This window comes from Musca vetustissima, unplaced genomic scaffold, assembly GCF_032173495.1.
Source record: "Musca vetustissima isolate MV318-11 ecotype Yass unplaced genomic scaffold, APGP_CSIRO_Mvet_v1 utg6369, whole genome shotgun sequence".
Classification (NCBI taxonomy): Eukaryota; Metazoa; Arthropoda; class Insecta; order Diptera; family Muscidae; genus Musca; species Musca vetustissima.
In genome coordinates, this window is record NW_026889093.1 from 789,939 (window position 1) to 862,027 (window position 72,089).

Genomic DNA, 72,089 nt, shown 5'->3' on the forward strand with positions numbered 1-72,089 from the left:
ATCTTTTTAACATAAATCAGTTTTTGGCCTTAATAATCTTTCAATTAATATTTATATAGAAAAAAATTTAATTGTGGCGGGTATTATATTAAAAATATTGTAAATAATATACATAAAAACAGCTGCTGATTTACACAAAAAAGGAATGTTTTTGTTATGTTAAAATAAAATTATATTTGTTAATGCTTAAAAAATAGTTATTTGTTCTATAAGGACTTGAATAATCAGAATATATAAATTAACTAAAGGTGAAAAATCAATACAAGTGCCACAGATTGCTTTCGGTAAAATCAATGTTCTCATCATTATGGAGCCGAGTTATTCGAGTATTTTCATATAAATGAAAACAGAAATTGTGGGCAAAAAGAGATGCAAATGTAGCCCCTTTGGCCTCTCGGCTTAATTTCAATTATCATATCCCTTATTGAATACAATAAATCAATAGAAGGCAATATATAACACTTGTATTGAACTAAAAAAATAACAGTTCTTCAGTGCCTATGATTATGAGTAGAAAATGTGGGTAATTCGAAAACACAAACAAACAAAAAACTAAACAGTCAATATAGTTTCTTTTATATCTAGTTTTATAAATATAATTCTATATGATTTTTTCAAATATATATATTTATTATCTTTTATTTAGTTTGTAGTTGTTGTTTTTGTTTTCATTAACTAGTCAATGTGAGGGGTTCAGTTCTTACATAAGAATTAGTTTTCATACATTTCATTCAGTTCTACCGAATTCTAAACTATATACTATATATATATATATATATATATATTTATGTGAATGTATATAAGCATAATATTTTTGTGTGTGTTTTAAACTAAATTTTCTACATTAATTATATAGCTTTCTTTTTTTTATAAAAATAATGACACTTTTCTTAAAAAAATGGAACGTTGTTTTGATTTTAAATTATAAAAATAGCTTATATTAGTGAATTAAGGGAACAGAATAAAGCTGATATGAGAAATACAGACTCTTTGTAGAAAAAATAAAAACAAAAACAATTTAAAAAAGAATATAATCGACAAGGCCGATAATATGATACCCTACACCACTATTCTAGCTTTGTATCTAAATAAAAGAGAAATATGTCGATTGAAGGCATTCGAGGGGATAATGAAATTTGATCTGGTAAAAGTTTAAATTATAATATATTTTTTACTGTGTATGATTTATTGCAAAGAGTTGAAATAAATTTTAAAAAGATAAGAAATAAATCATTCCATACCGTGTTTGATTTATAAAAAGTGATCTAACCTATACCCCATGAGAAGGTAAATTTTTTGAATAGTGTAGTTGTGGTGTAGAGTATAAAAGGACTAGCAAAGATTAAATATTTATATATGTATTCTACTCTTTGAATATAGAATTTGTTTTTGTAGGTTATGTATATATATACTTCTTATTAGGCATCATCATGATTTCCAAAAAATTTCCCTAAATGTGTAGTATGTATGAATGTGTTTTTTTTTTTGTTTTAGCTGCAAACAGTTAATAATGCAATAAATATACATTTCTATATTTCATGCTATAACTAGGATATATACTATATGCTGATGGCTCTGAATGGCCCTATTTTTTATTATTAATATAATTTTGTTGTTTGTTCTCCAATAATAACACTAATTTATATTCTCCTCAATTCATACACTCTTTCCCTCAATCTATTTTCCTAACGTGTAAAGGCACTAAGAAAATGTGCGCCACCCATATCGAATTGCTGCTCATAACTTTCATCAGCAGATGAGGAGGCATTTTGTGCATTAACGGCAGCCGCTGCGGCTGCCAGTGTGGCAACTGCTGCCAAACTATTATTTGCAGCCAATGCCGAGGATGCTGTTGCTGTTGTCGCCGCTGTGGCCTTTAAATGTTCCATATCGATCAGGGGTGGCTTATCACCAGGCTTCCAGCGCCTATGTATACCCATGGATTTTAATTTTTGACACACCGAGGAGGGTGAAATGGCATAACCTTTTTCGGCCAGACGGGCCGATACCTTCCAATATTGTATGTTGCTATCCTCTTTGATAAGTTCCAGGATTTCTCGTGTAATTTCTTTGTCGCGAATTTCACGTTCAGCTGCCTTAAGACGACGTCTCGGGTTTGAAGATTTGTGTTCGTGTTGTTGCTGCTGCTGTTGTTGTTGAAGTTGTAATTGTTGCTGCTGCTGTTGTTCTTCGAGCTGTTGTTGCTGTAAACGTTTTTGTTTTTGCTGTTCCAATTGTTGTTGCTGCTGTTGTAATTGTTGTTGCCTTTGTAATAGCTGCTGTATTTGTTGCTGTTGTTGTAAATGTTGTTGCTGTAACTTTTGTTGATGTTCCAATTGTTGTTGTACCAACAGGGCTTGCTGTTGCCGTTCAGCATCTGTTTCACGTTGATTGGTTTCATTAGGTTCACTCATCGCTGCTGGCATCATACTACTACTACTGGCAACATCTTCTTCCGCCCTGCCGGAGGACATCGATGTCATACGCATATCACGACGATTTCGATATGATAGTGGCACACCTTTAATAATGGCATCTCTCAGTTTCCAAGCTGTCATTTGTGAGACATTCAATGCTTTTGCAATTTCCATGGTTGAGGCATTCTGGGCCACCAACATTTTGGCCATGGCATATTTTTCATCATCAATGAAAACATTCGGTTTGCGTGGTTTCTTTTTGGGATTGTTCGTTGTGGCATCGTTTGATGGGCTGCAAAAGAAAGTGAAAGAAAACTATTATTAGAATTCCAGACGGAAGAAAGAAAATACAAAAGTGATGACGAAATAGAACTCGATCTTGAATGCCCTTATCTGTAAATATCAGAACATCAAGATAAATTAATATTAAACATTTCACAGTATGTGAAACAATATGAAACAATTCCTACAATGACTAACCACAATATAAATATACCCCACATAGGCGATGATGGCACCTGGACAACATATTGTGCAGTTCTGGAGACAGGAAATTAATTTAAAGTCTAATGTTAATGTTAACTCTACTAGTTCCGAACAAAATATATATGTTAGTCTAGACTTCTCTAATATTTTCCACAACTAAGAGTGTCAAGGCCAGATAATCATTGTACAAAAATCGAATCCCAAAACAACTCTAATAAAGGATTGCAATCGGATTAACAATCGATAAATGAAAACGATCCGACAAAAGGACGTTCAAATATAACGTATAGCCGCTAGCGATTCAAAACAAGAGAAAATGTTCTAGAAGACTGGATATAAACCAGGAAAATGCATTACCCGGTTGTCATTATGAGAACTGCATCAAATTAATGTCCGAATTTTATTTCTGTATTGGATTTTGAAATTGAGGACATTTAATGTATGAGAAATTGCCTAATATGGTATGGACTTGATTATCAAGTCTCACATTCCTTCTTGATCTCATGGATGGTTCATGTGATATTACTGACTTTGAAATGTTCCGTTGTTTTAAATCCGGGTCCAGAATATATATAATCTATATCTATAAATTTAACTGGTGGCAGGTTGGCCCACTAGATCAACGTATACCACCTCTGTCAATTCTGTGACAATTGAAGCATATGTGTATTATGTTAAAACTTACGATTCATTATTATTCTGCATTGATGCTATTGGCCGTATGGATAAATTAACCGGTAATTGGTTTCTAAAAAAGAAAAAATCATAATCATTTAAAGAAGCTTAATCATTAAATTTCCGAACTTACATGGCTGCAGCTACTGCTGGTGTCAACTGTGATATTAGCGACATTTTACTGCTACTTGATCCTGCAACTAAGGGATCGGGTATGTTATTTAGGGAATTAGTTTTTAAATATTTCTGTTGTTGTTGCTGTTGACTATTAACACCACATTTGTTCATATCAGTCTCTTGTTGTTGCTGTTGTTGAAGATAATGATGAGTATCTTCAGTCATTTCACTATCCTGTCTACTCTCAGTACCATCATCATCCTCATCATCATCGGATTTTCTCTGCTGCGCAGAATGATGACGATGCGGAACAGTGTATTCTTTATTGGGATTTAATTCCATAAGTCTTTGTTGTTGTACTACAGATATTGTGTTATGAAATTTTTGTTCTATGGCCTTCTGTTGTTGCTGAGTTAAATTTTGTTCCGTTGCTGCTGCAGTTGTGGCTCTTTGGATGACCGATGTAGCCACTGCTGCCGCTTGCCTCAATGCCTGTGTATGTTGGTCGAGTTGTTGATTTTCATGTAACATTTGTAAATGATGTTGCTGTTGTAAATCTTGGTCTTCACCATTGGGCAGTTCATTATGATCACCACTACCACCATCGCCTTCCATTTCATCTTCAGTATCGGGATTTTCACATTTAATGTGCTCAGTGAATGGATGATGATTCAAAAAGTTATCAGACTTATGTGCGAAATTCTCTACGGCATCCGTTGTTGCAGCATTGGCAGCTGATTCATTTACATTTACATCATAACCATTGTTATCACCACCCTCATCACCTTCTTCACCTTCGGGTGGATCTATGACACGTTCGTGTAGACTGACACCGTTGACCAGACTTTTACGCAAACGCCAGGCAAAGGTGCGCGAGATATTCAATTCATTGGCTATAACCGTTGTTGTGGCTTCGCGTAATATCAACTGTTTGGCCAGGGCGATTTTGCGTGCGTCCAACTTGATGCGAGTACGTCCTTTACGTTTGTTATTGGCCATCATCAACCTGAAAGAAGGGAAGCAAATGAAATTAGTGAATGGAAGTGAAAGATATACAACTTTAAATATATAAGTTGAATTCGAATTAGCTTTTAAGATTTTGGTAGTGCTAACGCTTTTGTACAAAATATAATTGTATTTTAGACTTAGTATTAACATGGGAATTCGAATAGATGTTATGATCAGATTATGGATTTAATTTGCAATAATAATAATTCAAAATAATGATCTGTATAGTACTAAATACTGTTTTGAAATTAAATATTGAAAAACGTAAAATTCTGCAGAGAGTATATGCAACTCTCTGTTCCGGTTCCAGTCAATATGGATTTGAGATTCTCACTCACTAGTGATTATATGTGACAGATAGAATTATCGATATATAAAGAAAAATCTAAGATGTGAGCAGACACAAACATTTATTGAAATTAAAGTATTTTTCAACTGTAGAATCTAGAAATCAAGATGGCGACCGAACTGTTTAAAATGCTCCAGATTGGGAAATGTCGCTAATTCATAAATCTTTTGTTAGTAGCTAAGCTAGATGTTAGGCCATCGACGAATGAATGAAACTCAATTACAGAATATACGTAATATATATCTGGCCATGACCTTGCCCAATCTCAAGTCACACAATTTAATCTCTGGTCTTCCAAATGAGATGACGAAAACAACTAAGTGAAGATCATTATGAAATAGAAGCCATAGACATCTAGTTTTAGATCTAACGTATTCATCAGAGGTGTACATCCTGTTCGGGCGGTCACCCAACCTTTAACTTTGCCAAACACAATGGTTGTCATATCAAAGAAGTTTTCCTTATATACATGGGATTACTACTCCCAGTTATTCCTAATTGAACTCAATCTTATATACAGCCGCTAAAGCTAAGGTGGGCTTTCCAAATAACTAAAATGGGTCGGGACTCTTATATGAGAGGTATGGCAAAACATGAAGGATTATTATTCTATGTGATAACGATGTACTGCATTGCGGATAGGAAAATTACAAGTTGCTAAATTGTTTTAACCTCAAACATTGATCATGATTTCCTGTCACATTGTAATTGGTCGGACGTGTACATTTGCATGTCTGGGAAATCCTCCTCGGATTTTAATAAGGTAAAAAATGTCTCTGCTTCTCATCTCAAAATCTGTTTATATGAATTTTTTGTTCCATTGGTTTAAAAGCCCATACAAACTTTTTGGGAAGTCATTTCAATTTGTACATTAAAACAAATTCAAATGACGCCTAAAAGTATGCTACACTATTTCCTCACTTAACAATGAGTCACTATGAAACCAGAAAATAAACTTACTTCCGGTTATGCAAATATAAGGCATTCTCAGGTTTACGCATTCCAATGCGACGTGGAAAGTTATTGTACTGAACAATATTCTGCTTGAATAGCTGCTGTAGGGGCCTGAAAAAAATTAAACAATCGCATTAGGAAAAGTCAGAAAAAATATAAAGGTATTACTACTTACATTTTTGCTGTCTTTGATGGACAGCCTGTGCGTTTGTGCCAGCCCAAATGATGGCCAGTGGGAAAGAGGACATTACAATCGGAACATTGCATTGGGCGACTGTAAAAAGAGAAAAATATGACTGGGTTACAAAAAAATTATTAGAGTGTTTATGAGGGGAGCTGATGGAGAAAATACCACTATTTTATTATTTATTTTTCTATTTATTTCGAATTAATAAATAATCGAAATTTTTCACTTACGTTTGATTACGTCGCTTTTTAACACAACGTCCGCGACGTATATGCTTTTCCAGGAATCTCTTATAGAAATAGGTCTTCTTACAATTCGTACACTCATACACCGGTCCCGCTGTGCCATGGACACTTTGCATGTGAGCCTTGAGGACTTGACGCATTTCGAATATTTGATAACAATGAGGACACTGATAACCACGCATAGCAACCGTAGAATTACCCTCTCCGGATGCTTCCTGCCCCACACCACTACCACCATTACTACCCCCCGCCTCCTCACTGGGTGTTATCAATTCAATTTCAGGTATTAACGGTAAATGTTCTTCATCATCTTGATCATCGGAATCTGTGGCGCTGCCATTACCACCGACCTCTGCATCACTACCGCCACCACCACCTGCTGCAGACTGGTGATGACTTTGCATTCCATTAAATTTACTCAAATGTTGTTGCATATATTCGTGCATCAGGCGTATGGAATTAAAATCGAATGTCGGCTGTTTTTGGCCATTATTGTTGAGAGCGGCTTTCATCATGGCATTTTCATGATGATCATCGTCGTCATCTTCTTCATCCTCTTCCTCATCGTGAGTTTGATTGTCTGGGACTTGATAACCGATATCATTTCTATGTTGGCCATTGATTTGTCTGTGATGTGGTTGTTGTTCTTGTTTATAGCTACGTTCACTATTGTCTTCGTCATCTTCATTAACGGTCCGATGATTTCGACCATTGGTTAGAATTTCTTCTTCAGCTTCCGATTCATGATTGTCTTGCAGGTGATGTTTACTGTCATCATTTTTACTCAGAAGTAATTGCTGCCGAAAGAAATTATCCGCATCCTCACATTTCTTTTTGAAGAGGCAGGCGGATATGGTGTTTTTGGCACATGTAACACAAACTTGTTGTGGCAGGGTATCACCGCGTTCGATCTGAAATGAGAAACAAAAACAAATATTTTTTTGTTTTGATAAACATTTATTAAAAATAATTAAAAAATCAAATAAATTTTAAAAAATCTACAGCGACTTTAATTTCAGAATTCCTTTATTCTCTAAAATTTCTCCTATCTCAGTACAAGGTTCCATCAAATCTGTAGATTTTTTGCTTTTTAAATCTTTGAAACTTTACAAATTCAAAGGCCCCAACTAAATTGGTCGTCGATAGTTATCAGGTGCTCTCAAGATGCACAACAACTTTTTAGTCAAAGAAAACGATACGTAAACCCTTTAAAATCGATTGGTCTTTGCTCATGCGAAAATTCAATAATTATCCTCATTAGCAAACTTGTTACTATCTCTTATTACTCAGAAGTTGGAAGACGATCCCTTGACATGTTCAAACAAAACAACAAATTAAAACATCGTTAAAGAATAGGGTGGTACACACACATTCGCTCTAGTGTAGTTCCAAAGGACGCGAATCGTTAAGTGGAGTCTTTTTTGAAGTAGGGAAATAAATTGCAAATTTTATGCTAGATGGTTTTTCTATAAAAGAATCCGGAGACCAATTTACATCAACTTCAGTCTAAAAATATCATCAGCATGTAAAATGTGGTCTATACCAAAAATACCATGGTGGTTAGCAGCACCAGATTCAAGAATCTCGATATACACAAGGCCACCTGGATTTTTCCGAGAAACCAAATTGATCATGTTGTGATAGACGGAAGGCATTCATTCAGTGTTTTAGACATTCAATCGATCCGAGGAGCGAATATCGGTTGGACCATTACATTGTGGCTGCCAAGATTCGCACTCGTCTTAATGTAGCAGCAAAGGTCTAACACAGCACGCAAACGTCGAAACGCTGCAAGCACAACAGCAGAAGCCTACTCCAATCAACTTAGCCACATGCTAGTCGAAAGCACTCCTTGTTCCGATAATAATATAGAAGTAAAAACACTGTGTATAGGGCAACCCTGCAAACATTATTAACCCGCAATGCGAGAGATAATTATCGGGAGAAACGATAAAAAAACAGGGAAGACTAGAGCAAGAGAACATCGAGAGTCAGAATAAAGTCCATAAATTTTTCCAACGAGAAAACACCAACCCAAAGCTTTTGGAGCAGTCACATCTTCCTGCAGGGATGAAGAAGGAAACCTGGTGACAGATACAGACAGCGTGTTGAGGATCTGGAACGAGCATTGTGCAAAGCTTCTGCTACCAAATAGTAACGGTGAAGAAGACACCCCAGAACCAATAAGAGATGACGGTATAGATTATATATACCACCTAGCCAAGATGAGGTCAGAATAGCAATTAATCGGCAGAAGAATAATAAAGCAGCACGTGCCGAAGGATTACCAGCCAAACTATTCAAGACCGGTGGCCGACACAATTTGGGTAGATGAATGCATGTCCAATGATTGAAACCTCAGCATCCTGTGACACGTGCACAAAAAAAGGAAACAAGACGATATGTGTAAACAATAGAGTATTTAGTCTCCTTCCCATCGCATATAAAGTGCTATCCAGCGGTCTGTGTGAGCGCCTAAAACCAATGGTCAATGATATTATTGGATTTTTTCAGTGCGGCTTCAGGTCTGGCAAATCCACTATAGACCAGATTTTCACACTGCGCCAAATCCTGGAATAGACCCACACAGGGTGTGGCACAATTGGCACAAGGTCAGCAGTTAAAGTCTGAAAGGAGCTCTCGGATTTAAACAACATCCTGCAGTTAAAGGTGAACAGAAATGACACTCCGCACACCAAACAACACGTGTTACTCGCCTACGCCGACGACATCTACATTTGCGAGCGGTAACACCCACCTTTGAACGAATTGAGAAAGTAGGTCCGACAGTAAATGCCGAGAAGATCAAGCTGATGGTATCAACGAGCAAGATCTCCAGTAGACTGGGACCAACTGTGGAACTTGAAAACTACAGCTTCCAGGTAGTGAATGGCTTTATATGCTTCGGTACCTCCATAAACAAAACTAGTGTTGGCCAACAGATGCTACTATGGTCTGAGTAACCAATTCAAAAACAATGCCATTACTAGCTGATACCAACCGTGCTGGTGTATGGATCTGAAGCATGGGTACTTGCGCAAGCAAAGATCTCCGAAAGATCTATATGCCGATCTGCGTCGACGGTGAATATCACCGTCGAATGAACCATGAGCTGTACCATCTATTCTCGGACATCGACAACGAGCTGCAGCGACTACGGTGGCTAGGTCATGTTTTGAGAATGGATGAGGATGCCCCAGCTCAAAAGGCTTATAATAGCGAGTCAACTCATAGTTTACGCAGAAGGGGAAAGATCAAGTGGAAGACAACATTTCGAAACATGACCTTTTAAATTGGAAGAGCTGCGCACAAGACCGACGAGGCTGGAAATTTTTTTTAAGCTCGGCTTATGGAACAATTATTTTTTTAAAGGAAACGTCAGTTGACCCCAGTCAGCACTGCATAGGCCTGAAGTATGTATAGATGTCCTCGTATGTCGCAAAATTAATTTATATGAAACATTTTTTTAGGAGAAGTTCTTTTAAATTATGGTAATCTGAAATTCCCACTATTAACAATTTATCGTGAACTGATATTTCCAATAATGTAATGTTTGTGATATTTTTTAAACTAACAAATAGCATGACTGAATTTTTCTTCGATTCTGTTGTATATATTTCCAAACTGGCAACCATATTTTCATGCTATTAAAATATGATTAACGGTAATAGACCGTTATGTTTTCTTTTCGTTGTTTTCTGAACGTAATTGAATATTCACGAAATTACGAGAAACTAGAAAAAAAATATGGTAAACATTCATAGAATAGTTAACTAATATTTTGTGTCAATATTTGTATAACAAAAAGCTTTTTAACTATTCTACTACAGCAGCAACAACAACAAGAAAACATACACAAATATACACGCACACATGTATGTATACATATAGTATGACCATTATGTGGATATTTGTTTCAATGAAAAACTCAAACATTTTTAGTTCGTCGTTAAAATGAAAGTCCGCTAACATAAAAAATAGAAAATTTTGGGACAGAAAGGCTACATAATGTCACTTCCAGGACCTGCAAGAATGTAGACATTTTTACAATTGTCCATTATGACATCGAAAAAAATTTTAAAAATTAGTAGATTCTTGCATTCCCGAATAATGTTTCAGAGTATAAGCTTAAAATATTATCTGTTTAAATCATTTATCGCAATCAGGAAAGTACAGACCCTTTAAATTTTTCAGAAGTCGGATTCAGATTTTCGTATGTTAAATTGTTGAGAGAGAAAGGGAAACCAAACTTTTCCCCACTTCCTTGATCTCCTATAAACTATAGGAGGTGATGCAAATGTGGTATACCCATTTGTTTTTAGATAGCCAAATTTTTATTTTTTATCCGATTAAATTGAAATTTTGCACTTAACATGCTACATGTGTTGTCTTTCCATGTATAAATTTGAAAATAATATTTTTCTATCAATTTAAGAGATATTTGAGAAAATATTTGAAACTCCATTAAAATTGATTTTAAAAAAGTGCAGGTAATGTGGTATACCACATGATGTTAATGTGGTATAGTATAATTTTCACTTCCAATTGATATCTTATATAATTTATTGTTTTTAATGAATGCGAATTAGCTCGAGATTTATGTCTGTTAAGATTTTTAACGGATACTTTGAGTGGAACTTAAATTTTTATTATATAATAATGTCTACACATGGAAATATTTAATTTTTGTATGGGGAAATTGTTAAAACTCATAGCCTTTGTTTTTCATCCTTGTGATTCATGGTAGACTCTCGTAGAGTACAAATGTTTCACAATGTTTTTTCATGCAGAATCAAGGTATACCACATTACCTACACTTGTGTTTACTGAAGAAATGTCTAGTTTTTTTTTCAAATTGGTGATTATGTGGTGCAATCGCGCATATTATTTGATTTTTAGTTCATACTGATTATTTTAATGCTTTAGTAATAACGATTAAAGTACATCCGTAAAACAAAAAATTATTTTTAAACTTCAACCGAAAAAAAGTCAATTTCATGAAAAATTTTATTTTTGGTACTGATTCTCAACGTGATTTAAATAAATTAAACAGGTCATTGCTATCTTATTTTTTTGAGAACAGCAAACTATAGAACATGTTTTAGTTATTCTAAAATTTTCAGTTTACAAAAAAAGTGACTATACCACATTACCAACCAATACCACATTTGCATCACTTCCACTATGTTGCATTTGTAAAAAAATTTCCATTCCAAAAAATATATATTTAGAATATTTTCCAATCGCATTGGGTAGCTAATTATGTCACAATTAGCTAAAAAAAATATTATGTGTAATCATTTCTTTTAATCATTGAACTGCGATTTAAAAACTTGGTCTTTAGCATAGAACTTATCAATCAAAACCATCCGATTGTGTTTTCTTAGTTTTGCTTTTCAATATTTTGGTTGTTGTTGTTTTTTCGGAATGGTACGTGACATTACTGCTAATTGACATCATTGACGCTTATAATGACTTGCTATCATAATTTGGTTTTGAAATATAATACGTGATATTATTTAGTAAAACTTATGAGAGACTATGGTGGCACTTTGGTGTGATATGAAAGAGAGAAGTAACATAAAAAACAAATATATGTTTTTTTGGGCAGTATTAAAAAAATCATTCAATACTTCTAAATACAGATCTATGGTGACTAATACAACACAGTATGTAAATTATTGTTAAAGAGACAAAAAATAAGAAAACAAAAGATTATTACTTCACGAGTTTTAGCTGTGATTTTTTTACGAAAAAAGTTTTCAAATAGACAAATTTCCGGGAATAAGTTGTTGCTATATTGTCGGCTTTCTATGGAAACCAATTTCAGATCTAAATCCCGAGCATATGCAAAATTCATGACACTTGGATTTTACCCCGATCCTGAGGGTTGAGGGAAGAATTGGTAATAATTGTCAGTCACTAAGATTTGAAAAGATCTTAGGATATTTTAAGTATTTAAAATTTGGTGGGTCCATTACAAGTGAGTTTTTCAGTAGAAGCTCTCAAAGTATGGAAGTTTCATATATCTTACATTTTTGCTTATAACTTTGGTTTGGATTGCCCGATGATAACCAAATTACATTTTTGCTTATTTAACCAAAATTTCAGAGAATATAAATTAAGGACCGTGTTATCTAAAAACGTAAAGAACTTTAAAACATGCTAAGTCGACTTAGTATACTATTGTTCGGAGACGTCGATATGTTGACAGTATGTGCGACGTCCACAAAACAAAAATTATGATTCCTAAAACGATCAAAGATGGTGGATCACTTGTGATGGTTTGAACGTTTTTGAAGCTTGACTAAAAATTCCGTGCGAAAAATGCAAAAACTAGTCGATTCAAGCAGAGTTACACACCAAAAGTTGGACAACAAAGTTTTAACGTCCACGAAAGTAATGTATTTTATCTCATTATAGTTTTCATTGCAGCTGCTATTTTTTTACCGACCTCAATTCTAGAATAAATCCCTTTTAACACAAAATTTCCAAAATACAAAACTTTTTGTTATTATTACAATAAAGATAGCAATTGGTAAAGTTTTAACTATAATATGGCCAGATTTAAAAAAAAAAAGAAAATGGCTTTCTTCAGTGGTAATATTTCAATACATGAAGCTGCTATTAATTTGATCGCAGCTGTATATGGGCTATGTCAAAAAAGAACCGATAATGAAACATTTCTTAACGGAAGGTTTTTGCCCCTTAAGAAGTCGAAACGCCAAATTACAGCCAATACAATTGGAAAATGCAGCAAGGTTCTTCAAAATATCTAAAATCAAATGGGACTATTTTATGGAAGCTATGCCAAAGAAGGACTTATATACTATGTAACATATATTCTATATATGCTAGAAAATTTTATACACCCTTAAAAGCCGAATTGATAAATTAACAGGCACCAAGATATTAACCGGTTAAACGCAACTTCGAACAGAAATGTGTAACAATCAGTCCATTAGTATATCAATATTATATCGATTCATATATACGATATATGACGATCGGCATTGACAAAAGATTGTGGTCAAACTGGTAACTTCATTTGTATTTTTGTCTTTCCAGAAATTTTAAAGCTTCTATTGGAAATATTGTTATGACCATTAAATAGCCTTATATGGGGGCTATGTAAAAATTTGTTTGTTATAACGAATGAGTAAAATAGTCGACTTTTTACACTGACCATCGCATATAACGAAAGTTTTCCAAATTTATATACTGGGTGTAACGAATGGGTCTGACAATATATCATTCGTTATACCGGGCGTCGGCTGTATATATTTCATTTCTAACGCCCTTCTCTGACCATACAATATATGGGCGCCATACTCATAACAGATCTAATCAAAAAAATACCGCTATTCAAAAATTTCGTGAGTTACGAAATTTGGATACACTCCACCATAGCTATACTCATCGTTACTTCAAATGAAAATATAGGGAACATACCAAAAAAGTATACCTATACCATTCCATTGAAAAGCTCAAGAACCCTACAATATTGAAAATTTGGGGTACCGTTATTCCAGAAAAAATGAACTGATATTTATAATTTTTAGTGGAGAGATTTGCTACCTAAACGCGCTCAAGAACCACTAAGGCTGAGAAGATGCCCGGAAAAAGAACTTCAGAGTTCAGTCAATTGAGAAGGTTTTGCACACAGGTTTTTACTACTGCTACGGCGTGGTACGTTCAATATAGAATACTACTTTGAAGTTAATAGCAAAGCTATTCGCCAGAAACGCACAGAATTTTAGAAACCCCAAACATGGATTTCGTCCCATGATAAAAGCTCACACCAGCTCACAAAACAATGCCTGAAGTCGGAACACTAAAATCAAATAGTTACCACCTTTGGAAACTTTTTAGTGGATTCTATATATTTTAATAAAAACACCAACCTACCTCAGGACAACATATTATTCAGAAATGATTTGGTTTTTTTTTTTTTTTTTGAAGAAACACTTAAAACCGTAGTGGTCCATTTGTCGGAACACAAAACGATGTATTTGTTATATTTTATTTTTTTATGAATAAAATTTATATTTTTATTGCTTTTCAATAGATTTAATAAATATAAAACTTTTTAAATTTTTTTATATATTTTATTAAAATTTAGTAATATTTTATTAGCATCAACCGTTTAACATAATAAATATTTTATAAATAAAAAAAGTCGTCTAGTGAAAATTCAATCTGATCCCAACTCGCAACTGAAAATTCCATTGGATTACATTTTGGCTGATAATCGATTGCGCTGATCGGAAAAATGTATTGCATAAGACTACCTGAGCAAAAATCATAAAAAGGAAGAATATTCCAATGATGGATATGTATATGGAATTCGTTGTTGATTTTTTAACTGTGTGTGGTTTTGTAAAAAATCCCAAATTCATAAAAATATTTTTTCATATCCCATTTTGTTAATTTTAATGAATACCAGTCAATAACACTACGATTTTTGGTGTACCACTGAACTCGATTTTTAGTGTTCCGGAATTTTGGAACATTAAGATGTTCCAGTGTTCCGGTAAGTGGAACTTTTCTTTAATTACAAAAAACAACAACAAAACAATAACAAATTTTTTTTTGTAAATTATTTTTCTTCTCTTCGGTAAATCTTTTTTATATATGTGCAAAGTTCCGGAACAAACCTAAAAATATTTTTAGTGTTTGTGTACCGGTACAGAACACTATGGAACGGTACCATAATGTTTATTTTCGAACGCTGGTGTAGATGTGGTCTGTTTAAATAAAGAGAACCCGCATGTGTGCTGGAGACATTCTATACTTCAATAAGAATGCCAATACAAACATATTTATATATCCGAACGATCAGTAATACGTTGGGCGCCAAACTCATTTGGTTATTGCTCTGAGGATATTTTATTCAGTAATATTCATGTTTGTTATTAAGGAGAATGTGGTGTACAATATGGTACTTTAGTGGCGATATACTAAATGTACGATAAAATTCGGGTCGATTTTTTGAAAGCCTTTTTTGGAATAATGATAAAATGTTATCTTTGGGTACTACCTCTATGTATAAACCTGCGAAGTTTGAATGGAGGTAATGATAAAACGTGATACGATATTGACAATTTATATTTATAAAAACAACAATTATTATTCATTTAGTTTCAAAAGAGTTTGTAAACCCTTAAAATAATACATACTAGATACAAATAAAAATCTTAACCTAAATTTTTTCAACGAACCCCCACACAAAATTTCGAAATAAATTCAATCACATTTTTTACGAAACTTTAAAATAGGAAAAACAAATAACAAGCACAATTAAAAAATAAAATATTTATTTATACAATAAATAGCAAAAAAAAAAAAAAAAATACGAAGTAAATTCATATGACCAAATATGGCTGACAAACGGGCACCTAATTGAAATTTCCATTAAAAATAATAAATAAAATAAAGAAGAAGTGTAAAATTTCAAACTAAAAATGTAAATTATTCTTCACGAAAAAACACCACAACGACAAAATAAGAAATAGGGAGTGGTCTCTTCTTGGCTTCAAATAAGATATACACAAACAATCATAAAAATCGAACCATTCCAGCCAGCCCGTCAGTCAATGTACAAATAAAAATATGAAACTATTCACAATTCAAATTCTATAAAAAGAAAAAAAAAACAACAAAAATAAATAAATAAATATCCAATTGTCCCAAGAAACAAAAACAACAACGACAAGAGCTCTCTGTATATTTAAGAAAATAAAAATAAAAAAAAAAAACAATAAAAAGTCCAAGTATAGGGTAAGACTAATAAACAACTACCACAACCACGCACACTATGCACACTCACACACATACACACTAACACAAAAACAAATAAGGAACAAATAAAATTGTAAAGAGTAAAACAAAAATTATTAATTTAAAAAATAAATAATAATTTTTTTTAAGCAATGGAGGAAGCAGTGGGGGAAAACGAGAATAAACAAATAAACCAAGAAATCCATAAACCATCTATGAAAGAAACAATGATGGCTGGAGAGGAGAGGGACTGAGAACATAACCTTAAAAATGTAACCACGAATGGAATAATACATAAACTATTCAACTAAATTTTTCCATTAAGGTTTTTATTAAGAAATAAAAATCCCTGTCATGTGTGTGTGTGTGTTGGTGTGAACGCAAGTCAGGGATGGATGGTATGAGTTTATAAATGTAATGAAATGTAAGTTTGCGAACTTTTTTATATCGAATTATTTATTCGATCCATACTTTCAGTTCTCAAATATACATTCTTATAGTTCGTACAAATATAAATACTAATTAACGATGCTAACCCCAACAAAAGTAAATTTTTACGCAAACGTCAAAAATAATAGAGAAGGGCCTAAAAATGCGAGGATTTTTTATAGGATATTTTTAAGTGTCTGCATAAGTGTTGTTGTTTTTTAAGAATATTTTTAAGTCTTACATAAGGCGTGGATTTTTAAAAGAATATTTTAAAGGGCCCAGCATAAGGCGTGGATTTTTAAAAGAATATTTTTAAGGGCCCTGCATAAGGCGTGGTTTTTTAAAAGAATATTTTTAAGGGCACAGCATAAGGCGTGGAATTTTAAAAGAATATTTTAAGGCCCTATGTAAGACGTGCATAAGGCCTGGATTTTTAAAAGAATATTTTAAGGCCCTATGTAAGACGTGCATAAGGCCTGGATTTTTAAAAGAATATTTTAAGGCCCTATGTAAGACGTGCATAAGGCCTGGATTTTTAAAAGAATATTTTAAGGCCCTATGTAAGACGTGCATAAGGCCTGGATTTTTAAAAGAATATTTTTAAGGGCACAGCATAAGGCGTGGACTTTTAAAAGAATATTTTTAAGGGCACAGCATAAGGCGTGGACTTTTAAAAGAATATTTTTAAGGGCACAGCATAAGGCGTGGACTTTTAAAAGAATATTTTTAAGAGCCTATGTAAGGCGTAAATTTTTTAAAGAATGTTTTTAATAGCCTATGTAAGGCTTGAATTTTTTAAAGACTATTTTTAAGGACCCTGCATAAGGATTTTTAAAAGAATATTTTAAAGGACTACATAAGACGAGCATTAAAAAAAAATTTAAGGGACTGCATAAGGCGAGAATTGTTTAAAAAATATTTTAAAGGTCCTATGTAAGGCGTGAAATTTTAAATACTATTTTAAGGGCCTACAAGAACTTCATAAGGCGAGAATTTTTTAAAATTTTATTTTTAAGGACCTACAAGGCCTTCATAGGTCGAGAATTTTTTAAAGATTTTTTTTAAGCGCCTACAAGGCCTTCGTAGGGCGAACATGGATTTTTAAGGTCTTCATAGGGCGAGGAGTTTTTAAAGAGTATTTTAAAGGCCTTTATAAAGCTATATGGAAAACCCTCAAGTGATGAAGTGATTATTCTATAAAAATATTTTTTCTATTTATGGGAGTTTTCTTGGGTCTTTAAAAAAATGTCTATTGAGGTCTAACATCCCTACATTCCTAAAAATCTTTTAGGGATGTGTACTTATGTAGAACATCTATTGACAATTAACAATTAATGTGTGCCTCTTCTGCATATTGTAATAATTATTCCTCATTAGGTACCTTAAAGATCTCCACTACCCTTCATTTGTTTTCCGGGAGGTGTTTTTTACTACATCATCGAAATTACAGACACCTAATGATTGATAAGTTCGACTCGAACCAAAATACTTAGAAATAGTGCAACAGGAACTTTAAACGGGCGATATCAAAAATATTCTGTGGTTAAATTTTTATTCTGCATGAACACGGTATGTCAAGTTACAGACAATTCGTTTGAAAAATGAGCCGAGGACCATTTTTCACAGTGCCCAATGACATCAAAATGCAGAACATGTGGAGGCTCCATGGACCTACATTGACTATTTACTATATATATATATATATATGTTTTGCGCTATTCAAGAACATAGATCGAATAGCAATACGTTGGGCGCCAAATTCATTATTTGGGGTTATGTCAAAAAAATTCCAAGATTTTGAGTAATGATTTTTTTGTTCTTTCGAATGAAGAATATGTTTGTAAAATATATATATTCTTTCTATTTCGAGTCCTTGTGTGTGTTTTCATCCTTATTTTCTTGGCGCAAAGTAAATACCACAAGACGAGATCAAATATCCTTATGGTGGATATACGCTGCACCTTATGATTCAATGAGGGGCTTCTATGAAATATACAAAAAAACTCTATATAAAATTCTTCATGAGGGCCTTTTATAAATAAATGACCCATTGGATTGCTTGCATATATGACATATATCTTGAAAGTTTCATACATATCCAAACAACTAAATTTACTAAAACTACCTTGTCACAATAGTTGTGTATCTTCCCATCTCTGATAACAACTGCAAATAAATTACACAATTTCCGGAGAGACAATGCGAGAGAGAGATGGGAAGAGATGTTGGAAAATCTACGATATGTTCGTGTAATTCTTTCTTACACGTATAAAGAAGCCGATTAAGAAAACTGTGTATCTTAGACCGCAAAAACATGCACATGAACATGGCGAATGAATGGAAATACACACATACTATGTATGTACATATGTATGTATTTATGTACTTCCTCGTTTTTATTGCGGTAAAATTTAATTAAAATATTCAATTTATATTATTAAATAAAACACAGACGCACACACAGCCGCTGTTATGTTTGTGCACAATGGTGCACTGCTTTTCTCACAGATATACACACACATACATACATGCCAAGATTACACACATCCGCTGTGAAGACAAATTTTAATTGGTGAAGTGATTTTTTTAGAAATGAAATTCTTTTTCAAAAATTCAATCGATACCAATTAAGTGGACTTTTTGGGGGGGAACGTCTTGTGTTATTTCTCATATTTCTTCTCATATCTTTTGATCGAAATCAGATACAGCCACAAATGTACAATTTTGGAAAGCGTAATATTTAAGCTATAATTAGGGCCTTGATTGGTGAGAGTCTGTAATGGACCCTTTTTCGACTTTTGAAGGGTTTTTTAATCAGAGTTTAAAAAACAGAATTTACGTGCCAAATACCAAGGTAATCAGGATGAGCTTCCTCTTAACAAAAATTTCAACAAATTAGATTTTTTATCATACATATTAGGGAATGTCCGTCCGCATTTCTTAGTATCGATGTTTTGACATAGCCTCCATAATAAAATACAGTGAGCGGAGCAGTATGAAAATTACTACCACGAAAATCTTACTTTCTGCGCTTCTATATTCTAAGCCTGGGCAATATTTTGGGATATTTGCATCCACTTGACCGATTCTAGTCAACAGCTTCACTTTCTAATCCTGATATATAACTTTATGTAAAATTTCAAAAATGAGCGCGATGTTTTCGATCTTTCATCCCGTGTAAAATATGTTATTTTTTGCATATAATAATGGCCTCTAGAGCAAAAATAGAAAATTTAACAAAAATGATTTTTTCGGTTCATTGCACCCTCTAAATATCATCTCAACATCACTGAAAATTATAGGCGTCATCCTTGGCCATAACAGGAAGTTTATGTAAAATCAAAAAATGTATAAATATACTATCAACTTATCGGGTCCACGTCCTTTAGGAGTAAATATATACACCTTCGAATACAATTTTTGTAATACTTCACACAAAAGCCTGGGTTCGTTTGACCCGCAAAATATTGAGCGATCTTCATCAAAACAGTCATGCTCATTCTTTGGCCAGATTCCCTTCCTGATCCTAAATCAACCAGAAAAACAGACAAAAATAAAGTTGTTGGTCCACTTCATCTCCAAAATATTGACGGATCATTACCAAAAACAATAGGGGTCTTCTTTGGTCAGAACTCATCCTACCTTCGTGACGATTGGTACATAACTGTGGACTGTATTGTGTTTACAAATTATAATGGACAGACGGACGGACGAACCCATATGCCTAGATCGACTGAGATATGACGATCGGTATACTTAAAGTTGGGGCTGGGACCAATATTTCGCGGCGTTGAAAACTCTTGGGGCTGCACAAAACTATAATACCCTGTTAACATGGTTGTGTAGGGTATACAAATCACAACACGGATTTCAGATAAAGTCAAACAATCCGAATTATAGAATTCATTGCGTGAAATGCAGTACGAATGGCCGGATAATCCGGATTAGCGAAGTTTTATTGTATTGACGTTAGTTACGATGCAGTATCCTCCATTATTTGGCATTTTAGGGATTTATATCATTTTTTTAAATTTATCTACTTTATACTTAGATCAACTTTGGTAATTGTGGCTTTTATTGGGTGTCAAATCTTCCTACCGAAAATATACTTTAAAAGTTCTAAGTTATTTTCTATAAGGTGGACATTGGTCCGGCCGAACGCAATGATCCTGTTAATTTTTTAATAAGTTTATATGTGAAAATTATTTTTGTTAATATTTTTATCGATACATCATGTACATATCAATATTTATTGGTAGTTAATTATTTTTTTCATTTAAAAAATATATTTATATCCATTTCATACCACTGTGCAAAATGAATCTGTAATAAATTAATAATTGATCTGATTCACATTTCGTGAGAAGTTCGGTCCTCATTTTCACAACCAACCAACGAACGAACAAACAAATAAACAAGCAAACACAAACTCGCTCTCACATGACAAAATGGAAATAAGATAAAAACAATAATGCATGCATTCATTCCGCAACAACAACAAAACCATGGGTTTCATCGACGTCTTCGGAATACATTTTCTGAACTCTATTCAACAAAAAAGTTCAAAAACAAAAGAAAATAAACAACCTAGGCAAACATAGACCGAACTCACACATACACACATCACGTTATACAATTAAAATATAACGATTATTATTGTTGTTGTTTTTGTTTTTCGGTAAATACACACCTATTCTCCAAAAGTGCATTATCATGAGATAATGGATTTAAGAATTTCCTACTTAATTCATACACCAAACACACGTACACACACACACATTCACAGTCATTCCAAAATTAATGTTTTAACTACATCTCTCGCCTATGATGGTTGGTATATTTTTAGCAGGTATTGTATGAATGTGTGTATGTCTGATTGTGTTGCAAGTACGTGGTATGAAAAACCAGCAGAGTATTTACCACCATCTATCTCTCCTTGCAACAAGCAAGTCAACAACCAACCAGTTTTGTTTTTGTCTACTCACAACCGAACAAACCCCTTGTCCCATTCAAACCAAACAAAAACAGCGGCTGACAAACTTACAAACAAACAAGAACCTTTTCTTCATATTATGCTGGCGAATGAAACAAACACACAGCGAAGAGCAAATTGCAAAGTCATATTTCATAGAGCACAAAAAACAACAACAAAACGAAACAAAAATTCAGATACGACTAAAGAATTACAACAAACCAAGAAAAACATCAACGAAAGAAACAGACTCACACACACACATACACCAACCGATTTTAATTCACTTACAAAACAAAATTCTAAGTTTAGCAAAATGATTGGAAGCAAGAATTAACAGCAACAAGACGAGCGAGCAACAACGACTTGTGTCGTCGTCGACGCCGAAGTCGCTGTCTTCGTCACCATCGTGCAAATGAAATTACAACCGCTGTCGATTGAACAGCCAACCTTAACAGAGCTAACCATTGGAACCCCTTCTTGTACACACCAACCGAACGACCAACCAACAACAGCGTTCATTGAACGTTCGTTGTCGCTGTCGCTGTCGCTGCCTTCGTTATCGTTCGTCAAATAAACTATAAATGTTTGCTTTTATATGTTGGTTGAATTTTATGAAGAAACCCATCACAACAGCAACAAAAACAATACACTAACAAATATGAAATAAAATAAAAAAGAGCCAAAAACAAAAGTTATGAAAAGAAAAATAGTACACAATTAACAGTCGCAGGCAAAATTGAGTGAATGTAAAATTAACGAGGATTTAGACTATTTCTATAAGGCTCGCAATATTAAAGCCCAAAGTATTGGTCCGTGGCTCCATATGTTCAACCAAATTGGCGTTTATTTTATATTTTGTGTTCTGATTGGGTAGTGAAAATGGCTGGAATTTAGTGGATTTTTCATTGAGGAGAGAAAATCTCCTTACCAAAAATTAAAGTTGACATTCGTTTCGATGTAGGCCATATGTAGCGATACCCACAAATATTCGTGTCAAATGACTATTGGTAATTAATAACATACTGATGGAACTGGACGGGAAAGGTATCAAAGTTGTAGCTTATTCGGTAGACGTGGTGATATCGATTTCCGTCAACAATCTTGGAGATTATGCAAAGAGCCATACTGACGCTGTCATGATGGGCCAAGGCGAACGGCCTTGATGTAAATCCAACAAAGAACTAGTAATATTCACTAGGAAGCGTAAGCTTTCGGCGAAAAATTTCCGTCAACAATGGATGCAAAGAGCATACTGACGCTATCATATCACCCGAAACAAAGTACCTTGGCACAATCCTGGACTGTCAATTACGATGGAATAGGAACGCTGAGGAACAGGCGAAGAGAGAGCTGATTGCACTCTATGCACGCAAGATCTCCATTGGGAAAAGTTGTGGGCTAAAACCGTCGACTATACACTGGTTGCATAACACCGTGTTAAGGCCCACGCTTTCCTATGGTTCTCTTGTTTGATGGAACTGCCTGCGCAGCAAGTCGACATCCAGCAAATTAGATAAGGTATAAAAAGCCGCATCGATTTTAATAACAGGAGCCACGAGGAGCACGCCACAAACAGCTCTGAACGCAATGCTGAACTTAAAACCTCTGGGCCTCAGCATTAAGTGCCTTGAACAAACCAGTATCTTGAACGAACCAGGTATGACATTGGATCAACGCGTAAATCTAAGCGACTATATATCACCAGTCCTGCGATTTGACGATGTAGATGTCGTTATTCCTAGTTGAGACGACTGGAACCGGACGGTGTGGCTTCCTATATAGACGGATTCAAGATGGAAGAAGGTACAGAGGCTAACGTCTATTTTGAAAGGCTAGGCCTCGAGTTTAACTACAAGCTGGATTGCAATTTTCCAAAATGAAATCTTCGCGATTTGGAAGGCAGCGGAATGGATAAAAAGTCTGGATGCAGATGTCGTTGAACCGGTGACTATCTTAAAATAAAATCTAAGGCCGTCCTCAAGTGTAGAACAGCTTTGGAAATAACTTACTTACAGCTATCGGCTGTGTTGGGTACCAGGACACCGTGACATCATTGATAATGAAAGAGCAGACGAATTAGCTAGACAAGGATCTCAATCTACAGATCTAGCAATTGCTGACTCAATCAAACCACCCATATGCCATCTTTATCGGAACTTTGAGGTGTTCTTCGACGAAAGGGCCTTGAACTTTGGCACAACGAACCTAGGTGCAATGTGTCAAGAACAGACTAGTGAGTGGTCATTTTCTACAGAGTCTTAGTTTCTTCTCAACAACTGAACCTGATATAATCTACAGCATAATTGGAAACCTAAAGTGGTGGGAAAATGCAACCTTGACACGTAATATATCTTCTGTTCCATCTCTATAGCCATCGATAGTATTTCATACTTACTTTCTCACACTTTCTTGTAAGCTTCTCATCTCTCTATCTCCCCTTCTTTTCTCCCCATATCTTTTTCATTTCGAGGATGATCACAATGTGTGTCACATAAGTGACTGCACATCCCCAAACCTACCTACCCTTATGTTTTTACTTGTTATACCCTCCACCGTAAGGCGAATTCCGTGTGCAACACCTCCAAATGTTCACCGGAGAATAAAATTGGCTTTTTTCTATTTTGAGTTCTCTTTGTCACGCAAATCTCCATACAAAAATATCAATATCGGACGAAAGTAACCCCTATTATCCAAAATGTTGGAAGGCTCTAATTTTATATTAGGTTGGGGAAAAAGAAATCCATTATTTTTATATGAACTATAAGACTTTATTTAACCTGCTTCGGAATGTCCGATTTGTTGTCATTTTAAAGGTAACTTCATAATGCCTCTCTCATAGAAGTCCTGCTCTCTATTTGCAAAAAAACCTCTAGTAGTCGATTTTCACAATACTCCCTAGATACCAATCGAAGAAAAAATATGATAATCGTTTGGTGCCAAGTCCGGACTGTATGGCGGATGCATTAAAATTGTGTTAGATGTTTGTGGCCTAGCGTTGTCCTGGTTGAATACGACACCTCTCCTGTTGGCCAATTCTGGCCGTTTGTGGTCAATTGCTATCTTCAAACGGTCCAGTTGTAAAGAGATCAAATTTAGCGTTTGGCCATATGGAAGCAACTCATAATAAATAATGCCCATCCAGTCCCACTAAATGCATAGCAGATCCTTCCTGTCCGTTAGTCCTGGTTTGGCCACCGTTTAAGGTACTGCACCGCTCTTTGACCACGATCGTTTTCGCACAGGGTTATCGTATGTGATCCATAACTCATCTCCAGGCACCACCCGTTTAAGAAATGGATCTATCTCATTCCGTTTGGCCAAGGCTTTGCAGATGGATATTCGATCCATCCTATTTTTTTCTCCTAGGCGATGATACGACTGCTAACATGCCTGTCAAATTCGATATTTTCGACGATCGGCCTAATGGATATCTTTTTCGCAAACCATATATTTTAGGAACTCATTGGGTGTCAAAAATTCCTAGCAAAATTTATATATAGGTCCATATTTTTACATAGCATCTATATAAAAATTCCAGGCTAAATTTTGGCGTTCTTCTAGTTTGAGGAACATTTTCGAAACGAAGTTCCTGTAATTCCGTGTTCTTGGTGGCCTCAAAACTTCTTCGCAGAAAATCATCAGTAGAGGTCCAGGGTTCCTCCAGATTTTATCTATTTTCATGGTCACATGCGCACTTTTCAACGAAAGTTGTTGAAATTTGTTATTCTCGATTATCTTCACAAAACTTTTGAAATATAGGACCATGTTTTAACATACCTCCATTTAAAAAGATGATAAGAGATCTGTATCACAGCCATAATATACAATACTAGCTTGGTTCGAAACAATAAAAAATTATTCCGATAGATTTTCCAGAAGTCCAACTAATGCCACCTTAATAAGTGAAAACATTTATTTTGATTTCGCAAAAGGAACTAGGTCCGTTAGTTCCATAGTTCATTTTAGTTTAATCGTTCGTTGGTGCACGTCAGGTAATTCTATCAAATAACGAAGAGATCTAGATAAACGTTTCGTTTAGAAGGAACTAGGCGGACAAGAGCAAAATAGAACGACTTTAGCTAAAGAACTAGATTGGTCTAAAAGAATAAAAAATCCACCATAAAGATGAACTGAATTGTCATAGTAAAATGTCATATAGAGTGGCGGAAACTGCGGGGTCGTTTATTAAGTTTAATAGTTCATTTCATTTCAATCGTTAGTTTATTTGGCCAAATAACAAATTGATCGAGAGCAAAATTGAACGACCGGTGCAAATGCAACTAGATGACAGCCAGACCGGACATAGTACCGATCATTCCTTTTGGGGAATAGTTTCATTGAACAAGTTCGTTTCGGAACGACCTAAATCTAGTGATTGGATGAACAGTTCTATGAGAAGGAAAGAGATGGCGACACCAAATAGGAAGCATAACAGGTCACTGCAGATTCAGATCTCTTTTTTTCAAAATGGGAGGTTAATGAGGTGGACTATTGCCGTCTATGTGATGATGAAGAGGAAATATAAACTATAGAACATCTACATTCTCGATGATATATGCTTTGATGAGAAGACATACATATTTTGGGAGATTCGACAAAGAAAAGCTAAACTTTTTCTCCAAAATAGATCCAAAAATTATGTACAGCTTTTCTAGAAAATTGATATGTTTCAATAAAGATATCGAACCTATTACGCCCTATTACCCCCACATTTGATATAGCCATTTTCTTCTTCCTTTTTTTAGCTCTATAATTTTTACGACTTTAATGATGTTCACAATGGACAATACGTCTCCATGTGGAGCGCTTGCCCTCTTGACCGCTACGCATCCTGTGACCACCTAACCCAATATACGGTGAATTGCTTGCGCTATATTCATGTAATGGGGGTCTACGACGAATATTTCGAAGTCAGGCAAACTGAAAATATTAAGATTATAGTGGAGGACTACAAGAATTTATCTATTGTAGCGACATGTCCACCATCCATCATTTGGTTTGATCGCCATATTATTTATCAAATTCTGTTCAATTATATCCTCCACTGTTAACACTTTTTTATTAGTCTTAAATTTATAACTAACTAATGTGCACACGTAGTAAAACCAAACAAAAACAAAATTACAAGAATAAGAAAAAATAGCAACAACAAAAACTAAAATAATAAGAAATGAAAAATAATCAACAAAAAATAAACTATGGTCACATACAATGCAGGTAGGGAGGGGGGAGGGGTGTGACGTGAAGTACTAACCTAACTAAATAAGCATGTGTATGGCAAAATATGGCATACACTCACACACATCCATTCTTCGATACCAAAACGGATAAAAGTAATAAAAAGTTTTTTTCTTAAAGAAATACAATAAAAAGTCATAAAAACGAAAAATAATAAATTCAAATAACTAAGAAGAAGAAGAAGGAACTGAAAACACAATTCATAAAGCCAATTTCGAACGGTAATACAAAAATAAGAAGGAATTATAAAGAAGTGTGGTTGTTGTGTGGAAATAAATATTTTGCTGTGTTGAATTTTTCGGAATACAAAACGCTGCTGCCAGAGTTTAATAATGACGTTTGAGACGTTAAAATCAGCAGCGACGCCAGCGTTGTGAATTAACAACAACAACATATATTGTTGTATTTCTAAATGAATGAAAATTAAAATTTTATACAATGCAAACAATAGAATCGTTGTTAGGCCCTTCTTCTATCACAGCTCGCTGTATGCCGTACATATGTCAAAGCGTCAGAAATCATGATTTTCATTATGTGGCGTCGACATAAAAAGACGTTGAATGCCTCTGCTGATGCCGACTCGTTGGAACCACATGATATTCGTTCTCACAAGAAAATTTTGTTTTTTGCCTTTTTTTTCTTAAATCTGTAAATTATGTTGGAACACACATATGTGTGTGTATGTTTTTGTTGTCGTAGTTTTAATTTAATTGGTAAACATATTTCAATTACCATTTTAGGTTATATTTTCCAGTAAAAGCCACACCCAAATAAATTGGAGAAATTTTATTTGTGCTTTTATTTATTTATATTTTTTTGAGGAAAGGAAGGTCTGCGAAGTTCCTAAAATTATAAATTCAATTCGACAAAGTATAGAATAGAAAAATATACTCTTTAATACTGCAATATTTTTGTCCTGCGAAACACATACGAGGATTCAAGCTGGCCTTTTAAGTTGGCTTTGAATGAAATGTCAATTTATAAAGGAATATAGGAGTCAAACTTGATTTTGAACGCCGTTCCCCTTTATTCTTTTACAATAAAAGAAGCCAACTTAACAGGGTCTGTGAGAAGTCCTCTTATGCGTTTCCCCCTTAAACGTTACCTGGCGCCATATTACATTTTCATAGACGTGCGGCCATGTGTTGTGTTGTTTACTAACATTTATCACAACTTTCACTGCTGTGCTGAAATGAGTCTTAATTTCCTAGTCGAATATCCGATGTAAGAAATTATTTCCCAGCAGTAAGTCATACGTCAGTACAAAAAAGTTCTTGATACTTGAGTATGAGAACTACCACTAATGGTTAATATATTGGTCGCACTGCGGAAGAAGTAGATATGAACCGAAATGAACAAATTTTGGCCAACTTTTGTGTCTACCTAAGAAAAACAAGATGGAATTCAGCTCCAAGTTATACTTATCTTTTCTCTTTACGGAATATATTTTGAAACTATTGGAGTGGTTGGGAGTCATGTACTTTATATACATAAGTACTTAATCGTACATAGGCACCCAAATTTATTCCGCACCTGAAGCTAGGCAAGCATGCCAGCAAAGTTAAATCTTACATGCCGATCTCAGTTCCGTTGTCAGATCCGAAAACTCTTATCCAGTATTAGAAATGGCTTCAGCACATATCACTAAATTAGAACAGGTCGTACCATTGAAAGAATTTGCACTACTGATCTATAAAAAACCTTCGATTCCACACTTTTTGAATGCATGGAGAAAACAATAACCGTTCTACGTAGAAAGTTCCAACTACGTAAAATGAAACATTATTTTTACGATCATGTTGTCGGGTTGTTCCCCATCTATGGTGGTCAGGGAGAATCTAAAAGTTCTAGCCGCAAATATAGAAAAGCGATTCTTCAGATCAGCACGCATATATCGAGCCATATTCACCAAAAAAAATTGAAATTTTACAGGAGAAAAGTTTTTAATAAATTCAGAATAAATAAAGCTATTATGTTAAAATTTAGAACAATAGTTATGTTGTAAACTCGTATATGGCTCGATATGAATGGCTCATACACAGAAAACATTTTATTATATTTATAATTAATGTTTTCCTTATTGTACAAGTAACTCCACTATGTTTTCCAAAAATCTAAATATTTAATTAATATCAATACTATTTTCCTACTTTGCTCTACTTTATCACTATTTGCGTTGATTTGAAAGAGTTGATTTGTTCCCTTTCTATTTGTTTTTACAAAAAAAAAAAAAAAATTAATCCACCCAAGAACAAAAAAAAAAAAAACTCCACCACCACAATTCATTGTTCGAATGTGTTTTGTTTTGGTATCGTTCTATGTCTCTTGTTTTTGCAACCGTGTATTTGTCTACTGTTTCTGTTGCCAACAACTGACTTTTCGACTTCCCACTCACTCGATTGTGTTTAGTTCTGCATTCCACTGTTGCCTTATTACAGACACTCTTACCGACCTTTGCGTTGGTGTTACAAAATTCGCATATGTATTTTCCCAAATATTTCGATGCTAAATATTATATATCAAACATGTGTTGATACGAACAAAAAGCCCATTGTATAATATATGATTGATCTAATGACGCAGAATATGAACATGTATGTAAAGAAGAAGAAACGATACAAGTCATAACGAGGAAGCAGAAAACATAAAATCAAAATAGAAAAATTAAAACGACAAAGACATTCTGCGCCATATAAACACAACATCACCACCAAACACAAAACTCCAAAGTTGTATTTTTTCACTCTTTCTCTCTCTCTCTCTCTCTCTCTCTGACAAGAAACCAGTATTTAAAGTTGTATGAATTGCATTCATAAAATGCAGAAATCCCGATATTGGCAACACGTTTTGAACACTATTCATAAAATATACGAACTATTCTTCTTCAGTGTTCTGATGAATGGTAGGGTAATGATAGTCACCTCAGAGACTTCGTAGATTCTTAAAAAGTTGATAAAATCTTAACAGGGTTCACATATGACTGCAAAATGATCGTTCACGCTACGAACCCTTTGTATCGGCCTCATATATAATTTCATGCGAGATTAATCAATAAGAAGGTGAAACATAACTAATAAAAAACAAATATATATTTAAATAGGGGATACTACGACATTATGTATTCTTCTATTATTTTTATGCAAGATTTGTGAGAAATTTCTATAGTGTTAACAATGTATTTTATAAAATATGAATATCTCATACACCTTATTTTACCAATAATGACAATTTTCGGAATCGACGTTTTTAATTTGTTTTAACAATGTTCGTTATTTTCTATTTCAAATTACTTTTTATATTATAACAGTTTATATATATATATATATATATATAATATATATATATATATATATATATAATATATATAATATATATATATATAATATATATATATATATATATATATATATATATATATTTACAAAAGAAAATTATAACAATTTAATTTTTTTATTATTGATTTTTTGAACCGTTATTTATGGAACTGCATTGAAATCAATTTTGTTTGTTGGTGTCTAACGCTTTTGGCGTAAACATTTTCTTTAAAAAGGAAATACATTATTATTGTTTGTTTGTTAATATATTTTTTATTTTTCTTCTTTTTTCTTGTACTTGTTTTGTCGTATTTGGTCAGTCAGTCAGTCCAAAGAAAATGCTATTTCACACCAACACACACACATTCACACACAGTGCCACACAATAGTTCAATTGACCACAATATCTGCTCATACATTGTAACTGGAAATTGGTGCCACTCGAGAAAATATTTCTTTTCAAAAAGAGACTTTGGTGGAACAACAACAAAATATAATATTTCAATAACCAACAGTCAGTCACATTTTGTTGGCCAATGAATGTGTCAGATGGTATTTTTTTTTTTTTTGACAATACCGTTATTGCTTGATTTTTAAAGAATAAAAAAAAACCAATAAAATTGCTGTTTCATAGTTTTGAAAACTGTTAACGTTTTGTGTGTGTGTTTTTTGGAATTTTTGAAATGAAAAATTGGAAAATAAAGACAAATAAAAATGGGTTATAGTTGGTTCGGTAGATCACATGAATCTCGTAGTCAATCATTAGTATCTGGATTTATCTTTGCCAGAGGAAGTTAGAAATTATAATTTTAAAAGATATAATATAACGAAAAATATCGGATAAGATAGGTAAACTGCTCAGACCCTAATAATCAGAAAAATCGGAACAATATTTGATACTCGGTACGTTTATGGAAATCTATGTGTAAACAAAATTTCATTAATATATTCGCAACAAGTAAAAATGTCGTTAAATGTTGCTGGGCCGTGTGACCGCTGACATTTTTCGAAAAGTATCACAGAAAGCATCATTTTTTGAAAAAAAGTGGCACAAATCTTTTGAAAAGGTGGTACAAAAATTGGCACACTATTTTGCTACATATTGATATGGAATCTGATGAAATTATATATAGACAGTATTTACAAATTTTAAAATCGGTCAAAAGCTAAGTCTTTTGTTAAAATATTTCGACGTTTGAGACGATTTTAACAAAATCCACATTATTCTCATCCCAAGCGTTTATCTCATGAAAAGTCTTTTGTAGACTCTATTCGATACCCAATGGAAAATTTCGCCTCAATTGGGAAAAAGTCGGGTCTTAGGCGAACCATCTTGTATACGGGAGCTATACCTATATCTTAACCGATTCTCAACAATTTGGATAGGCTAAACAAATGAGACGTACTAAATTGCATACTATTGGGATAATTAATGGCACCTTCATTTGGGGTACTTTCCGTACAATAAAAATTCCCTGTACCACAGGATATAAAAATTCTAACAGACAATTTCAATATAGGAAGAAGTTGCACGAATTTTCAAAAAATGGCACATTCGGTATCACAAGAGTGGCAAGGCCGGAAAAAGGTAGCGAAATCGCTACTTTAGTGGCACAACGGCCTTATGACTGATGAGGGTATATACACTATGCTATGGCAAAAATGTGCCCATCGAAAAATTGGTTTCAGAAAATTTGGAGTGAGATTTACAAATGTCCGTTTCTCTGGCTGGCTGGTGCGCACGATATCTCTCGAATGGAGTAACCGATTTCATCGTAATATTTCTTCCAAACATTGTTCAAGGTCAAATATATCTGTCAACTCCCTCTGGTACCTCTCCCACAAAATGTTCAAAATTGAGATAAAAAAAATTATAATATCATATGAACGGATTTGAACAAAACTGTGCACAACCTATTGGTTATATCAAAACTAAAGATGGGACCACTACCTCTCGTAGATCCCACACAAACGGTCAAAATTGTCAGTAGTTATAAATCCAATATCAGTCGAAAAGAATGTCCGATTTGAACAAAATTTTGCACAACTTATAATAAGATCACGTCTGAAGATGGTTTCTTATCCACAAATGGTTAAAAAATCAATATTTATAGATCCATATATCAGTCGAATGGAATGTCTGATTTGAACCAAACTTTGAAAAACTTATTAGTTTTATTAAGCAAAAATCAAGTCCAAAGGTGGGACTCGTCGGCCCTCTCCTTCTGGTACCTTCATAACAGGTGGTCAAAATTATGAATGTTTATAGATCCATATATCAGGCGAATGGAATGTCCTATTTGAACTTGACTTCGCACAACTCATTAGCTTTAGCAAGCCTAGATTAAGTTTGAAGGTGGGACCCATTGGACCACTTCTTCTGGTACCTCTCCCAAAAATGATCGAAATTTTCAATATTTATAAATCCAATATCAGGCGAATGGAATGTCCTATTTGAACTAAACTTCGCACAACTTATTACCTTTACCAAGTCTAGATAAAGTCCGAAGATGGGACCCATTGGTCCACTCCTTCTGATACCTCCCGCAGAAATGGTCAACATTTTCAATATTTATAAATGATCGCACGAACATTTTTATAAGTTAATTTCATTTTGTACAAAATGTTTCTTTTCAAATCACTACATTGATCACGTGTATGCTAAAAAAGCTAAAAAAATGAAATTTCGAATGTCAGGGAAAACATATATAGTAGCCTCGTCAACAAAAACCTTTTTTGAAAAGAATAAAAAACTCTTTCTTCCCTTCTTCTTCTTATTTAATTTGTACCACAATTTCAACACACGCAGTAAATATATCGATCAGATTTCTTGTTCTCAATATTTCCTCCGATTAAATTAATTGCTAAATCAAAGTTTTTTATTTGAGCATAAATAAAAAATTGCAAAAACAAAAAATTTGAACCATTTTTTCTGTTATTAATTGTTGAAAATTTCATCATGAAATCAACAGAATTGTTTATTATTGTTATTAGCTTTATTATTATTAGTGTTACTGATGTTGTTGCTGTTATTGTTATTGTCGTCATTTTTGTTGTCATATGAAACCAGTGCACACTCTACTCTTTGCCAGCTACAGTCTCAAGACTGTGGTAGCGGTGGTGGAGCCGGGGCTGTTGGCTCGGGGTTTCAGTGCAAATAATTTTTTGTGCGAGAAAAAACACATTTTTTTATTAAATTTAATATCAAAATTGTTGAGATTTTCAATTAAATCAAATAATAAATAAATAAAAGAGCTTGAGAAATGAAAAAGAAACAAACGAAGACAAGTAAACAATAAAAACGAAATGAAAATACAAAAACAAAAATTAAATATGAAGACAATGGTTTGGTGATATGTTTTGCCAGGGGAAGCGAAGGGAAAGTGCGGTAGTTCAATGAACAATGAAGGGAAGGAAATAAAGAAGACAAACATGGAAACACACACACACACATACATATGTTTTTATGTGTGAAAAATATTTAATTTTGTGAATTTGGAAGGGGGGAAATTTATAAAAGAAACTGCCATCACTCATATTACTAGCAATGCATGTGTGTGTTTGTGCATTTACGCATATTCATACTGCCCATATTTTAACTTAACTTTAACAAATGAATAAATACAAAAACGAAATAATAATAATAATAAATATTTCTTCTTTTTTTATTATTAAATTAAATTTCAACTTGTTTTTGTTCACAATTTCGAATTAAGTGCGTTCGCTTGCCTCGTTCGATGTGTGCGAGTGCCTCTATCTACAATTGTACAATTTAATAACAATACTGGCAGGCAGGCAGGCTGACGGGTATGGGTATAATAATAAAGCCAAAAACGAATCAAAACCTCCTCCCCACCATACGAATATGTATTTCAACAGCAAACCAAATTTGTATTTTATTTCATTTCATTTTGAGGTTCGAGTTTTGTTTTTTTTTTTAATTTTTATTTTATTTTTCATTCAATTAAAGTTTTATTTCTGTTGAATTGTCTGGCCATTACTGACAATTATTTATTTCATGTGTGTTTGGTACGGAAATATAATTATACATATGTACATACATTTCGGAACCTACAAAAAGAAAACAATAGGAATTGGTTTATTGTTTTTTTTTTTTCAAAATAAGGTTTTTAAAAAGAACCAACGTCGTTATGTTCGACTGTACCGGACCTGATCGCACATTCAAAATACTATACTATAATTGGACTTGAGCGAAAATATCGCGTTATATTGAATATGTCCTGTGAAGAATTTGTTTAGCCATTAAAATCCCGGAATGGTAAATTACAACCACACAAAAATACAATCACTTCGGTTGGAAAATTCGCCATTGGGGATTATACGCCAAGTTTTTTTTAGTTTTTGTATCAGTTTTATATGAAGTTATTCTCTCTTGATTGATTTATTCAGGTTCTGGATTTGTCTCCAAATTATGAAATGCAGCTACTTCCACTGACAGCAACCACAGATCTTCCGGAGTAAGTTGAGTATGCTTGACGGAGAAATTGAATAAATACAGACGACTGCATCACCTTGAGCGTAATTGAGTTAAAACTACTCTATTTCGTCAAGGCAGCTGACGTTATTCAGTAGTGAGCTTCAAGGACGGCATCCACCATGTATTAATTTAGAACCATAACTTCGCGGTAACGTTGTGAATGTTATTCAGACCTGCTCGATAGACATCATGATCTAGAAGCTCACTTTTATAATGTTGGACCTATCTCTCTCCATAGATCATGCAGATCCTTCCTAACACGCCTGGGTGGTGGAGTTCTATCGATTATATGATGATGAGGATGATTCTCTCTGAAGCACCTGAGCAGGTAGTGCGTCGTCTCCTCATGTTGATAGCCCACAGGTGTCAGGGCTGCGTTTTGGAGTTGTCAGGGATGCGTTCTGACAGGTCTGAATACTTCTTCATTGCGTCTCACTAGTATTCGCAAACCTCAGAACGCATAGTTGTGCATAGTCCGATCAATCGCTTTATAAATAGCCAACAAGGTTTCCATATCTGCGCCACAAGAGTTTGACTTGACTTAAGGGCCTTGTTCCTATTTATACCCTACACAACTATGTTGTCAGGGTATTATAGCTTTTTAAGAGTTTGTAACACAGCGAAATATTGGTCGTAGACCCACTCATATCTTGACTAGCTGAGTCGATCTACACTTGTGTACCCGTCCGTCTGTCCATTATAATTTGTAAACATGATATAGGCCACAGTTATGGACCCATATTCACGAAATTTTGCATATAGAACCGGTTCTGGCCAGAGAAGACCCCTATTGGAAGTTATCCTTTAATATTTAGGGGACCAAATTTTGTCGGGTTTTCTGGTAGAAATTGTAACCCCAACATCACAATTTTACATGGAGATGGGGGATTAGGCCAAAGAAAAAGCATGCCGAGTTTGATAAAGATCGGTCAATATTTAGCGGGTCAAATGGGCCCTTGAATTTTCTGTGAAAAGTGTTAAAATTTGCTTTATATCGGGTATATATTTACTCCTAAAGAATATAGACCGGAGAAGGGGAGTTATATTGTTTATTATTACCATTACCACACTAGCAGGACATGTAGCTCTGATGGCTAGCATATTTTCCTGGAGGTTCCTCTAGTCGATCAAGAGTCGCAAATATCGCAAATAATTACCAAGACTAGGGATATAGATCCACATACAGTAAAAGTTAAGCGGTAGTTGTATGGTATGGTCAGCCCCTCAAACTATACTGCTCCGTACACAGGTTTTCAACTTTTCACAGATAGATGTGGTTTGAGCGAAAGATTTGTGAAATTTTGGGCTTTTTGATAGTCGGAATTGTATGGCTCTAGATGTATATTCTCTGTCATTTTCATCTAAGCAGTCCACGTGGTGAACAATGCTGCCCTTCAAAAAAAAATCGGTCTAAAATGTACACAAAAGGCGTCCAAAATCGGATTTTCGGACCAACATTGAAAATTCAAGTGGAAATTTCCTAAATTAATATAATAGCAAATGAAAATGGACTGAAATGGCGAACCATCGGACCAAATTAAAAATATATTTGTTTCTCGGTCCAAATTTGGTCCGAAATGTTCAAAATGGCAACACTGCCATCGAAGTGATTTCTTGTTCGTAAACAACGCCCTAAGAGTTTGTGTTGTCGCTTTTTTCTCAAATGGCCTCACAGTGGATACGTAACGATCTCAATGCTGTCTGGGGTCGCTGAAAAACTCCGGAGACATCACCCAACCCTGATGAACTCAGTGCTTCAATCTACCGGGCTGAAAATTTTTATTTCGGAAATACTCGTATGGCATACATATAATTGATTTACCACTTTTAAAAATTGGCCGGAGGGAAGTTTTTTCGAAGCCCTTAAACAATGTGGCACGATTTCAAAAGCTTTTGATCAAGCTCTAACAATACTGTTCTAGGGAAAGAGCGGATTTGGTTTAGTCCTCGGCGGTGTGTGTGAGGATGGCGTGCAACGCTGTTGTTGTACTATATTGCTGACGGACTATGATATTTGTGTAGCAAATCTGCCTACTACAACCACCATATAAATTTATCTCCCAAAGTTCTGTATTTTGGGGAGATCGGATTCTGATGGGGTATAAAATCTTCCTCCAAAATTTATTAATATTGACCACACATAACGGTACCTTCAATTATGTCGTATTTTGGGCATGTTTTCAAACAATTTGGCTCTAATTTGATATGGGTTCTTATTGGGTGGCATCTTTTGGTACCAAAAATTTACCATGGTATAGTCCCAAATATGAAAGTCCCGATCTATTTAAGGTATTTTTAATGTCCACCTTATGGTCAACGTTTTTTACTTTTTGATATTCCGTTAAAGGTATTTTGTATCCTACACAATACGTCGGAGTGTATATTAAATTTGTCATTCCGTTTGCAATACCTTAAAATATTCACTGGGCGAAATTTTATATTATGGGTTCACATTCGGTGTCACCATGTAATACTCTCATTGCTCCATATAATAATCTCTATCATATAACTATTTTCGAACTTCATGTACTTTTAACTTCTTAAATAGTTTATTTTTATACTGATACCTAATCAATTTTTTAATTATTCCATTTAAAGTTTTTTTCTCATTTAAAAAATTCAATTTTGAAAAAAAAATAAAATTGATTTATTATTGAAATACTAATCTCAATATTGAGAATATTTTCACAATGAATACACACAATTGTATAATTGTTCATTACGCATATTTATAAGATACACACACACAACATTAACAAGATTTATTATTTCGTTTTTTCTCACACTGTAAGTCGTCGTTTCAATTCTATCGACTTCCCATTGCCATAATTAATTAATTACAAATCTACCAGATAGATACACACCATACCTACAAACATATCTACATAGCGGTATACAATTTATAGATACATACTAAATGAATTAATATTGTACTCGGGTTGTTGTTGTATTCGTAGATAACTACAATAATGTAAAATAGTTCAGTATTTTGTGGTTATGCTTTGTTGTTGTTATTATTATTTGTAATAAAATGTAAATGAAAACGCTAAAAGAAAAATAAGATAACAATAACAACAACAGAAATTGTATATCAATTTATAATAAACGTAGACAAAATAAAAATCCAACGACTGAACGAACGAATAGACGAACGAACAAGGTAAATTGTGAGACAATAATATTACAATAAAAATAATAATAATATCATCGTCAACAACAACACGAAGGAGAAGAAGAAGCAGCAGAACTGTTGTTATTGTATGCATTGCATATTAAATTACCCACCTGAACATTGGCCAATGTTGTAATTTTTCGCCATAATGAATCTTCGCCAAATATCGAAATCATTTGAGTGCTGCAATTCACATTCGATGAGATGCAAATGCGACATAATTGAACATTTGCTGTCGCTGCAGCTGTTGTTGTTGTTGTTGGTATTGGTGGTGTTGGCGACGATAATGATGACGATGGTGATGTCGACGACAATGACGTTTTTGTTGTCGTCGTTGTAGTTGCTGCTGCTACTGCTGTTGCTGTATCCATATTGATGACATTTAAATGACTGTTATTGTTTGATTATATCACAACTACATTGGCACATCACACTCATTTGCAAATAATTCTCTCGCAAACACACTCTCTCTCTCTTTATTTCCTGCACTTTTGTTTATTTTTGTTTTATTATTTTTTTTGTTTTTTTTGTTATTATTTAATATGGCTGCGTACGAACACTTGTCAATCAATAAAAAGATCTCTTGTAATGATGATGACCTTTCTCATTGATTTGCTCCGCACTTCACTCTCACTGCCTCTCTTTCACGAGATAAATTTTGTGGTTACAATGCGACACTCTGTTATGTTTGATGATAAATCAATGTGAATTTGTATTGGTAAAGGTTGGATGGAATGGTTTTAGTTGTGGGATTTGCAAATTATTATTGTTTTCAGATGATATCCGACAAGTGGTAAAAAACAACACACTGAAATAATAAAAAAATATATAATAATTTCTCGTTTCGTTTTTTTAGAATGTTACAAAAGCAATTGTATCTTCCTTAACACGCGATATTGTTGTAATATTTCCTTATTCTTATTGTTGTTGCAGCTGCTGTCGCTGAAGGAGATTATTCTATTTTCAAGTTTAACCTATCGAACTGTCGCAACTAAACATATGGAATGATAGACAACATCGCATTACGTCGTTTTGATGTTGGAAAATTGGTTGGTTGTGTGATTCTCTAGGTTTGAGTGGGTATTGTGACATGTATGATGCACAACATGTTTTATGCATGTGAACGAACTTCGGAATAATAAGAACAAAACACAACACAACCAGACAGGGATGGGAGTTCATTGTTTTTGTACCTTCGAGACTATAACAAGTTAAAAAGTCGACAATCAATTTCGACTGAGTCGAACATGTTTTACTCCTCACTACGATATGGACTTTCAGTATAACTAAAATCGATCGGGATTTATAGAAGGGGTCTGTCATAGTTAGACTTGCAGAAAATTGGTATTAAATACCGTAATATGAAGCCTATACAAAATCAGTGAGGGGAGCAGTATATTTGGACGGAGCCGATCATATTATACCCTACACAATTATCGATGAACTTTTATGTTCTTCGAATCTCTATTCCGCGTCTTGGTAATATTTCGCGACATTTGCACATTCTTAACCGACTAGAGGTTAACTGCTACACATTCTTACACTGGCATCATTTCCGAATCCAGAGTGAACATTTACGCCATAGGATTCCAACATTAGTATCTTATACACAAAAGTCTCGGTTCATTTGACCCTCTCAATATAAGTCATAAGGAAAATTTGTGATGTTTGGTTTATAATTATGGATAAAAAAAGTTTTCGGATCTTTTCATCCCCTAAATATCATCAGATCGTCATGCGTCGTCCAGTTATAACTTCCAGGAAAATTTCCTAGCGCTACATTTCCGCCCTCCAGTGTGGTAATGGTAATAATAAATAATATGTGTATAGATAGACCCCTGTAAATATTTACGTATAACTCCACATCCGATATACTGACAACACTCCGGTCTATGTTCTTCAGCAGTAAATATATACACCATAAAATTTCGTGATGTTCGGATTATAGTTGCAAAAATTAAGTATTTGGTTAATTTCATCCCCTAAACATTAAATAAACATTTCCATAAGTGTTGCCTGTATCGTGTTTAAAAATTATAATGGACACACATGTCTAGATCGACTCAGCTAGTCGAGATATGATGATCGGTGGGTCTATGACCAATATTTCGCAGCGTTATAAACTCGTGGGGCCACACAAAGTTACAATACTCTGACACATAGTTGAGCAGGGTATAAAAATGCACCGATATTGATAAATTTTGACACTCAAAGGGAAACTAAAATATCAAAAAAGAGCCATTTTTTCGAATCACCAAAATATCGGAAACTTAAGTCAATACTCCTAATTTTTGGTAATGATATTTTCCACCAAATGAGAACGCTAAATATTAATTTATAACCAATTTATGTTATCAAACGTGTCTAAATCCACTAAAATACGAAAATTATTGGATACCGTTATATCCAAAAATTTATAAGAATTCTTCTGAATGCCAAATTTTGGGAATACCGTTATATTGGGGCTACACCAAAACGTAGACCGATAATCCCATTTACAAAAACAAAGGGTTCGTTCCTTGTATGGTATACAGAGTCGTCATCTCATTAATAACTGTTGATTTTTGCGATGAGTTTTTAGTCATGATGATTTTCAATGCAATTCCGTACAATTTTCAATGCATTTGAAGGACTCAATCATAATGATACGACCTTGTTTATTGAGTTCTTGTATTAACTGAATTTAATAAGCCTTAAGACCCAAATCTTTATACAAAACACAGTGTAATGACAATTGTGAGATGCCCAATCCCGGAGAACGAAATGATATGGGCAAACATGGGATTTCTTCATTATGGGGCAGCTGTAGTAATATCGGGTACATAAAATTGTGGTTTCTATAACGAAATTTGAATACACTAAAATCATGCAACTTTCAGAGCGTCTACAAAAAGTCATATCCAGGACAAATTTCTAGCAGAAAGATAGTTAATGTGAAAACTGTTACCAAGACTATAAACACATGTTCTAAGATACATGTAATAGTTCTCCTATATTTATTGAGGTTTCTAGTGGTCAATACAATTCTCAAGGCTTTAATAGATATATTGCCGGCCCATTTTAGTTATTTCAAGGTCCTAAACTCATTTCTCAACGGACGTGACTTCTTTGCAGAAAATTTATGGTATTGATTCATTACTTGACATAGCCTCCTTTAATTGTTCCGCCATGTATTATGTATTTTTATAGTCCTAGGCGTATTTTCTAAGCTAATTGGTTGTATTTAGACATTTCGGGTAAAACCAAACATTTTTAACACAAGATCTATTTTGAGATAGATTCGATATAAATATTCCGCTTAAATTTAGATGTTTTTTGATCCCGCTTAGATCCGAAATGGTGTTATTTGGCATTCTGGTTAACTGGTGTGTAAAAGAGTTCCCAGCTGAAATAGGCAGTTTTGGCATAGCCTCCTATAAAGGTCCCGCCCAATTTTCCTTGTCTTAGGGTAATTTACAATATTGGCTGTAATTTTGCATTACAGGTTCTTTGTGAATAGTTAAGTTATTGTTTTACATAGAAGACACAAAGCTCATGGTAGTTAATTTCCAATAGCATAGTTCCTATTTAAATGTCTCAACCGATTTTTGATGGTTTGATGGTGAAATTTTTCGAGATACCTTAATAAACCTTGATCACATTAAAAGTCTACATTGATTTAGTCATGTCCGTCTGAACATTCGTCTGTATACATATACAGTTATAGCTCTCAAATAACGGTACCTCAAAATATTCGAATTCTCATTGACTAAAATTTCGGGGGTAGGCTCCTCTCATTATTCGGAACTTTGGGGTTTTTAGCCAAGTTTTTCAAACGAAATGGTCATATAAAAGCTCCGATAGGTTTTTGTCATGTATAATGTACACATCATGGTGGAGGGTATAAAAAGTTTGGCCTAGTCGAACTTAAAATTTTTTTTAAATTTTTCATAAAAAATACACATGACTTATTTTGAACTCTGTATCCTTTTTGAAAGATTTATTTCGATTACGAATTACAATTTTCCATCTCTGGAATCCGGTCAAAGCACACACACAAACTCATAAGAACAATGCATTGAAATCAACAAAATATCAACAACAAGTGTGTATCATACCGCTGCAAAACGTATCAAACCAACGAATCGAACAGTAAACACAACGAACGAACCGAAATGTTGAATTTGGATGTGGGTTGTTGCCAGAAGAACCCGAACGCCACACCAAAGAATGTGGAAATGTTATGCGAAAATAATGAAGGCAAAAAAAAAAAAACCGGCGGCAGCAGCAACAGCAGCAGTTGGTGCTGTCGCTGCTGCAACAAAGAACTTGGCAAACAATTTATCACATGCCACACACCAACAACAAACCAAATGAGTATGAGTACACAACAACAACAACACAAGGAAATTATATATTTTCAGCAACAACAACAAGAACACTAATGTGAATAAGGAATTAGTAGTATCCATCTTCTTTCACACAATTCTGCAGGGTTGGTAGATATGGATTTTGTTTTTCGTTTTAATTTTTTGTTTTTTTTTCTTGTATTTTTTTAAATTATTTTAATTTTCCTGTTTGGTTTTTGTTATTTTAATTTTTATTAAAATTTAATATTTATTTTAATTTACACGCACATTTTTTATTTATATTTTTAAATATTAAATAATTAAATCCATACACACAATAAATAATTAATTATTTTAAATAAAATAATTAAAACCACCGTACACACACTCCCACACAAATAGTTTCAAGGAAACTAATCCGGAAAATAAAAAAAAAATATATCCAAAAAAGTTATTATCATCAACAAACCGAGAAGAAGAAATTATGCGGCGGCAATACGAAACGTCATAATAAAACTCGTAACGTAACGACAACCGACTCGGTGATCCAATAACGAAAACTGACTGCGGCTGACTGAGTGTCTTGTGTATGGCGGCTCAACGACAACGCGCGACTCTAAAAAGAAAAACCCACAGAATGCTTAGAGCTCAGCCGGCTGCACTGCCGCTACAGCGCGGCTATGCCAGTGACTATGACGTTGACGTTCCGTCGCTGTCACCACTAGCTAGGTATGTTGTCTTGCTACAATATAGCAAGCAATAATAATAATAACAATAATAAAAATAATAAGTTACCGGTGTGTGCTCTGCGGAGTGAAAATCGTAATGACGACTAGATGACAGGGGGGAAGGGGATGGAGGGGGGCGACCAAGAATAAATGATATCTAAAATGAAAAGTAGTAAGACAAACACACACACACACACATAAACATGATGGGGAAAAATAGTAATAAGAATAAGAAGAAACGTTACTGTTTGTACATTAATAAAAATACACGCACACACACACCCGGAAATATTTAAACTCACACACACATATCTACCCATTTATAAATTTATATTCCCCCATATTCACAGCACATCATACAAAGTAAGAAAAATTCGAAAACAAAATCCCAAAGCAGAACAAACAAAAGGCAACTAAAAATTGTTGTTTTTTAAGGAAAAATTACAATTACATATTTACACAAACAGCAACAACAACAACATCAATAATAATAATCTACAAAACTAGTATCGCACTCACGCTCACCATCAACCGGCGCGCATTCTCACTCTGCACACACATCGAAGAAAAAAACAAACGAAAAATCTCAGAACAAACAAAACGACAAAAATCTACAACAACTAGAAGATACTCTAAAAATCAGGAATAATATTTAACAGCAACAGCAACAATAACAACAACAACAACTACTACCATCAAGCTGGTTAACAGATGAATATAATTTACACCTCCACCCCTTTTAACAAGACATCTTTAATTCATTAAACACGCTCGCACACGCTTGTTATCTTAAGCGAAGGAAAGAAGAAACGAAAGAATACAAACAAAACGAAAATTAAATAATTAAAAATGAAACTTATAAAGAGCTCAGGAAAGTCCATAATCCGGTATTTGACGCATAAACGTCAGCTGATGTTTGTTAAAAAATAGTTCAGATATTCATTAGATATTTCGGATGAATATTAAGATTTGTTCGGAGATCTTTTGGGTCAGAATATGTACGAGAATATCGACACATGCCCAAATGGTCTTAAACCAGACTAGGCTTGCAGAGCAGAGTTAATCCTATAGGAATTCATTGATATAGAACTTGCTTCATATAGCCGAAGTTCTCAGTGTTTTTGAAATTATTAAAGTGGCTTTCAGAGGACAAATTTTGGTATTCAATGAAAAATTAACATTTTTTGAGATATATGAACGGATGTTTAATTCATAATAGAGGAAGGCGTTTCGTTTACTATGAGTAATTAAAAAGAGATTAGTTTGATTGGGTCGAAATTTTTATACCCTGCGCTATGTGGTGTGCATTCAAAATTTCTTAAACAAACCGGGACCTTTATGTGGAAACTATGCCATTGTAAACTTTCTGCTAGTAGGTCATTTAAGATCTGACAAATTACAGACTCGAGGTTGGGAAAACTGTGCACGAAAATTACGTGGGAACATTGTATCGATACTATTAAAAAATATTGACAATTTTTGAAGCCAGAATCTTGAAATTTTGGGTGAGAGTCACATTTCGTCAGAAGGTGTCAGATTGGGCTGGGTTTTTGGAAATTCGTACTAGAACGGCACGAAAAGTGATAAAAGGCACTAAATATAGTACCATTTGTATTTGGCGAACCGGTGGAGCTCATACGCTTAAATTTGGAAAGAGGATCACTGATGGAGTATAGGATAGATGTACTACAGGTTTTTTTTGGAAATTCGAACCATATGTATTCAAAAAGTACTAAAATGTACTGAATTTGGTACGATTTCGTAAACGTAAAAACTTTGGAATGCGAATCAATGCTGAGAAGTAGGGTCGATATGAGGAGTTGGTTCTGGAAGTGTGTACTCATGTACACTCACTCTACTCGTCGACAATAAAGCCGCATTCGTCAGCCCTATCCGTTCAGAGGTATTTAAAGCCATATCAGCGGTCGGCATTCCTGCAACAGTAATAGCGCTATGCAGGTTAACTTGAGCTGCACATGGTCAGCAGTTAAAGTCGGAAAAGATCTATCGGAGTCCTTCAATTCCGAACGAGGATTCAGACACGGTGACAGTTTGTGTGCAAAGGTGAACAGAAATGACACTCTGTACACCAAACAACACTTGTTACTCGCCTTCGCCGATGACATCGATATAATCGATCGAACATTGCGAGCCTTTATAGCCACCTTTGAACAAATTGAGAAGGAGTCTGCAAAAGTGAGACTCGTAGTAAATGCCGAGAAGATCAAGCTGATGGTAACAACGCGCAAGACAACCAGTAGACTCAGACCAACTTTGGAACATGAGAAGCTTTGAGGTAGTTAAAGATTCAGATCAGTTTTAAAATTCGGAGAAAGATAGTGTTGGCCATCAGATGATTCTATGGTCTAAGTAAGCAGTTTAGAAACAAGGCGACATCACGCCAGACCAAACTCACACTCTACAAGACGCTGATACTACCCGTGCTGTTATATGGATTTGAAGCATTGGTATTTGCGCAAGCAGATGAGGCAGCTCTTTGAGTGTTTGAGAAAAAAATTATCCGAAAGATCTACGGCCGATCGGCATCGACGGTAAATATCGGCGTCGAATGAACGAACCAAGAGCTTTACAATCTATACGCGGACATCGTATCGAGCTGCAGCTTAAAAGGCATATAAAAGTGATCCTACTAATGGTTCCCGTAGAAGGGGAAGGCCACGAATGGAGAGATGGAAAGACCAAGTAGAAAACATCTCGGAACATGGTATTTTAAATTGGAGGATATGCCCACATGCCCGACGCTCATGGAAATCTTTTTTAAGCTCTGCCAGTGGAACAACCGTTCTGTCACAAGGCAGCTAAGTAAGTAAGTACTCATGTATACGAAAAGTACTATATGGTACTTTATTCGGTATAATTTAAATTTGAAGGTACGGATGGAGCTGGAAACCTTGAAATTTGAAATTAACAGAGTAGGAGTGCGTAGATTTGGAATTTTTAACTTATGTGTACGATAAGTACTAAATCGTACTATAATTGTTACAATCGTACTTATGTGAATACCATTTATTCATTTTGGATTTAGGGTAAACCGATATGGCTTGAATCCTGATGTTGGTAAATAATACATCTATTGGATTGTATGTTGTAGATAGTAATGACATTTTGTACTTATGCGTACTTAATGGTACTAAAATTGATACAATTTGGAATTAGGTGAACAGATAGTGCTGGCATCTTGGAATTAAAATTACTGTCGGAGTGTAGAATTGAGCTATGTAGGTTGTTTTGGAAGTTCGTACTTATGTGTGCTAAGTGGTACGAAATTTGGTACAATTTGGATTTGGGTGAACCGATACAACTGGAATCCTAAAATTTGACGTCAGGATCACTATTAGGGTGTAGGATTGAGGTACGTAAGACATTTTGGAAATCTCTACCAATGCGTACCAAATGGCGCCAAATGATTGGGGTGTGCAGGAAGTTTTAGAAATTAGTACTTATGTATACTAAGTAGTACCAAATTTGGATTTGTGGAATCGATCAGGCTAGAATCCTGAAATTTTAAAATATAATTTCTATTGGATTGCAGAGGTGGGTACTTATGGAAATTTTTATTAATGTGTACTAAATGGCAATACATTTGGTAAAATTTGCATTTGGGTGAATTTTTCGAAATAAGTACTAAAAGAGTACGAAAGGTAATAAATATTACTAATTTTAGTATAGAGTTAGATTTCTACTGTGGTCAGAATTCATTCTGGACATACTGTATGTCAGCCTCCGATAATCCAGAATGCCAAATTACAGTCGTTTCAGTTAGAAAATGCAAATTCGGGCGGCATCATTATATGGAAGCTATTCCAAAAAGCGGACCAAATATAGTTTGGTCCATAATTGCGTCCTGCAATTTGATTACAAATTATATCGCTTCAGCTTGTCAATACCTGAAAATTAAAATACTGAAAGGTGGGTCTAGAACTATTTAACGAATAATACCCCCACAACATAATTGTGTAGGATAAAATAGGCCCAGGCCCCATTCAACCTTCATACATTAAGTATGTACAAATAATTACTCATTTAAAGAACCCCATACTAATCCGCAGCAATGGAAACATCGATAAAACTTACAATGGTCTATGTCCGACTATTACTATGGACGAAGTATATGGAGCTATGTTGATCCTCAAATCCTATCCTCATTGTTTCGTAAAACGACAGTCAAATGTAGTCAGCAATGTTGGTATGTTTATTTATTTTGCTTTTCTTCTTCTTGCTCTTCGATTCAATTTACGTCTGAACAAAAATATGGAAAAATAATTTTTTAAGAAGAAATAAATAAATGAAACAAGATAAGATAGGATATTCCGCACTTTGTGGTGTGCCAAGTGTGTGCGAAGTAAAGCGGCGTGAGTGTATTGGTGTGTGTGTGTGCGTTTAAAAAGTAATATTACAACTACAAAACAGCCATTGAGTGAGCTAGCGAGCGAACGAACGAATGGATAGACCAAACAATCAACCATCCAACCGACCGACATTCATACGCCGCGCATTTGCATTCGAATTGAAGAGATTCCGATTTGAGTTCGGATTCAGATTCCCAATCGTCGCACACACTGGCACGTCATAGTCGACAACAGCAACAACAAGAAACCCTGTATGTTTTGCTATGACGTGCGGCTTTTTGTGTGTTGCATCTATCCGAATGCACTGGAATGAGGGGGGGGAGCATGAAATGGTTCGAAGTTGGTGGCGGCAGCCCGGAAAGGGGCAAACAAAACAAACATAGGCGAAATGCCGAAACGAATCGAATTATTTCGAATGATTATAATGAGTGGCATTGCAGTTATTGTCGTAGTCGAAGTCGTCGTCGTTGTTGCTGTTGTTGCCGTTGTTGGTTGCATGGCATGGCTGGCCAAATGAAGGAACGAACCCCAGTCAGTCAGTCTCAATTTGTTTGTTTCTTTGTTTGCTTTGTTGTTGCTGCTGTTTCGGTTGGCGTCTCTGTTGTTGCTGTTGCAAATAGTTCGATGGCAGCGAGCATGGAATGTAAAGAAATATAATAAAGTGCACACACACACACGGTCGCACTCTTGCACAAAGTCACCAAAGTAAATATGCAAAAAATGAAAAGCAATAACAACAACAACGAAGACAGCAACGATAGCAACGACAACGTCGAAAATAAATTACACTCTCAATGTGAATGCATTGGAAACGAAAATGAAATATGTTTTTATTGTTTATTGCCATTATTTCAAATAATTATTTAAATTGAGAAGGCAACGTCAGTGCACAGTGGTCGCGTGAGTATAAAATGTAATTTTCGGAAATATTTTTAATTTGTTTTCTCAAATAAGAATTTGTATTGATTGTTCTTATGAAATTAAAAATACATAGTTCAAAAGGTAAGGAATGGTACATTTGGACCGAAAGAATCCAAAATCAAATTAGTAAATTTATTTAAAAAATATTATTGTAAAAAATATATAGTAATTTTGAAAATATAATAATTTTTATTTAAAAATGCGAATTTTAGGGGCGTACCTAAATTCATGGATATGAGTAAAATTTTATTTATTTCAAAAGTATTTGAATGAATGTTACCAAATACGCACTGCGTATCAAAATATAAAGTTGGAAATGTTAAACATTGACAGTGCGTAATTTGGATTTTTTGTTTATCGAAAATAAAATTCCAGTCATTGAAAAATTTTTATTTCTTTAAAAGTAAATATTTTAAGTTCAATTAAAAAAGTTTTCATCCATTTTAGGCGTTTTTAATTAACACACATTTAAATAAGAATCCTATAAAGATGAGAAGGTGGGTATTTTAGTACGCAACACATTGAATTAGATTGGAGCGTTAAACTTCAAAAATGGATTATTGTTTTTCACAGCATTCTCCAGCTCGATTTAAACATTTTTCTATGTACACTTAAATTTCAACTCCTGGCGACGAAAATTGTAATTTCCTCTTGATATTTGTTTATTTATTTTTCGCTTTATGTAAGGTATATGTGGGGAGGTAACGAAAGAAGTTGCCCTATAAAGTTTGGAAACAATTAGACATTGCAGTCGCTTGACATTGGATTATTTTTTTTTTTTCAAAAAATTTAAACATTGTGGGAGAGCTACCAGAACCAGTGGACCCATCTAGGCTTGGTAATAATATTACGATATGCTAAGTTTGGATGAAATTGGATAATCCATTCGCTTCATATGATATTAACAAGGCTCTAGATGGAGTGTTCCGATAAGTCCCATCTTCCAACATTATACAGGCATGGTTAAAATCGGATACTCCGTACGCATATACAAAAAAAAATTTAAATTTAGACAATTTTATTAGGAGGCACCACAAGGAGAAGACCGGTGGGTTCCATCTTCCAACTTGAATTGAATTTGACATTAAATCCGACATTATAAATCCATTATTTTTATATGAAATATAGGACTTTATTCAACATGCTTCGGAATGTCCGATTTGGGCCAAATATGCACCGTTTTGCTGTCATTTTAAAAATTACTTCATAATTCCTCTCTCATAGAAGTCCTGACCTCTATTTGCAAAAAAACTCTAGTAGTCGATTTTCACAATCCTCCCTAGATGCCAATTTTTTATCATTAAAGAAATTTTGCAATGCTAGAAAAATATGATAATCGCTTGGTGCCAACTCCGGACTATATGCCGGATGCATTAAAACTTCCCAACCAAGCTCCAGAAGTTCCTGGCGATTCACTGTGTGTGGCCTAGCGTTGTCCTGGTGGATCACGACACCTCTCCTGTTGGCCAATTCTGGTCAATTGTAAATGGTTTAAAACAGTTTTATGGTCGATTTTTAACTTCTGCTAACATGCCGGTCAACTTCGATCATTTCTCCGATTTTATCGACATTTTCGACGAGCGAGGTGCATCTTTAACATCAAAAATTCCTGAACGGAATCTACGTAACCAAACTTGCACATAATTGGCTGTTACAGTACTGTAACCGACATGTAGTCTCTAATTAGTTGCCTCTATACACTCTCATTCGCAGTATGTACAGGTCAGGGTTTCATTGGGTAGCCCCAATATATGGTACCTCCCAATTTCAGTAATTTTGGAGTTTTTGCACGTCCTTTACGTAAATTTGGGTGTAATTTTATATTTTGGAGTCAGATTGGGTGTCGAATCTTCCTTCTGAGAATATGCATAGAATCAATTTCTGATTCGATTTACGCATGTCCGTCTGTCCGTCCGTCCATGTATTTTTGTTAACGAAGTACAGGTCGCATTTATGATCCGATTTGGATGAAATTTGGCACAGTTTACTTATTTGGCCCAAGGACAAAACCTATTGAAATTGAGAATAATCGGTTCAGATTTAGGTATAGCTCCCATATATATTTTCGTCCGATTTAATGTAAATGGTGCACCAAAGTCTCTATATATCTCTCGATTTGCACGAAATTTAGCACAGCGTAATGAATTAGGTCTAGAATGATGTGTGTTAAGTTTCCTGAAAATCGGTTCAGATTTAGATATAGCTCCCATATATATTTTCGTCCGAATTAATGTAAATGGTGTACCAAATTTCCTATATATCATTCGATTTGCACGAAATTTGCCACAGCGTAATGAATTAGGTCTAGAATGATGTGTGTTAAGTTTCCTGAAAATCGGTTCAGATTTTGATATAGCTCCCATATATATTTTCGTCCGATTTAATGTAAATGGTGCACCAAAGTCCCTATATATCTTTCGATTTGCACCAAATTTGGCACAGGTTAGATTTCCTGAAAGTCGGTTCAGATTTAGATATAGCTCCCATATATATTTTCGTCCGATTTAAGGAAAATGGTGTACCAAATTTCCTATATATCATTCGATTTGCACGAAATTTGGCTCAGCGTAATGAATTAGGTCTAGAATGATGTGTGTTAAGTTTCCTGAAAATCAGTTCAGATTTAGATATAGCTCCCATATATATTTTCGTCCGATTTAATGTAAATGGTGTACCAAAGTCCCTTAATATGTTTCGGTTTGCACGAAATTTGGCACAGCGCAATGAATTAGGTCTAGAATGATGTGTGTTATGTTTCGTGAAAATCGGTTCAGATTTAGATATAGCTCCCATATATATTTTCGTCCGATTTAAGGTAAATGGTGTACCAAATTTCCTATATATCATTCGATTTGCACGAAATTTGGCACAGCGTAATGAATTAGGTCTAGAATGATGTGTGTTAAGTTTCGTGAACATCGGTTGAGATTTTGATATAGCTCCCATATATATTTTCGTCCGATTTAAAATCGGTTCAGATTTAGATATAGCTCTCTTAAATATTTTCGTCCGATTTAAGGTAAATGGTGTACCAAAGTCTCTTAATATGATTCGGTTTGCACGAAATTTGGCACAGCGTAATAAATTAGGTCTAGAATGATTTGTGTTAAGGTTCCTGAAAATCGGTTCAGATTTAGATATAGCTTCTATATCTGACCAAATGAAAAATTTAGTATCGGTTGCAGAATGAAATGTTTATGGATCCAATTTCAGAGAGTGGACCTATAAGTCCATCTCAAAACAAAATTTAGGTATGATTAAAATAAGATGATACCGGATAGTCCGTTTCCATGATTTTATAAAAAGAATTTTAACACAAGGAGTGGACTGAAATTCCCCATTTTCGAATTGGTGCCCAGTCGGGTCTGTAGGCTGATGGCCCAACAAATCCACGTTTTGTCCTGTCTTAAAGGACCTGGTTTAAATAAACGTCATGGTGCACAATGATTTATCTTCTCTTGTTCATTTTTTATTTTTTCCTCGGTGTCTGGTCGAACACTATAGATGTCGACTTTGGCCGTCAACGTTGGGCTTAGGGCAGCCATGCATCCCCTTGAGATCTAGCGTTCGGATTAATTAACACGACTCTTACGCTTAATTTAATATTGGATTGGCACAACATAGTTGTAGTATCACAGGTCATACTTGTCTGAAGTGAACAATCAGGTATTATATAAATTTCGGGCCATAGATGCGCATGATAATTATCAGGCATTGATAGAACATCTAAAGTAATGGGTATTAAAAATATGACATATAGTAATCTCCGTATCGATTTGAAATATTTTTACGCTCGGAACAATTTTCAATTGCATTTCGATTTTACAAAGTTCTCATACAGAACTGTCACGTCTAATTTTAGTTATTTTGTAGGTTTCCGGTTCTGAGAGTATTAAAAACTCCAAAAACCTGTAGTATAGTAATATGTTAAAACATGGTACATAATAAGTTTTAACATAGTCCTATTTCTGGCTTTGATCTACGCATATTCATAAAGATCCGCATATTTTGGCGTGCCGTTATATGGGGGCCTTCTTCAAAAAGTGGACCGATACTCATAAAGTACGGAGCTTTCCTATCAAATGAGAATTCAATTCAAAATACCCTCCTTTATAGGGAGTATTGATCATTTATAGTATGGATATTTGGTACCCAATATGAACACAAAGTTTCGAATTAAAGTGAATTCGGTTGGAATACGCACACATCGAACTTAACCTGCCTGCACAAAATACAAGTTTATGCCAAATTTTGGCGATCTATATCAATTCTTTAAGAGGCTAGACAGATTACAGCAGACAGACGGACATGTCATAGAATTTTACGCTGATCAAGAATATATATACATAATATATATATAAATATATGTATATATATAAATTACGATTCTCGATCTTCGAATAATGGAAGTTGCTTGGTACATTATGATCTTTGATCCCATAATAAGATCCGTCCGTAATATATATTATATATGTTCTATCCATTATTCACTGTACAAACAAACAAAACATAAGATCAATCATAACGTCCATATGACAATGATTAAGTCTCCATTTACCAGATGCCATATCCTTTTATGGCACTGTTATGGCGTTGATCTATTTATTATCTCCGAAAGACCTTCTCCAATTTCTTCATAAACAATTTCATATGAAATAATCAGCAAACACAATAACGACATCAAGAAGAAGCAACAGCAGAAGGTATCAGAAAATACTAGTACAGTTTTACAAAAACGTTTTATAACATGTTTACGGTTTCCTCTGCTTCTACTTCTTCAGGTTCCTCAACGACGACGTCGTACCTAGTCTCTTATTTTAAATTACATTTCAAATAGAAAAAAATTGTATCTTAACTAACGTTCGTTCATTGAGCTTTCTAAAAAAACAAAAAATTGAAAAATAAACAACAACAGCAACAACAAAATTATAAAAACACAAATAGCAACAACAACAACAAAAGACTAACAAACAAATAATCATATATATGATTTCAATATATGTGGACAAATAAAATAAACTTACTACGGACACTCTACATACGTACGTACATTCATACATACATATCGTACAAGTACACCATACTTAGCAAGTAACTACCATCCATATACGTCTGAATGCCCGAGCAGCAAGTCGCTCTGGTTGTGTGTGCGTCGTACAACTCGTACTCGTACAACAATAGCAAAAGGCACACAATATCAATTATTCAGACATAAATTCAAAAATTCCATATTTGTGAACAAACAAACAAATAAATATACACGAAAGACCAGCACCACCACGACCATCACCACCCTACTCCACCCCACTCTGGAATAAAACCAAAATCGAAACGAAAAAAAAAACAATCACAACAGCGGAAAATGGAAGAAGAAGGCAACGACGTCAGCGTCAACGTTAATGGCTACGCTAGCGTTGCCAACAACGTTCATCTTTATTAAGCCAAGAAGAAAAGTGCCATAAAAATATACAACTATTTAGAAAATTACTACAACAACAATAGCAACAGCAAAGTCTTTGTATCCAATTCAATCTCACACACATACACGCACACATCACACCGGTAGTTAAGAAATGGTATAAAATCCCAACAAAAGCAACAACCTTCCGCATCATCATCATCATCACCATCGGTAGTAGCAGCACCAGCAGCGGCAGCAAAGTAATATAAGTACTTGACGCTCTTCCCATTTCCAACATCCGTAGTTTTTAAACACACGTTTCATTAGCCATTGTCTTTTCATTAATCACACATTTACACTTGCTCCGACCGGAGGGAATGTTACCAAACGTTTGATGATTTCTAAATAAGAAAGGAATTTTTCTATGATTTTAGAACTTCTTGATACAAGCCACATAGATGAAGAGGTCTTCTGTGGGTTCTTCTCTTTATTTTTTATTACAAACTAGCATATGCCCGCTACTTCGTTGGCGAATGTGGGAAATATTAAAACATGTATTAATATTATTATTATTATTTTATTTTCCTAGAAAGATGCATATGTCAGAACAACTAAGGAATTCACACATTAATATCGACAATAAATTAAATTTGAGTACTATTTAGTACCAAATTTCATGATTCGAGCTCTAAAGGATCACCCAATTTATTTTACCAAATTTAGTTCCATTTAGCACACATTATTTCATTAGTACCCATCTCAACCATCCAACAAAACTTCCTGCATACCCCGATCCTACACCCCCACAATGATTCCAAATTCGAATTTCAGGATTCCAACTCTATTGTTTTGGAAATTCGTGCAGAAGAACGAATTTCCAAAACTTCTTACTTAACGCAATGGTACACCCCCACAGTGATCCTAAATCCAAGTTTCAGGATTCGAACTCTGTCTGTTAATCACAATTCAAATTGTACCAAATTTAGTACACAGTAGTACGAATTTCCAAAACTTCCAAATTAACCCAAACCCAACCAAATTTAGTACCATTTAGTACCCATAAGTATTAATTTGTTAAACTGAATCCTGAACCGAATCCTAAACCCCAACAGTGATCCTGACTCCAAATTTCATTGTTCCAGCTCTATCGCTTCACCCAAATCCAAATTGTACCAATTATAGTACGATTTAGTACTTTTCGTACACATAAGTATAAAAATATCAAAACTACGTACATATCCCAATCCTACAGTCCGACGGTAATGTTAATTTAAATTTTCAGGATTCCAGGTCGATTTGTACCTCTAAATTAAACCATATAGTACTTTTCGTACACATGAGTACACGCTTTCAAAACCATTTCCTTATATCGACCCTACTTCCCAACCCTAATTTGCATTCCAAATTTCATGTTTTTAGCTCTATACATTCACATGCTACAAAATTGTATCAAATTTAGTACATTTTAGTACTTTTCGCATACTTATAGTTCGAATGTATAAAAAACACTTTGCTATATCTATTCTACACTCCATCAGTGAATCTCATTTGAAATTTAAGAATTCTAGTTCTACCGGTTCGCCAAATACAAATGGTTCTACATTTTCTAGTACGAATTTCCAAAAACCCAGCCTTATCTGTCACCTTTGGGCCAAGAGTGACCCTCGCCCAAAATTTCAAGATTCTAGCTTCAGCCGTTTCGTCTGGGCGTTGATGAATCGTTAAGTCAGTCAGTCAGTCAATCGCTTTACTCTTTTATTAGTATAATTTTGAAAACACCAATAGAAAACGAGGGCTACATATAGCCTAATTATGAAAATGCCTATATTTATTATCAATATGTTAAAAAGTTGCTAAGTTTGGACGGGCCGATCTTTTTTATAACCTCCACCAGGAGGTGGATATTTGAAATACCGAAACTATAAAACTGAATACCAAATTACAGACACTAACAGCCTGTTTTTGTAAAATTCCAAACGAACGAATTCGAGTGACTTGCGACCAAACATCCCTTCCGGTTGGTAAATTTATCCCCGTCTGTAGAAATCGTAATATCTCTGAAATGTGCACAGACATTCCTCCTAGGATATGTGGATTTGCAAATGGGATATATTTTGGTAATAATAATTAAAAGGTTATCAAATGTGAACTCAAATTATTTATTTATTTTTTTATTTGTTATTTTTATGGGTTCTTCTCTTTATTTTATTAGAAAAAAAAATAATAATCAAAATTTGGCCGAGACGAATTGCAATTAAATTGCTGTCAAGAGAGCTGCATACTCTGGTTGAAAAACTGGGCTAGAACATGGAAAATGAGATAATATTGATCATTCCCGCTTCAATAAACTGACAACTTTTTCGCGTTATGTCTTTCCGCATAATATGGAAAAGTGTAAATTTTTATACAAATCTTTTGGCCCATTGGCCTGCAAAATATTGCATTTCCCGTTCGAGATATTCGGGTCATTATCGATAGATTTATAGCAACTAAATTTACACATAATTTGTTGGTCCATTTTATACCTAAATATCGTCCGATCACCACCGAAAACTGTTAATGTCATTTTTGACTATAAAACATGTTTTTTTTTTTTTTTTTTTAAACCAGTAAGGAAAGTAGTAAAGTCGGACGGGGCCGACTATATGATACCCTTCACCCCTACGGGTATATTAAACAGATGCATCCTAACAGACCATAATCATGAAATTGGAAGAACTAAAATATGTGATCCTTATCTAATTGTAAACCGATTTAGTTAGGTTATAATAATTTCAGTACGTTTTGTTCCTATCAGCTATATATTGGATCTTTGGTGGGTCATTTACTTAAATTCGATCGATAATATATAAGGGAGCTATAGAGTAACTTCGTGTATTGTGGACTATGCGTGTAATGTGGACCACCCCCCATATCTAAAAAATGCTTGAAATATGTCAATGCCGCCTTGCTAAATGTTTTCCTAATTAGTGAAAACAAACATCAAAACTGGTTTTTAATAAATAATTGCAATGTTGAAAATTTAGTAGTAGAAAATGTAGCTCTGATTGTAAAAGTGTGATTTGAAAATTTTTTAGCACAATAGTTGAACGTTTTTGCAAAATAGTCGAACACTTTGTTTTTCTCGAATATAAAGAAGTTATATAGTTCTTGTTTTTTTTTTAACAAAAATATACGTTTAGCTGTAGTTACAATCGGTGATTTTTAGTTTTTATTAATTTTTGAAGCCAATAATTATTTTTAAATAAAAATATTCAATGTCGGGTATGAGGACAAGTTCAAAACATGGGCGCATTTAATATGCGAGCAGGTATTCTATACTCTGAATACTCGATATGCGAAATTACAGCTGCATCGGTTGGATAATGAAGCAAGGACCTTCAAAATACCGCAATGGGGCGGTAACCTTAAATGGGGGCTATTCCAAAACATGACCCCATATATTTTTGCATTCATTGTTACCCAAGATTGCAATAAATTGAAATATATCACAACCTCATTACCCACACATACTGGTCTACATTACCCGCCGAGTTATTTTTACAAAGACATAGAAGCCGTAAAGACTCGACAAAATGCATTTTGAGAAAATAGTTTGTGAAAACATATCCAGGGGGAATCAAGGTTAACAGAGGCATGTTAACAATAAAAACGCCAATACGCGAAAATGTCTGTATAAAATTTAAATAAAATCACAGGTCTGCACTTAAAATATATGTGTTCATTTTATAAGCTTAAGATATTGCACTAAAAACATTTTATAGTGTTCGCTCTGTTGTTATGATATCGTAACAACAGAGGAAAAGCCATCTGTTGGGAATTGTTTACGTATCAATTGTCCTATCTTGATACTTTTATGTCTTTGATTTTTATTCGCAGTTTGGAGTTTTTTGAAATATAATGCAACAACATTTGTATAGACAAATATATATATAATGTTTGACATGGAATAGTTTTTGCCAACAAATCTACTATGTTGTGAAAGCAATTTGTTTTTATTTTTTACCGTTGTTACGCCCACAATATTAAAAAAAGAAAATGGTGGTCCACATTACCCGAAGTTACTCTATCTAAATCTCAAGCGATTTTCACGAAACTTGGTACACATCATTCTAGACTAAATTCAGTACGCTAAGCAATATAAGAACTTTGGTATACTGTTTAAATCGGAAGAAAAAAATATATCTAGTTATGAACCAAATTTCGGCTAATCGAAAGATATATAGGGACTTTGATGCATAATTTATATTAAACCGGTCGGAAATATATATGAGAGCTGTATCTAAATCTCAGGCTCAATTTAGTAGTCTAAGCCAGATTTCATGCAAATCGAAAAACATATAAGTACCATTTACCTTAAATCGGACGAAAATATATATGGGAGCTATATCTAAATGTGGGCCGATTTTCACGAAACTTAACACTCATCATCCTAGGCTAAATTCAGTACGCTGTGCCAAATTTCGTGCAAATCGAAAGATATTTAGTGACTTTGGAGTACCTTAAATCGGACGAAAATATATATAGGAGCTATATCTAAATCTGGACCGATTTTCACGAAACTTGACAAACACCATTCTAGGCTCAATTCAGTATGTTATGCCAAATTTCTCGCAAATCGAAGGATATATAGGACTTTGGCGCGCCATTTACATAAATCGGACGAAACTATATATGGGAGCTACATCTAAATCTGAACCGATTTTTCCCAATTTCAATAGCTTTCGTCCTTGGGCCAAATAAATAAGCTGTGCCAAATTTCCTTCAATTCGGATTATAAATGCGACCTGTACTTTGTCTACAATTTAACACGAACAGACGGACGGACATGCATAAATCGACTCAGAAAGTGATTCTATGCATACTCTCAAAAGGCACTATGGGTCTATCTCGTTTCCTTTTGTCTGTTACAAACATATGCACAAAGTCATAATACCCTGTACCACAGTGTGGTGAAGGGTATAACAATTTTTGGTGACACGCTTTTTCTCATTGTACGATAATAAAAGTACGTACTTAGGTCAGCTATAATTAAACAATGTGTAACCGATCATAAAGAGTTAATTTGAGCCAATGTGCGAAAGCTCGCTTTGTCATGGTGCAGAACGATTCGTCTTCTCATGAATGCTTTTAAATTGTCTTTTCTGAGGACTTTTGGCCAACATATTGTGGTGTACCATTCCTTGACCATCCTACGAAGGAATACCCAAGGTTACCTCAATGCACTGTATCACATGCTGTATCTTGCATCATTCACAGACAGCATCAATGCTCAGTAGCACAAAGACCTGTTAAGGCGACCATCTCATTTAGCATCCTTTGGGCCAGTTCAGTAGTCTAGAATGGGTCCAGTTCCGACTTAGTTTTGTTATAAGAGGCATTTTTAACTATTTCTATTGAAGGCATTACTATTTGCATTTAATTGAACGTATAGAGATGGAATCCTGAAAATAGGAATTATGATTACTATTGTAGTAAAGGATTGAGGTAGGTTTAAAATGTGGTACAAATTGGATTTAAGTGAACAGATAGATTTGGAGTCTTGGAATTGGGAATTGAAATGACTGTTGGAGTGTGTGATTGAGGTTATTTAGAAAATTCTTACTTATGGGTACGAAAAGTACTAAATGGTACTATATTGGGGTTTGGTTTTTGACTGAACGTATAGAGCTGAAAACCTAAAATTTGGAATTAAGGATTGAGCTATAGAGATAGCTTTAGAAATTCGCATTTTATGTGTACGAAAAGTACTAAACGACACCATGTTTGGTACAATTTGGTTTTGGGTGAACGTAGAGAGCTGGAAACCTAAAATATGGGATAATGGTTACTTTTGGAGTGTAGAATTGAAACATGGAAGTATAGTACTTTTATGTGTTAAATGGTACTATATTTGGCACAACATGATTATGTGTCAACATATAGTACTATGGTACAAATATTTTACAATTTGTTTTTGTGTGAACGGATTGGGCTGAAACCCTGAATTTTAATATTAAAACTAGTGTTGGAATGTAGGATTGAAACATGGAGGTGGTTTGAAAATTCGTAATTATCTATACTAATAAAAGACACGGTTGAACCAGAATCTTAAAATTTTGGGTGAGGGTCACTCTTGGTCCAAAGGTGACAGATAAGGCTGGGTTTTTGGAAACTCGTACTAAAACAGTACGAAAAGTACTAAATGTGATACCATTTGTATTTGACGAGCCGGTAGAGCTAGAACTCTTAAATTTTATATGAGGGTCATGATGGAGTGTAGAATAGATATAGCAAAGGGTTTTTTGGACTTTCGAACTAGAGGCACGCGAAAGTACTAAAATGTACTAAATGTAGTACAATTTCGTAGCATGGATAGAGAAAAAACTTGAAATTTTGAATGCGAATTAGGGTTGAGATGTAGGGTCTATTTAAGGAGATGGTTTTGAAGGTGGGTACTCATGTGTACGAAAAGTACTACATGGTACTATATTTGGTACAAATTTAATTCAGAGGTACAAATCGAGCTGGAATGCCGAAATTTGAAATTAACAACGTAGTTTTGGAAAAATTTTACTTATGTGTACGAAAAGTAATAAATCGAACAATGGAATTTGGAGCCAGAATCATTGTAGGGGTGTGGAATTGGGGTCAAGATTCAGTTTAAGAAATTAATACTTATGAGTACTAATTGGTACTAAAATTGGTACAATTTGAATTTTAGGTGAACCAATAGAGCTAGAATCATGAAATTTAGTGCCAGGATCACTGTTGAGATGTAAGATTGAGATATGTAAACGTTGTAGAAATTTTACTAATGTGTACTAAATTTAGTACAATTTGAATTGTGAGTGTGAGTGAAATCCTGAAACTTGGATCCTGAATTTTTACTAAGTGTACTGAATTTGGTACAATTTAAATTGTGGGTGAAGCGATAGAGTTGGAATCCTGAAATTTTGATTTAGGATTGGGGTATGTTGGAAGGTTTGAAAATTGGTACTACTATCTACATAATTTAGAACAATTAGATTTGTGGGTGAACCGATAGAGATGGAATCCTGAAATTTTGATTAAGGAAGTGTAGGATTTGGGAATGTAGGAAGTTTTGGAAATTCGTACTACTGTGTACTATATTTGGTACAATTTGAATTGTGGGTGAACCATAGAGTTTGAATCCTGAAATTTGGATTTAGGATCACTGTGGGGTTGTAGGATTGGAAGTTTTGTTGAATAGTTGAGGTGGTTACTTTTGGAAATAATGTGTGCTAAATGGAACTGTATTTAGATTTGGGTGAACTTTTAAAATTTAATTTAAGGGCGATATTAATGTGTAGATTGCTTAGTTTTTCGGACATATGCAGTTTTCTTGGAAAATAAAATTATATGATAATACATGTTTAAATATATCCCACATTCTCTAACGAAGTAGCGGGTATATGCTAGTATGTACTAATCATGTGAACGAATAGAGATGGAAAACGTATATTTGGGATTAAAAAAATATTTTTAAAGTACATGATTGAGGTGGTGTTGGAAATTCGAAATAATAATCAGAAAAGTAAAGTAAACTAAATATGGTACAAACGAGAAGAGGTAGAACTCTGTAATTTAGAATGTGGTTCAATGAAAAAAATTTGGTAACAATTTGTACTAAATTCAGTGAAATGAGAAGTACGGTTGATATATGGAGGTAGTCTTGAAAATGTGTATTTATGTGTTCGAAAAGTGCTGAATGGAACTAAATGTGGAACCTGTAGATATTTGCTAAAACATATAATTGGAATTCTGATCACTTGTGAATCTGTATAATGGAAAAAAGAGGGAAATTTCGGAAATTAGTGATTATGTTTATGAAGAGTACTAAATAGTAATAAACTTGATATAAGATGTAGAAATAGAGGTGGAAATCGGAATTACAGTACAAGAAATTATAATGCATTTCATATAGAATATTATTTACTGATAGTAGTAATTTTCAAAATTTGTTTAAAGTGTCAAATTTGATGTGCAATGTTGAGACAGAGATTGGCATTATAAAATTGGTTCGAGAACACTTTTTGTGTCATTACTCAGACATGTTATAAGAAACCTTGTTACGAACAAGTTATTTTAAAATATCAACTCATCAACTGAATGCCCCGTAATATTCCACAATTTCTTCTATTTCCACAACTATCTTATAGAGATCAACTACAGAAACAATAATAAAAACTGGATTCCAAAATGAAAACAATTTTCACACACCCATACTGTTGGTATGTGGTATTCTCTCACCTTCGTAAGCTAAGCAACAAAAACAACATGTACAAAATGAACTGAATTGAAAAAAGAAACATAAAATCACATCTTTCCCTGGCATTTCATCAACAATGATGGGCATACAACAACAACAAGTCATCTTGTTACTGATCTTTGGCTCTCCATTTCTTCCTCTCTCTCTCTCCGTTAATCTCTGTGAAAATAATGAAATTCATGTGTCGTTGTTATTGCTCCGCTGTCACCAGTAGATTTTTTTTTAATAAAAAGAAATGTCAAGAAACTGAAACATTTGTGTGACTTCTTTTTGTGATTTGATGCTGGTGGTGTATGTGCGTATGTTTCTCTGTTTATATGTGGCTGTTGTTGCTGTTGTCAATTTTAGTATCTTTTGTAATTTAATAAATGTGAATTAAAATGACAATCACAACAACAACAACAACATACGTACATACGGTATGTAGAGCTATTCATAATGAAATGTGCAAATACGAATAAATAATAAAATGAATCTTTAATACAAATATGTATTTACCAAACACATACAGGAATAGGCACATATGTATGTTCAGATATACATATGAAGAAATCAAAAATATCAGATATTCACATGGCCAAATAACAAAAAAAAATATTTATTTGTATGTAAACCAAATGAATCTCTTAGAGCTTAAAATTATAACCAATTTAACTCGAATAGTGTTGTAATGATTTTTTTTTTTTTTTTTGAATTTTGGGACAAAACTTTCAGCGTCTCTAGAATGGGGCTTACTGAATCCAAAAATTTGATTTGTAATCTTTTTTCTAATCAGGATAATCGACAGGATCATTTTTTGGGATCGGACTATGTGGTCACGCTAGCACAGCTCTGGTTAAGGGGAAATTCGAATTTTGTTTTCCTATTTAATTCGACCAACTCTTGAAGATATAGTCGAATTATTGTGTCGGCATCAAACGACGACAAGATCTTTAAAAGCGTTTTTCTCGAAACAGTGTTTTAATAAATGGCGAGCACGATAACTCAAAAACTATTAATCCAATCCGTTCAAATTTTAAAACGTTATTCCCTACATACATCTATCGCACGAACTCAGGATAAATGTAATCTATCAAGATCTTTATTATTTTAAAACTTGGTTTGTGGTCGAAAATATGGAATAGGTCCGCCATTTTGTAAATTTTCAAGCGAAGTCAATAATCCTAGTTCATACCAGAGCCAGACATGTCCTCTTTCACACAATGTTGGAAATCATGCCCACCATCCAAAAGAAGGAATTTCCTTTAATTGCAAAAAAAAAACAAAGCTATAATACCCTGACAACATAGTTGTGTAGGGTATAAAAACTCCAAACAACAACACAAATATGACAATTAATTTTCCTATTCTTTAAGTCTTCAATATAAGGCACGATCATTTGACAGCCATTTGAAAATTCCCGAAATTTCAAATCGTGAATCGAGGAGGTATCTCCTTAAGATTGTATACAAATTGTTGTCGGCGTATACGTAATAAGACAACTTTATATAGCGTATACGCTCTCCGTAATTTTATTAATTTCTAGAAATCATACGATCCTCTGTGCAGCTTTGCCAACCTCAGTCAATGAATTCTCGTGAAAGTCACATTATCAGACGAAGGAAGCTCATTTTCTAATTCGTGGGTTTGACATTATTCTGCGGTTTTCGTATAAACCGAATACAACTCTTTCGAATAATTATGCATTTTTCGATGTTTCATTTAGCGGCTAAATGCACTTTACTATGCATAACCCCTAAAAATTACGCAACGTGCATAAGATTTTTATGCGCATCAGATTTCTATAATCTCCTATTAAAATACACATATTTGAAAAGAATTTGTTGCGAAACGCATTTTATTCGCGTATCGATGTATTTTTTACCTATTCTCTCACAGAATCGCGAATATGATAATACAAACATGAATGTATGTAAAAACAATTCGAAGAAAAATGCGATTATATAAGCGAATTTGTCAAAATAAATTTTTGCAGTTTTTCCTACATTCAAGGTACCTATATCCGCCGTTTTATCGGGCGGAATTGAACATGGCTGGGCTCATTATTCGGCACGTAAAAAAACTAAAATCACGCGGAGTTCAATGGCATTTGAGTGGACCTTCTTAAATTTAGACTCAAAAAATACGTTTTTTATAAAAATTTACGCACCAAATTTTCGTCTTTGGAATCCAATTGCAACGAAGCTACGGTGAGCACATTCATGAGATATACACCAAGCAAAGCAAAATCACGGGTTCTACAATCCTATAATCAGTTTAGTCCATTATCTGGTTGCGCGTCCTAATTATAAGAAAAATTCAAAAAACACCGAAAATTCGACTTCAAACTGATGCATTGATTATATCGAAAAATCATACATTAGAACTATATTGTCCATGGGGTATTTTTTCATCTTAGTCACTGATCACATGTGCGTGCGTTGTGTAGATTAGCCACAAAACAGGAATGAACACAAAAAACTTGTTGGCTTCAAATCATGTTCACCCATTTTTATACCCTCCACCATAGTATGGAGGGTATATTAATTTTGTCATTCCGTTTGTAACTCATCGAAATATTCATTTCCGACCCTATAAAGCATATATATTCTTAATCAGGGTAAAATTCTAAGACGATCTAGCCATATCCGTCCATCCGTCCGTCTGTTGTAATCACGCTATCTTCTGAAGGAATTGAGATAGGGTGCTGAAATTATGCATAAGGTTGTCTTTTGTCTGCCGGCAGGTCAAGTTCGAAGATGGGATATATCGGTCCACGTTTAGGCATAGCTCCCATATAAGGGTACTCCCCAATTTTCGGTACTTTCAGGTTCTTGAGCCGAGTTTTCAACCGAATTCACTGAAATTTGCTGCATTGGGTTCTTATTCGGTACTAAATATCTCCACAAAAATTATAAATATAGATCCACTTTTCTGGTACCCCCCATATAACGTTACCTCCTAATTTTCAGTATTTTAGGGGTTTTTTCCACCGAATTGGCTGTAATTTAGTATTTTGAGATCTTAATAGGTACCAAATCTCTCCACAAAAAATTATAAATATAGGCCAATTATGTCGGATATCCCCCATATAAGGGTACCCCCCCAATTTTCGGTATTTTGGTGTTCTTGAGCGCGCTTTTCAACCGAATTCGCTGAAATTTGGTACATTGGGTTCTTATTGGGTACAAAATATCGGTCCACTATTTTCTGGTAGTCCCCATATAGGGGCACCCCCAATTTTCAGTATTTTGAGGTTCTTGAGCGCGTTTTTCAACCGAATTTTGTATTTTGTAGTCGTATATGGTAACAAATCATCTTACCAAAAATTAATAATATTCGCCCCCTTTTTTGGGGTACTCCCCATATTGTTGTTCCGCGTTTTGGTTTTTGTTCTAAGACTCTGTTGTAATCATTTCACCTGTGGGGGATAAGGAGATAAAAAAACTAGAACTTAATGTTCGATAATGAACTTTATATGAACTCTAGCCCGCATTAAGGCCTAGCCCCCATGTAATGATATCTACAGATGTTCGTTATTTTTAATATTCAGCGTATAGAAATGTATTCTGATGCAAACTTTTTAGTTCTAAATAGAGCCCCCATAATGATACCTACAGATTTTCGGTATTTTTAATATTTAGCGTAAAGAAATGTATTCTGATGCAAATATGTTAGTTTCGAAGTAGATGTATATCAGTGCTCAATTAGGCATAGCACCCCATATAATGATAACTTTTTCACTTGTTTTTTTTAATTACCACCATCACAGCATCCACGCGACTTTTTATTTGTTACCAATATTTTAAGATTTTGTCAAGAACACTTCATTTTATAGAAATGAATTTAAATTATGTGCAATATGCTCATATTTCGCGAGCTTCAATGAATTTAAAACATTTTTGTAATTTCCCAAATATTGATTTTAACCCCATGTTTCTTTGGACCAAAACCGATAATTCTCGAAGGATGATACCGATTTCTTCCCAACTTTGCACATTTTAATATTTCTTCCAAACTTAGTTCAGGTTCGGAATTTCGGTCCACTCCTTCTGGTACTTCTCTCACAAAATGGTAAAAATTTTGCAAAAAATTCGAACGATTCGACCCAAACTTTGCACAACCTATTATCGTCACCAAGACTTGACGAAGGTGGAACACATTAATCCACTACTTCTGATACGTCCCCTACAAATGTTGAAAATTTTCAATATTTATAAATCCAATAGCAGGCGAATAGAATGTTCTATTTGAACCAAACCTTGCACAACGTATGAAGCGTAGATCAAGTCCGAATACGGGACTTATTGGTTCACTCGTTCTGGAATTTCCCCTACAACGAGTCAAATTTTTCAATGAACCACAATTTACACAACCTATTATCTTTACCAAGCCTATGTAGATTAAGTCCGAAGACCCCACGGTCCTCTCCTTCTGATACCTCGGCCACAAAGGGTCAATATTTTATAGACTTGTAAATTTGATTTGAAGCGAATTCAATAAACGATTTGATCAACATTAAATCTGAAACCTCTTAAATATAAACATATACCTTGTATGAAGCGAAAATAAAGATGAACGACACCAGTTCGTTCTAAGTTATTTAGACCCTGCACCTGTAACATAATTCCTTCTTCATACATGTCCGTTTGCCTAAAGAAATCGAGAATAAGCCTTGACATTTTGCACAAAAGGTGACATTTCTCCTATGAAGTGTTGTACGGAATGTTGCACATATTAGTCCTGTATTCCGCATTTGCGTACGAAGTGGCTATAGTTTGACATTCTGTGTTCTTGGTATGTAATAAACATCTTCAAACAATTTGTATATATAAATCCATGTTTTGATAAAGGTTCCTTAATAATTAGGTATTACCTTAGTCATAGGCGCATTTCCAAACAAAGTGGATGTGATTTGGGATTACTGGTGCAAGATGGGGCAGAACTTTCAAGGTGTATGTCGTTATTTTAAGGATAGCCGATCAATAGCGTCTATAACAATCATGTATGAAATACTTCTGTCGGATATTTTTTCGTATCTCATTTTCTCTTTAAAAATTCATTATTGATTTTGAAATTCATGGAATGGAATATTTAATGTTAATGACAATGTGTGAAACATTAAATACATACAGACATACATCGTTAGATATATGAAGTCATGTGATATATTTTTTTATTTTTCTTCTTTGTTTCTTCTTAACTGAACATTTCCTTAAAAACAAAATAATTGAATAATCAAATACCGCCACAAAATAAACTAAATTATTAAGTCGACGTAAAGCAACAACAATAATAAAATCCAACAGACATATTTCTTTTAAAGAAATATTTAGAAAAAAGTGCACACATACATTCACATTAAAACACACACACAGTCTCATATTCATGTGAACAAGAAACGCGCTTACAAAATTTCATATCGACAAATCTATAATAAAATTATTTCGTTTTGCTCACACAAAACAAAACAAAAAAAAACAGCAACGACAACAACAAATAAAGCCAAAGAAACATTCCAAACTAAATTAAAAATTTACAGCGCTGCTGCAGTTGACGTCCACAGAGCAGTTAACGTCGGCGTAGACAGAGACGTCTTGAAATGTAGAAGAAGAAAACTTATAAGCGCGCGACAGACAGACAAACAGCATTGTTGTGTTCCAAAATAAGAAAATTTTTATTAAAACGACGAAACGAACAACAGCACCAACAACAACAACAATAGCAACGCAAATGAACAACAACAAAAATAGAATTAAAAAGAGTTCGAATTGCTTGCTGTTCGCTCTCTTTGACCGGTGTGTACGACTGAGTACTCATCATTGTCATCGTCATCGGTACTTGGCGCTCACTTACATGCATTCTCAACTATGATTGCTACGATTGTGTGTGAGTGTGTGCATGTGTGATGTTGTTGTTTCTGGGTTTGTTTGCCAGAGAGCTTAAAATTTGTGTGAACTAGTAATGGCACTCATGACAATACATGCCATGGATTGCTTGCTGGCTTACTTACCATCATTGCTGGGCTTTCAGTCATTTCAGTCAGTCACACAACGGGGAGGAAGTATTGTTGTTGTTGTAATACTTGTTGTAATAATATAATGAGTTGAGCAGCGAATGCTAAACAGAGCCTGAGGAAGGTATAAATGAGCGCAAAAATTAAAAAAATATATATCCATATTCTAGTCGTTGAAACAATGTCAGCAGGTGAGGTGAGAATAAAATATCAGCAGGGATCAGGGGGGTTAAGAGAACAAAGAATTTATTTTTGGCTAGATAAAACACAAACACACACACAGGAACAACCAGCACTCCTTCCTTCCTACCATATGAAAGACAATAATTGAACCAAAAATAAACAACAATTTGCAAAACTTGGCTCGTTTGTTTGTTGTGTTCGTTCGTTCGGTTGGTTGGTTGTGTGACTGACTAACTGACAGAGTGACTTGGTATTGGTGTTAATGCCTGGCCAATGCAGAGCTGTGTGCAGACGGCAGAAGGGAAGGTTAAGTTGAATGTTCTTATAACAGCAATTTTATGCTCACAATTAATATTGTTACATTGTTAACGACATTAAGTTCAAATTATCATACACTCGAGAAAAATAAGGGTAAACTGTTGTTTGGGTTAGGTCAGTAATAAGTTAATTAAATATACATATATAATGATAATATGACGAATATTGTTACTCTTCTGAAAAATTATGAAGAATCGGAAAAATATGTTACGATAATGAAATTCACAACATTGTTACGAATATAACTTTAGATTTAATTAACTTTAGATAATTTAAGATCACTGTCACCACCTCCAACGAAAGATGGTAGAAGAATGGCTCAACAGTCCACCAAGGAGTCACCGTTAAACTAAATCGAGCCAGTCCAGCGGGGCATGAACTGGCTCCCATCGACGATGGCCCCACAATCTCCATAGCAATAGTACAACAGAAAAGTCACAACCTAACAACAACTGGGTACATCAATGGTGACAAGCGAGTTCTGACGTTAGATACTGGCGCATCAAAGTCCATCATAAGATCGGATCTGGTAAAGGGAAAAATAACGCAACTTAATGGAGTCAGACTGCGCACAGCAACGGGGGAGCCCGCGGCAGTACACGGCAAGATTACCCTGAGACTAACTATTGCCAATAAATCGGAGAATTACGAGTTTACAGTTGCCGATATCGTAGACGAAGTGATAATAGGCGCAGATTTTATGATTGCCTTTGGTATCAATCTGGATATGAAAGAGCGTGTGATGACCTGGTCTAACGTCGAAATTCCGTTAAACGTGGGCTACGATGAAAGTACACCCATTAGACGTCTGACTACGGACCATCCAGAGATAATACCGCCCTGTGCCGAAGCAATAATATGGCTGCCAATGAATGGAGATTGTGGAGCCGAGAAGTTGTGGGTGGTGGAACCAGCAGAAAACATAAACAGTAACATCCTAATAGCGAATGCCCTGGTGAAAACCAACAAGGACGGATTGATTCCTGTTAGAGTTTTGAACCTGTCAAACAACCAAGAGCAAATTTGCCAATTTTCCGATGTTGGACAATGCACACCAGCTGAAGCTGTAATTAATTTGGAAACTAGCACCGAAAAGCCAGCAGCCATGGAGAAGAAGCACCTCGACGGCTACATAAAAGAGTGGACACACCAATTATCACCTTCCGAGAGGAACAAGGCTAAGCAGCTATTATGGCAGCTCTACCTTTGCGTCGACAAAAGAGCACCAGGGAAGAACATCAGTGGTGAAGCATGAAATCCATACAGCAGACGCGAGACCCATTAAACAGCCTCCAAGAAGTGTTCCCCTGGCGAAAAGAGACGAGGTCCAGAAGCTGATAAGTGAAATGGAAAAGAGTGGTGTAATAGAACCATCGTCAAGTCCATGGTGCTCCCCAGTGGTATTGGTCAAGAAGAAAGACGGAAGCACCCGATTTTGTGTGGACTACCGAAAGTTGAATGATGTCACCAAGAAAGACAGCTATCCGCTCCCAAGAATCGACGACACATTGGACACATTAGCCAGGACGTCATGGTTCTCCACCCTCGACCTGCAGAGTGGGTACTGTTAAGTAGAGATCGCCGAGAAAGATAAAGAGAAAACAGCGTTTGGCGTTAATGGGGGTCTCTGGCAGTTCAAGGTCATGCCATTCGGACTCTGCAACGCCCCGGCTACATTTGAAAGGCTGATGGAGCGTGTGTTAAAAGGGCTGCAGTGGAAGTCGTGCCTCATATACCTGGATGACATCATAGTCATGGGACGCAACTTCGACGAACACATCATGAACTTAAAGGATGTTCTACAGCAGCTTTCGTCTTCAGGCCTCAAGCTGAACCCAAAGAAGTGCAGTCTCTTCCAACGAGAGGTGAAGTTCCTGGGGCACCACGTGACGCCGGACGGCATATCGACGGATAAGGAGAAAATTCAAGCCGTCAGAGATTGGCCGCAGCCCCGAAATCTCCATGAGCTGCGAAGCTTTCTGGGTCTCTGCACATACTACCGTCGATTTGTCCAAAATTTTGCCAACATCGCCGCCTGCCTACACCGCTTGACGCAAAAAGGCCAGAGGATTCAGTGGGGCAACGACCAGGAGGAGGCATTCAGAAAGCTCAAAGACATGCTATGCAGAGCCCCCATTTTGGCATACCCTATACCTGGCGGCAAGTTTGTTCTGGACACGGACGCAAGTGCGTGCGGCATCGGTGGCGTCCTTTCCCAGGAAATCGACGGACAGGAAAAAGTCATCGGGTACTACAGCCGGACATTGTCGAAACCTGAGAGGAATTACTGTGTGACGAGGAGAGAGCTGCTTGCTGTCCTTGAGTGCGTTAAACACTTCCACAAATACCTATATGGCCAGCATTTTCTGCTGAGGACCGACCACGCTGCTCTCCAATGGTTGCTGCAGTTTAAGAATCCGGAAGGTCAACTAGCCCGTTGGATCGAGAGGCTCCAGAGTTATGACTTCAGAATCGAGCACAGAAAAGGCGGAAAACACGGTAATGCTGATGCCCTGTCTCGTCGGCCATGCAAAGTAGAATGCTCAAAGGCTGAGAATATCGTTGATGTCCGACTATTGCAGTTTGAGTCGGGTGAAGATTGGTCGACGGAACAACGAAGAGATCCCATTCTGGGCAAAGTAATTTCGGCCATAGAAACGGGCAAGCGACCTAGTCGCAAAGAAATTACCTCCGAAAGCCCTCTTTTAAAATCCTATTGGGCCCAGTGGGACAGTCTACTTATAATAGATGGTTGCCTATATCGCAAATGGGAAAGTGAGGACGGTAAATCTCACCGGAACTTGATCGTCGTCCCAGACTCCAAAATAAGAGATGTCTTGTCGGAGTTTCACGATGGGCCAAGTGGAGGACATCTTGGCATAGCAAAAACCGCTGAAAAGGTAAAGCAGAGATTCTACTGGGTCGGCTGTCAAAAATCCATTGCCGACTGGATCGCCAATTGTGAAAGGTGCATACGAGCTAAAGGTCCAACACGTAAGAGTCGAGGCTACATGCAGCAGTATAATTCAGGAGCCCCTTTTGAAAGAATCGCAATGGATGTAGCTGGACCGTTCCCAACAAGCGACTCTGGAAACCGGTATGTCTTAGTGGTCATGGATTACTTCAGTAAATGGCCAGAGGTTTATGCTATCCCAAATCAAGAAGCCAGGACAATTGTGGATGTGTTCAGCAAAAATTGGATTTGTCGCTATGGTGTTCCATCGGAGGTTCATTCCGATCAAGGTAGGAACTTTGAATCAGCGATCTTCAAGGAAATGTGTGACTCCTACGGAATCAAGAAAACCAGAACGACGCCTCTACATCCACAATCAGATGGCATGGTGGAAAGATTCAATCGCACCCTGGAAGAACATCTACGGAAAGTGGTGGACAGTGGCCAACGAGACTGGGATGAGCATATTCCCACGTTTTTACTGGCTTATAGAACGGCCATTCATGATTCCACATCCCGGACCCCAGCCAATGTTCTGTTCGGAAATGAATTAAAGCTACCTGGCGATTTGATATTCGGTGCTACCCCAAACGACGATGTGAACCAAGATGAAGACAGTCAAAACTATTTTAGTAAAGTCCACGATGCAGTCCGACATCGAATAAAAATGGTTAGCAACCGCATGAAGGCAAGGTACGATCGAGCGGCAAATACCGATGGGTTTCAAGAAAGGCAACTGGTACTATTGTTCAACCCACAACGAAAGAAAGGACTAT

General features: G+C 34.9%; 1 protein-coding gene across 1 annotated transcript; it reads right to left on the bottom strand.

The window, feature by feature from the left end:
• Positions 1–1,669: 1,669 nt before the first annotated feature.
• Positions 1,670–38,215, bottom strand: LOC133336815 (uncharacterized). The gene is made up of 8 exons (XM_061545094.1): positions 37,958–38,215; positions 7,208–7,349; positions 6,424–7,084; positions 6,182–6,280; positions 6,013–6,117; positions 3,712–4,701; positions 3,589–3,651; positions 1,670–2,709 (listed from the first exon to the last, which is right to left on the bottom strand). Exons 1-8 carry the CDS (start codon positions 38,213–38,215, stop codon positions 1,686–1,688), a joined length of 3,342 nt encoding a protein of 1,113 aa, XP_061401078.1. The 3' UTR covers positions 1,670–1,685.
• Positions 38,216–72,089: the final 33,874 nt, after the last annotated feature.

Coding starts and splice junctions, on each gene's coding strand:
- LOC133336815 (XM_061545094.1), bottom strand. CDS start 38,215: ATGGATACAGCAACAGCAGTAGCAGCAGCAACTACAACGACGACAACA. Junction 6,118..6,181: donor CCATCAAAGACAGCAAAAAT/GTAAGTAGTAAT, acceptor AATTTTTTTCAG/GCCCCTACAGCAGCTATTCA. Junction 2,710..3,588: donor ATGCAGAATAATAATGAATC/GTAAGTTTTAAC, acceptor TTTCTTTTGCAG/CCCATCAAACGATGCCACAA.